At 44.2% G+C, this 72,089-nt stretch overlaps 1 protein-coding gene across 2 annotated transcripts; it reads left to right on the forward strand.

Moving 5' to 3' along the window:
* The first annotated feature begins 985 nt into the window (after positions 1–985).
* LOC135530516 (butyrophilin subfamily 2 member A1-like) lies at positions 986–48,503 on the forward strand. Of its 2 annotated transcripts, XM_064958824.1 has the most exons (14): positions 986–1,132; positions 1,277–1,345; positions 3,132–3,482; positions 3,627–3,908; positions 19,207–19,320; positions 20,299–20,319; positions 20,892–20,912; positions 31,551–31,571; positions 32,262–32,282; positions 35,296–35,316; positions 36,164–36,190; positions 44,526–44,552; positions 46,405–46,978; positions 47,149–48,503. In XM_064958824.1, the coding sequence occupies exons 2-13, from the start codon at positions 1,279–1,281 to the stop codon at positions 46,932–46,934; spliced, it is 1,503 nt and encodes a 500-aa protein (XP_064814896.1). In that variant the 5' UTR covers positions 986–1,132; positions 1,277–1,278; the 3' UTR covers positions 46,935–46,978; positions 47,149–48,503. The 2 variants fall into 2 exon arrangements, with proteins under 2 accessions (XP_064814896.1, XP_064814895.1); XM_064958823.1 differs by having other exon boundaries at positions 987–1,132; positions 46,405–48,503.
* Positions 48,504–72,089: the final 23,586 nt, after the last annotated feature.

Genomic DNA, 72,089 nt, shown 5'->3' on the forward strand with positions numbered 1-72,089 from the left:
TGAACCCAAAATACAAGCTAGTTTTACTCCATTGTTTGTAAACAATGTATTTGTTAAGAAACTCTGTATAGCCTCAACATGGCTACAACTCTAATTTCATGGATGGTCAGTCCTTGCATCCAAAGCTCACTTTATGAATTTGTGTGGTTTCATTTCTTCAGCTCAATCCCTCAGCTGTTTACCAAAGAAAGTGATGGGAGAACGTTTAGTTATTTGATTCCCAGATTGCCCCTTTAAGGATAATGGGATAGTGATGCTCATAGGGAAAGAGGGATCAGTGTTTGCGGAAATGTTTTTTTATTTGATTCCTTATTTCCGCTTTGTGTGTTTGATATTTGGGTTTGTGACAGTTTCTCACACCTGTTCCCGCTGCCTATCTACATCTTCAAGGAGGCCTTTGCTCATTCTAAAGATATGAAATGAATGTGACCTATAGTTCACTGGTGCTGAATAATAAGATCTGTGGAGGAAAACTATGGACTGTAAAATGTAAGGGACTTCCTGTGGGAAAACACAAGACATTAAAGAGCCTCTAGAAAGGTTTGAAAGCCTTGCTCTCCTTGGCTGTTCCTTTTAATGTACATTCAAATGGAGTGTGTTTGTCTGTGGTGAGATTCAAACACGTTACCACTAGATCATTACACTAGATGTTTATGTTATACTTCCACCTCGACCAACCACCCTCCTTTCAGTTTTGCCTTAAATAACCATCTGTCTTATGTGACCATATCAAACGTAACATATACTAATTTAAATGTTCTGTATTTACGTTTACTAAGTTACATCTAGTCTAGTCATGTAACCTAACATAAACATATCATACTATATAAAAGGAGTGGCACAGATTTAAGTAAACTATAATGTGTTTTGCTTGGGTTATAGACCTCTCTATGTCATGTGGTCTGCACATCAGCCAGGCTTGGAGTCCACAACCAAAACTTACCCCCACAGTTCACACCCATGTTATCTGATCTGAGCTCACTATGCAACAGTTGTGTGCAGCGATGCAGTTGAACAGGTTCTTGTTCCAAGGAATAGAAAGCAGGTAGTTTGATCACATCACAATAGTTTGATCACAGAACACTAGTACATTTATCAGACTGCAGTGCCTCAATAGGACTGATTCAACCAGGTAAATGGATCAGCTACTTGTCTTTTGAAATGTGTTCTACTATATTATCCATTGTTATTGTAGAAGTGATGCTTCAGTATTGCTTTGCTGGTTTCAAGTTATGTTAGTCTTTGTCTTTATGATGAATCTAATTGTCTTTTTCAGGGATGAAGGTGACTCAGCTAGACTGTCTGTGTGTGATTCTTCTATATCTCCTACACACAGCAGGCTCTGGTACAGTACAATACACATTTAATATCTCACTGCCTTCAATACCTCTGCGTGTGTGATTTAATATGATCTCATTGTGTCTTTAGTCACTATTGTGGTCTTAAGGGTTCTACACAGTCTAATCAAACAGAGCCGAATGAGGTCCTTTTGCTTCTCTGTCTACATAGTTCTACTACTATTGTCCGTCAGCTCCATTGTGTAAACTGTGGAGATCCCTTTAGGGTGCATGGCCAAAGGAGATTTCCTCTCCTGGTCTCCTTTCCTTCATCTTTCTGGTGTGTGTGTGATTAATATTATCTAATTGTGTCTTTAGTTGCTTGTGTAGTGTTAAGGTGCATAACCTAAGGTGGATTCCTCTCCTAGTCTCCTTTCCTTCCTCTGCACTGATGTAACAACTAAATGGTGAATCCAACTCTTCTGTAGGCCTCCACCCTATAGTACTACTATATATCCTACAGTGTATAGTACTACTATATATCCTACAGTGTCTAGTACTACTATATATACTACAGTGTATAGTACTACAGTGTATAGTACTACTATATATACTACAGTGTCTAGTACTACTATATATACACTACAGTGTATAGTACTACTATATATCCTACAGTGTATAGTACCACTATATATACTAGTGTCTAGTACTACTATATATACTACAGTGTCTAGTACTACTATATATACTACAGTGTCTAGTACTACTATATATACTACAGTGTCTAATACTACTATATATACTACAGTGTCCAGTACTACTATAAATACTACAGTGTCTAGTACTACTATAAATACTACAGTGTCTAGTACTACTATATACACTACAGTGTCTAGTACTACTATAAATACTACAGTGTCTAGTACTACTATATATACCACGGTGTCTAGTACTACTATATATACTACGGTGTCTAGTACTACTATATATACCACAGTGTCTAGTACTACTATATATACTACAGTGTCTAGTACTACTATATATACACTACAGTGTCTAGTACTACTATATATACTACAGTGTCTAGTACTACTATATATACTACAGTGTCTAGTGTCAGGACCCGGTTACGAACCTGGGTCTCCGGAGTGAGAAACAGTCACTTAACCAACTGAGCCACGAATAGTCAGCAGAACCCAGAAGATGAGGCAGACACAGCAGTACTTAAGACGGTGTATTTAATAAAGTAAAAAGGAGAAGTCCTTCAATACAAAAATGGCAAATCCAAAAGGTGGTAGGAATAGCACAAAAAAGCCTCAAGAGATACTCAAAAACAAAAACAGAATTCCACAAGAGCATCCACCGGAATCGACAAGAATACACAGAACACTAGGGCTGGGTGCTAACATACAAACACAGAGCACAGAACTGAGGGAAACTAAGGGTTTAGATACAATCAGGGGAAACGAGGCACAGGTGCAAATAATAATGGGGAACAAGGGAAAAAACATAAGGTCAAAAAGCACAATGGGGGCATCTAGTGACCAAAACCCGGAACAACCCTGGCCAAATCCTGACAGTCTAGTACTACTATATATACTACAGTGTCTAGTACTACTCTATATACTACAGTGTCTAGTACTACTATATATACCACAGTGTCTAGTACTACTATATATACTACAGTGTCTAGTACAACTATATATACTACTCTATATACTACAGTGTCTAGTACCACTATATATACCACAGTGTCTAGTACTACTATATATACTACAGTGTATTTCAGATCAGTGCAGATGAGAGAGGAAACCACTAAACTATTGAAACTGTTAATATGTCTTTTCTCTTCAGAGAAGTTTGAGGTTCTTGGTCCAACTGATCCCATTGTTGCTGTAGCTGGTGATGACATCATTCTGCCCTGTTACCTCAAACCCAACATCAGCGCTGAGGACATGACAGTGGACTGGCTGAACCTGGACTTCTTAGACGGTCGTGTTTTTCGTTACCAAAACCACAGAATCATACGAGAGGATCAGATTCTCTTCTATAGTGGAAGAACTTCACTGTTTCAAGAGGAACTGTGGAGGGGAAACACCTCTTTGAAACTGACCAGGGTACAAGGCACTGATGAGGGACATTACAAATGTTTTATTCAGTCAAAGAGCTGGTATGATGATTTCACTATTCAAGTCCTCGTTAAAGGTGAGGTTTATTTTCATGTTAATGTAATAATCTAACTACAGTACAATGACATCACCTCTTTCCTTCATATTACTGGATACAGTATGTGTCTATTTGTTCACAGCCTTTCACCAGGTAACATCCAGTCTCTCTGTGTGTCTGTAGCTGTAGGATCCAAGCCAGTGGTGTCCATTGTGGGACACAGAGAGGGAGGGATGGGTCTGCTGTGTGAAACAGAAGGCTGGCACCCTGAGCCTGAGCTGGTGTGGCTGGACAGTAAAGGAGTCCATCTCTCTGCTCGAACTCTTGAGATACGTAGAGACTTCAAGGGTTTCTACAGAGTCAAACAACATGTCATTGTCCAGGAGACTGACACCAACCACTTTACCTGCAGAGTCCAACAGAGCCAGATAAATGATAACATGGAGACAGAGATTCACCTCCCTAGTGAGTAACAACATAATATTATATATATTAATGTGTTAATGTCCAGTATGTGTTTTAACCAAAGGCTTTGAGACGACAATACAAAAGATTAGTGTTTATTATGACACAATCCACTGCTGTGTGGTAGTATTAGTACCCAACCCTGTTGTTGATGTGTGGTAGTATTAGTACCAAACCCTGTTGTTGATGTGTAATGATGTGTGTGGTAGTGTTAGTACCAAACCCTGTTGTTGATGTGTGGTAGTATTAGTACCAAACCCTGTTGTTGATGTGTGGTAGTATTTGTACCAAACCCTGTTGATGTGTAATGATGTGTGGTAGTATTAGTAGCAAACCATGTTGATGATGTGTAATGATGTGTGGTAGTATTAGTACCAAACCCTGTTGTTGATGTGTAATGATGTGTGGTAGTAGTAGTACCAAACCCTGTTGTTGATGTGTGTGGTAGTATTAGTACCAAACCCTGTTGTTGATGTGTGGTAGTATTGGTATCAGACCCTGTTGTTGATGTGTGGCAGTGTTAGTACAAAAACCTGTTGTTGATGTGTGATAGTACTAGTATCAAACCCTGTTGTTGATGTGTGGTAGTATTAGTAACAAACCCTGTTGTTGATGTGTAACGATGTGTGGTAGTATTAGTACCAAACCCTGTTGTTGATGTGTAATGATGTGTGGTAGTATTAGTACCCAACTCTGTTGTTGATGTGTAATAATGTGTGGTAGTATTAGTACTAAACCCTGTTGTTGATGTGTGATAGTACTAGTATCAAACCCTGTTGTTGATGTGTGGTAGTATTAGTAACAAACCCGGTTGTTGATGTGTAATGATGTGTGGTAGTATTAGTACCCAACTATGTTGTTGATGTGTAATAATGTGTGGTAGTATTAGTACTAAACCCTGTTGTTGATGTGTGATAGTACTAGTATCAAACCCTGTTGTTGATGTGTGGTAGTATTAGTAACAAACCCTGTTGTTGATGTGTAACGATGTGTGGTAGTATTAGTACCAAACCCTGTTGTTGAAGTGTAATGATGTGTGGTAGTATTTGTACTAAACACTGTTGTTGATGTGTAATGATGTGTGGTAGTATTAGTACCAAACCCTGTTGTTGATGTGTAATGATGTGTGTGGTAGTGTTAGTACCAAACCCTGTTGTTGATGTGTGGTAGTATTAGTACCAAACCCTGTTGTTAATGTGTGTGGTAGTATTAGTACCAAACCCTGTTGTTGATGTGTGGTAGTATTAGTATCAGACCCTGTTGTTGATGTGTGGCAGTGTTAGTACAAAACCCTGTTGTTGATGTGTAATTATGTGTGGTAGTAGTAGTACCAAACCCTGTTGTTGATGTGTGTGGTAGTATTAGTACCAAACCCTGTTAGTGATGTGTGGTAGTATTGGTATCAGACCCTGTTGTTGATGTGTGGCAGTGTTAGTACAAAAACCTGTTGTTGATGTGTGATAGTACTAGTATCAAACCCTGTTGTTGATGTGTGGTAGTATTAGTAACAAACCCTGTTGTTGATGTGTAACGATGTGTGGTAGTATTAGTACCAAACCCTGTTGTTGATGTGTAATGATGTGTGGTAGTATTAGTACCCAACTCTGTTGTTGATGTGTAATAATGTATGGTAGTATTAGTACCAAACCCTGTTGTTGATGTGTGATAGTACTAGTATCAAACCCTGTTGTTGATGTGTGGTAGTATTAGTAACAAACCCGGTTGTTGATGTGTAATGATGTGTGGTAGTATTAGTACCCAACTCTGTTGTTGATGTGTAATAATGTGTGGTAGTATTAGTACTAAACCCTGTTTTTGATGTGTGATAGTACTAGTATCAAACCCTGTTGTTGATGTGTGGTAGTATTAGTAACAAACCCTGTTGTTGATGTGTAACGATGTGTGGTAGTATTAGTACCAAACCCTGTTGTTGATGTGTAATGATGTGTGGTAGTATTTGTACTAAACACTGTTGTTGATGTGTAATGATGTGTGGTAGTATTAGTACCAAACCCTGTTGTTGATGTGTAATGATGTGTGTGGTAGTGTTAGTACCAAACCCTGTTGTTGATGTGTGGTAGTATTTGTACCAAACCCTGTTGATGTGTAATGATGTGTGTTAGTAGTAGTACCAAACCCTGTTGTTGATGTGTGTGGTAGTATTAGTACCAAACCCTGTTGTTGATGTGTGGCAGTGTTAGTACAAAACCCTGTTGTTGATGTGTGATAGTACTAGTATAAAACCCTGTTGTTGATGTGTGGAAGTATTAGTAACAAACCCTGTTGTTGATGTGTAACGATGGGTGGTAGTATTAGTACCAAACCCTGGTGTTGATGTGTAGTGATGTGTGGTAGTATTAGTACCCAGGTAGTATTAGTACCCAACTCTGTTGTTGATGTGTAATAATGTGTGGTAGTATTAGTACTAAACCCTGTTGTTGATGTGTGGTAGTACTAGTACCAAACCCTGTTGTTGATGTGTTTGGTAGAAGTAGTACCAAACCCTGTTGTTGATGTGTAATGATGTGTGGTAGTATTTGTACCAAACCCTGTTGTTGTGTAATGATGTGTGGTAGTATTAGTAGCAAACCATGTTGATGATGTGTAATGATGTGTGGTAGTATTTGTACCAAACACTGTTGTTGATGTGTAATGATGTGTGGTAGTATTAGTACCAAACCCTGTTGTTGATGTGTGGTAGTATTAGTACCAAACCCTGTTGTTGATGTGTGGCAGTATTAGTACCAAACCCTGTTGTTGATGTGTGGTAGTATTAGTACCAAACCCTGTTGTTGATGTGTGGCAGTATTAGTACCAAACCCTGTTGTTGATGTGTAATGATGCGTGGTAGTATTAGTACCAAACCCTGCTGTTGATGTGTGATAGTACTAGTACCAAACCCTGTTGTTGATGTGTGGTAGTATTAGTATCAGACCCTGTTGTTGATGTGTGGCAGTATTAGTACCAAACCCTGTTGTTGATGTGTGGTAGTATTAGTACCCAGGTAGTATTAGTACCCAACTCTGTTGTTGATGTGTAATAATGTGTGGTAGTATTAGTACTAAACCCTGTTGTTGATGTGTGGTAGTACTAGTACCAAACCCTGTTGTTGATGTGTTTGGTAGAAGTAGTACCAAACCCTGTTGTTGATGTGTAATGATGTGTGGTAGTATTTGTACCAAACCCTGTTGTTGTGTAATGATGTGTGGTAGTATTAGTAGCAAACCATGTTGATGATGTGTAATGATGTGTGGTAGTATTTGTACCAAACACTGTTGTTGATGTGTAATGATGTGTGGTAGTATTAGTACCAAACCCTGTTGTTGATGTGTGGTAGTATTAGTACCAAACCCTGTTGTTGATGTGTGGCAGTATTAGTACCAAACCCTGTTGTTGATGTGTGGTAGTATTAGTACCAAACCCTGTTGTTGATGTGTGGCAGTATTAGTACCAAACCCTGTTGTTGATGTGTAATGATGTTGTGGTAGTATTAGTACCAAACCCTGCTGTTGATGTGTGATAGTACTAGTACCAAACCCTGTTGTTGATGTGTGGTAGTATTAGTATCAGACCCTGTTGTTGATGTGTGGCAGTATTAGTACCAAACCCTGTTGTTGATGTGTGGTAGTATTAGTACCAAACCCTGTTGTTGATGTGTGGCAGTATTAGTACCAAACCCTGTTGTTGATGTGTAATGATGCGTGGTAGTATTAGTACCAAACCCTGCTGTTGATGTGTGATAGTACTAGTACCAAACCCTGTTGTTGATGTGTGGTAGTATTAGTATCAGACCCTGTTGTTGATGTGTGGCAGTATTAGTACAAAACCCTGTTGTTGGTGTGTGATAGTACTAGTATCAAACCCTGTTGTTGATGTGTGGTAGTATTAGTAACAAACCCTGTTGTTGATGTGTAATGATGTGTGGTAGTATTAGTACCAAACCCTGTTGTTGATGTGTAATGATGTGTGGTAGTATTAGTACCAAACCCTGGTGTTGATGTGTAATGATGTGTGGTAATATTAGTACCCAACTCTGTTGTTGATGTGTGGTAGTACTAGTACCAAACCCTGTTGTTGATGTGTTTGGTAGAAGTAGTACCAAACCCTGTTGTTGATGTGTAATTGTTACAGACACAGTTATCCTGTGTGTGTGTGTATCCTGTGTGTGTGTTTCTTTTCTCTCCTTCTCCCCTCACAGGTGAAAATCATCACTCCCCAATCAGTCAACAATCAGTCAACAATCAGACGACACACCTCCTCATATTTCCTGACCTATCACAGTTCCTTTCCCATGTTTTAAAAACCCCATCATTTGTTTGTTCTGTAGCTCAGCTCAGCTCAGCTCAGCTCAGCTCAGCTCAGCTCAGCTCAGCTCAGCTCAGCTCAATCCAATCTCTCTGTAAATGCCATGTCTGTAGGTCTCTGTGTTTCACTCTCGCTTTGTGTCTTAACCTCTCTTTTGTTTAAGCACCTCATAGCACTTTGTCATCACCTGTGAGTATTGTTTTTGGTTATGGTGTTTGTTTGATTGCTGGTGGAAAAGGGGGAAACCAAGACAATGGGCATACACTACCCGTAGGTGAACTTTGTTAAATACACTAGTTAGAACTGGGCGGACCACCCACTGTATTTTTGGTTAGTTAGTTAGCTGTTGTTAAAGTAGGCTAGTCTAGCTTAGGGGTGTTTTCGAATACTTATTGTTTCTTTCCTTGGGTCCAGCCCAGCCCCTTTTCCTGCTCCCCCCATTACCGTGTGTTTATAAATAAACCTAGAGTTTGACGGTAGATTTCAGTTGTCGTGCTTATTTCGTTCACACTTTTCCTTTGTCACAATAATAATTTGCATGAGTTATGTTACGAGTCTCATTACCATCCCCCCTAGACTGTCGGGCCAAAAGGGATTCGTAACAGTAATGATGTGTGGTAGTATTTGTACCAAACCCTGTTGTTGTGTAATGATGTGTGGTAGTATTAGTACCAAACCCTGTTGATGATGTGTAATGATGTGTGTAGTATGTGTACCAAACACTGTTGTTGATGTGTGGTAGTACTAGTACCAAACCCTGTTGTTGATGTGTTTGGTAGAAGTAGTACCAAACCCTGTTGTTGATGTGTAATGATGTGTGGTAGTATTTGTACCAAACCCTGTTGTTGTGTAATGATGTGTGGTAGTATTAGTACCAAACCCTGTTGTTGACGTGTGGCAGTATTAGTACCAAACCCTGTTGTTGATGTGTGGTAGTATTAGTACCAAACCCTGTTGTTGATGTGTGGCAGTATTAGTTCCAAACCCTGTTGTTGATGTGTAATGATGTGTGGTAGTATTAGTACCAAACCCTGTTGTTGATGTGTAATGATGTGTGTGGTAGTATTAGTACCAAACCCTGTTGTTGATGTGTGATAGTACTAGTACCAAACCCTGTTGTTGATGTGTGGTAGTATTAGTACCAAACCCTGTTGTTGATGTGTAATGATGTGTGGTAGTATTAGTATCAAACCCTGTTGTTGATGTGTGGTAGTGTTAGTACAAAACCCTGTTGTTGATGTGTGTTAGTACTTGTATCAAACCCTGTTGTTGAGGTGTAATGATGTGTGGTAGTATTAGTACCAATCCTGTTGTTAATGTGTGGTAGTATTAGTACCAAACCCTGTTGTTGATGTGTCATGAGGTGTGGTAGTATTAGTACCAAACCCTGTTGTTGATGTGTGGTAGTATTAGCACCAAACCCTGTCGTTGATGTGTAATGATGTGTGGTAGTATTTGTATCAAACCCTGTTGTTGATGTGTAATGATGTGTGGTAGTATTAGTACCAACCCCTGTTGTTGATGTGTAATGATGTGTGGTAGTATTAGTACCAAACCCTGTTGTTGATGTGTAATAATGTCTCATAGTATTTGTATCAAACCCTGTTGTTGATGTGTAATGATGTGTGTGGTAGTGTTAGTACCAAACCCTGTGTTGATGTGTGGTAGTATTAGTACCAAACCCTGTTTTTGATGTGTGATAGGACTAGTATCAAACCCTGTTGTTTATGTGTAATGATGTGTGGTAGTATTAGTACCAAACCCTGTTGTTGATGTGTAATGATGTGTGTTAGTATTAGTACCCAACTCTGTTGTTGATGTGTAATAATGTGTGGTAGTACTTGTACCAAACCCTGTTGTTGATGTGTTTGGTAGAAGTAGTACCAAACCCTGTTGTTGATGTGTAATGATGTGTGGTAGTATTTGTACCAAACCCTGTTGTTGTGTAATGATGTGTGGTAGTATTAGTACCAAACCCTGTTGTTGACGTGTGGCAGTATTAGTACCAAACCCTGTTGTTGATGTGTGGTAGTATTAGTACCAAACCCTGTTGTTGATGTGTGGCAGTATTAGTTCCAAACCCTGTTGTTGATGTGTAATGATGTGTGGTAGTATTAGTACCAAACCCTGTTGTTGATGTGTAATGATGTGTGTGGTAGTATTAGTACCAAACCCTGTTGTTGATGTGTGATAGTACTAGTACCAAACCCTGTTGTTGATGTGTGGTAGTATTAGTACCAAACCCTGTTGTTGATGTGTAATGATGTGTGGTAGTATTAGTATCAAACCCTGTTGTTGATGTGTGGTAGTGTTAGTACAAAACCCTGTTGTTGATGTGTGTTAGTACTTGTATCAAACCCTGTTGTTGAGGTGTAATGATGTGTGGTAGTATTAGTACCAATCCTGTTGTTAATGTGTGGTAGTATTAGTACCAAACCCTGTTGTTGATGTGTCATGAGGTGTGGTAGTATTAGTACCAAACCCTGTTGTTGATGTGTGGTAGTATTAGCACCAAACCCTGTCGTTGATGTGTAATGATGTGTGGTAGTATTTGTATCAAACCATGTTGTTGATGTGTAATGATGTGTGGTAGTATTAGTACCAACCCCTGTTGTTGATGTGTAATGATGTGTGGTAGTATTAGTACCAAACCCTGTTGTTGATGTGTAATAATGTCTCATAGTATTTGTATCAAACCCTGTTGTTGATGTGTAATGATGTGTGTGGTAGTGTTAGTACCAAACCCTGTGTTGATGTGTGGTAGTATTAGTACCAAACCCTGTTTTTGATGTGTGATAGGACTAGTATCAAACCCTGTTGTTTATGTGTAATGATGTGTGGTAGTATTAGTACCAAACCCTGTTGTTGATGTGTAATGATGTGTGTTAGTATTAGTACCCAACTCTGTTGTTGATGTGTAATAATGTGTGGTAGTACTTGTACCAAACCCTGTTGTTGATGTGTTTGGTAGAAGTAGTACCAAACCCTGTTGTTGATGTGTAATGATGTGTGTAGTATTTGTACCAAACACTGTTGTTGAGGTGTAATGATGTGTGGTAGTATTTGTACCAAACCCTGTTGTTGTGTAATGATGTGTGGTAGTATTAGTACCAAACCCTGTTGATGATGTGTAATGATGTGTGTAGTATTTGTACCAAACACTGTTGTTGATGTGTAATGATGTGTGGTAGTATTAGTACCAAACCCTGTTGTTTATGTGTGGTAGTATTAGTACCAAACCCTGTTGTTGATGTGTGGCAGTATTAGTACCAACCCCTGTTGTTGATGTGTAATGATGTGTGGTAGTATTAGTACCAAACTCTGTTGTTGATGTGTGGTAGTATTAGTACCAAACCCTGTTGTTGATGTGTGGCAGTATTAGTACCAAACCCTGTTGTTGATGTGTGGTAGTATTAGTACCAAACCCTGTTGTTGATGTGTGGCAGTATTAGTACCAAACCCTGTTGTTGATGTGTAATGATGCGTGGTAGTATTAGTACCAAACCCTGCTGTTGATGTGTGGTAGTATTAGTACCAAACCCTGTTGTTGATGTGTGGTAGTATTAGTATCAGACCCTGTTGTTGATGTGTGGCAGTATTAGTACAAAACCCTGTTGTTGGTGTGTGATAGTACTAGTATCAAACCCTGTTGTTGATGTGTGGTAGTATTAGTAACAAACCCTGTTGTTGATGTGTAATGATGTGTGGTAGTATTAGTACCAAACCCTGTTGTTGATGTGTAATGATGTGTGGTAGTATTAGTACCAAACCCTGGTGTTGATGTGTAATGATGTGTGGTAATATTAGTACCCAACTCTGTTGTTGATGTGTGGTAGTACTAGTACCAAACCCTGTTGTTGATGTGTTTGGTAGAAGTAGTACCAAACCCTGTTGTTGATGTGTAATTGTTACAGACACAGTTATCCTGTGTGTGTGTGTATCCTGTGTGTGTGTTTCTTTTCTCTCCTTCTCCCCTCACAGGTGAAAATCATCACTCCCCAATCAGTCAACAATCAGTCAACAATCAGAAGACACACCTCCTCATATTTCCTGACCTATCACAGTTCCTTTCCCATGTTTTAAAAACCCCATCATTTGTTTGTTCTGTAGCTCAGCTCAGCTCAGCTCAGCTCAGCTCAATCTCTCTGTAAATGCCATGTCTGTAGGTCTCTGTGTTTCACTCTCGCTTTGTGTCGTAACCTCTCTTTTGTTTAAGCACCTCATAGCACTTTGTCATCACCTGTGAGTATTGTTTTTGGTTATGGTGTTTGTTTGATTGCTGGTGGAAAAGGGGGAAACCAAGACAATGGGCATACACTACCCGTAGGTGAACTTTGTTAAATACACTAGTTAGAACTGGGCGGACCACCCACTGTATTTTTGGTTAGTTAGTTAGCTGTTGTTAAAGTAGGCTAGTCTAGCTTAGGGGTGTTTTCGAATACTTATTGTTTCTTTCCTTGGGTCCAGCCCAGCCCCTTTTCCTGCTCCCCCCATTATCGTGTGTTTATAAATAAACCTAGAGTTTGACGGTAGATTTCAGTTGTCGTGCTTATTTCGTTCACACTTTTCCTTTGTCACAATAATAATTTGCATGAGTTATGTTACGAGTCTCATTACCATCCCCCCTAGACTGTCGGGCCAAAAGGGATTCGTAACAGTAATGATGTGTGGTAGTATTTGTACCAAACCCTGTTGTTGATGTGTGGCAGTACTAGTACCAAACCCTGTTGTTGATGTGTTTGGTAGAAGTAGTACCAAACCCTGTTGTTGTGTAATGATGTGTGGTAGTATTAGTACCAAACCCTGTTGTTGATGTGTGGCAGTATTAGTACCAAACCCTGTTGTTGATGTGTGGTAGTATTAGTACCAAACCCTGTTGTTGATGTGTGGCAGTATTAGTTCCAAACCCTGTTGTTGATGTGTAATGATGTGTGGTAGTATTAGTACCAAACCCTGTTGTTGATGTGTAATGATGTGTGTGGTAGTATTAGTACCAAACCCTGTTGTTGATGTGTGATAGTACTAGTACCAAACCCTGTTGTTGATGTGTGGTAGTATTAGTACCAAACCCTGTTGTTGATGTGTAATGATGTGTGGTAGTATTAGTATCAAACCCTGTTGTTGATGTGTGGTAGTGTTATTACAAAACCCTGTTGTTGATGTGTGTTAGTACTTGTATCAAACCCTGTTGTTGAGGTGTAATGATGTGTGGTAGTATTAGTACCAATCCTGTTGTTAATGTGTAGTAGTATTAGTACCAAACCCTGTTGTTGATGTGTCATGAGGTGTGGTAGTATTAGTACCAAACCCTGTTGTTGATGTGTGGTAGTATTAGCACAAAACCCTGTCGTTGATGTGTAATGATGTGTGGTAGTATTTGTATCAAACCCTGTTGTTGATGTGTAATGATGTGTGGTAGTATTAGTACCAACCCCTGTTGTTGATGTGTAATGATGTGTGGTAGTATTAGTACCAAACCCTGTTGTTGATGTGTAATAATGTATCATAGTATTTGTATCAAACCCTGTTGTTGATGTGTAATGATGTGTGTGGTAGTGTTAGTACCAAACCCTGTGTTGATGTGTGGTAGTATTAGTACCAAACCCTGTTTTTGATGTGTGATAGGACTAGTATCAAACCCTGTTGTTGATGTGTAATGATGTGTGTTAGTATTAGTACCCAACTCTGTTGTTGATGTGTAATAATGTGTGGTAGTACTTGTACCAAACCCTGTTGTTGATGTGTTTGGTAGAAGTAGTACCAAACCCTGTTGTTGATGTGTAATGATGTGTGTAGTATTTGTACCAAACACTGTTGTTGAGGTGTAATGATGTGTGGTAGTATTTGTACCAAACCCTGTTGTTGTGTAATGATGTGTGGTAGTATTAGTACCAAACCCTGTTGATGATGTGTAGTATTTGTACCAAACACTGTTGTTGATGTGTAATGATGTGTGGTAGTATTAGTACCAAACTCTGTTGTTGATGTGTAATGATGTGTGTGGTAGTATTAGTACCAAACCCTGTTGTTGATGTGTGATAGTACTAGTGCCAAACCCTGTTGTTGATGTGTGGTAGTATTAGTATCAAACCCTGTTGTTGATGTGTGGTAGTGTTAGTACAAAACATTTACATTTAAGTCATTTAGCAGACGCTCTTATCCAGAGCGACTTACAAATTGGTGAATTCACCTTCTGACATCCAGTGGAACAGCCACTTTACAATAGTGCATCTAAATCATTTAAGGGGGGGGGGGTGAGAGGGATTACTTTATCCTATCCTAGGTATTCCTTGAAGAGGTGGGGTTTCAGGTGTCTCCGGAAGGTGGTGATTGACTCCGCTGTCCTGGCGTCGTGATGGAGTTTGTTCCACCATTGGGGGGCCAGAGCAGCGAACAGTTTTGACTGTGCTGAGCGGGAACTGTACTTCCTCAGTGGTAGGGAGGCGAGCAGGCCAGAGGTGGATGAACGCAGTGCCCTTGTTTGGGTGTAGGGCCTGATCAGAGCCTGGAGGTACTGGGGTGCCGTTCCCCTCACAGCTCCGTAGGCAAGCACCATGGTCTTGTAGCGGATGCGAGCTTCAACTGGAAGCCAGTGGAGAGAGCGGAGGAGCGGGGTGACGTGAGAGAACTTGGGAAGGTTGAACACCAGACGGGCTGCGGCGTTCTGGATGAGTTGTAGGGCTTTAATGGCACAGGCAGGGAGCCCAGCCAACAGCGAGTTGCAGTAATCCAGACGGGAGATGACAAGTGCCTGGATTAGGACCTGCGCCGCTTCCTGTGTGAGGCAGGGTCGTACTCTGCGGATGTTGTAGAGCATGAACCTACAGGAACGGGCCACCGCCTTGATGAGAACGACAGGGTGTTGTCCAGGATCACGCCAAGGTTCTTAGCGCTCTGGGAGGAGGACACAATGGAGTTGTCAACCGTGATGGCGAGATCATGGAACGGGCAGTCCTTCCCCGGGAGGAGGAGCAGCTCCGTCTTGTCGAGGTTCAGCTTGAGGTGGTGATCCGTCATCCACACTGATATGTCTGCCAGACATGCAGAGATGCGATTCACCACCTGGTCATCAGAAGGGGGAAAGGAGAAGATTAATTGTGTGTCGTCTGCATAGCAATGATAGGAGAGACCATGTGAGGTGATGACAGAGCCAAGTGACTTGGTGTATAGCGAGAATAGGAGAGGGCCTAGAACAGAGCCCTGGGGGACCCCAGTGGTGAGAGCGCGTGGCGAGGAGACAGATTCTCGCCACGCCACCTGGTAGGAGCGACCTGTCAGGTAGGACGCAATCCAAGCGTGGGCCGCGCCGGAGATGCCCAACTCGGAGAGGGTGGAGAGGAGGATCTGATGGTTCACAGTATCGAAGGCAGCCGATAGGTCTAGAAGGATGAGAGCAGAGGAGAGAGAGTTAGCTTTAGCAGTGCGGAGCGCCTCTGTGATACAGAGAAGAGCAGTCTCAGTTGAATGACTAGTCTTGAAACCTGACTGATTTGGATCAAGAAGGTCATTCTGAGAGAGATAGCGGGAGAGCTGGCCAAGGACGGCACGTTCAAGAGTTTTGGAGAGAAAAGAAAGAAGGGATACTGGTCTGTAGTTGTTGACATCGGAGGGATCGAGTGTAGGTTTTTTCAGAAGGGGTGCAACTCTCGCTCTCTTGAAGACGGAAGGGACGTAGCCAGCGGTCAGGGATGAGTTGATGAGCGAGGTGAGGTAAGGGAGAAGGTCTCCGGAAATGGTCTGGAGAAGAGAGGAGGGGATAGGGTCAAGCGGGCAGGTTGTTGGGCGGCCGGCCGTCACAAGAAGCGAGATTTCATCTGGAGAGAGAGGGGAGAAAGAGGTCAGAGCACAGGGTAGGGCAGTGTGAGCAGAACCAGCGTTGTCGTTTGACTTAGCAAACGAGGATCGGATGTCGTCGACCTTCTTTTCAAAATGGTTGACGAAGTCATCTGCAGAGAGGGAGGAGGGGGGGGGGGAGGAGGATTCAGGAGGGAGGAGAAGGTGGCAAAGAGCTTCCTAGGGTTAGAGGCAGATGCTTGGAATTTAGAGTGGTAGAAAGTGGCTTTAGCAGCAGAGACAGAGGAGGGAAATGTAGAGAGGAGGGAGTGAAAGGATGCCAGGTCCGCAGGGAGGCGAGTTTTCCTCCATTTCCGCTCGGCTGCCCGGAGCACTGTTCTGTGAGCTCGCAGTGAGTCGTCGAGCCACGGAGCGGGAGGGAGGACCGAGCCGGCCTGGAGGATAGGGGACATAGAGAGTCAAAGGATGCAGAAAGGGAAGAGAGGAGGGTTGAGGAGGCAGAATCAGGAGATAGGTTGGAGAAGGTATGAGCAGAGGGAAGAGATGATAGGATGGAAGAGGAGAGAGTAGCGGGGGAGAGAGAGCGAAGGTTGGGACGGCGCGATACCATCCGAGTAGGGGCAGTGTGGGAAGTGTTGGATGAGAGCGAGAGGGAAAAGGATACAAGGTAGTGGTCGGAGACTTGGAGGGGAGTTGCAATGAGGTTAGTGGAAGAACAGCATCTAGTAAAGATGAGGTTGAGCGTATTGCCTGCCTTGTGAGTAGGGGGGGAAGGTGAGAGGGTGAGGTCAAAAGAGGAGAGGAGTGGAAAGAAGGAGGCAGAGAGGAATGAGTCAAAGGTAGACGAGGGGAGGTTAAAGTCGCCCAGGACAGTGAGAGGTGAGCCGTCCTCAGGAAAGGAGCTTATCAAGGCATCAAGCTCATTGATGAACTCTCCGAGGGAACCTGGAGGGCGATAAATGATAAGGATGTTAAGCTTGAAAGGGCTGGTAACTGTGACAGCATGGAATTCAAAGGAGGCGATAGACAGATGGGTAAGGGGAGAAAGAGAGAATGATCACTTGGGAGAGATGAGGATCCCGGGGCCACCACCCCGCTGACCAGAAGCTCTCGGGGTGTGCGAGAACACGTGGGCGGACGAAGAGAGAGCAGTAGGAGTAGCAGTGTTATCTGTGGTGATCCATGTTTCCGTCAGTGCCAAGAAGTCGAGGGACTGGAGGGAGGCATAGGCTGAGATGAAGTCTGCCTTGTTGGCCGCAGATCGGCAGTTCCAGAGGCTACCGGAGACCTGGAACTCCACGTGGGTCGTGCGCGCTGGGACCACCAGATTAGGGTGGCCGCGGCCACGCGGTGTGGAGCGTTTGTATGGTCTGTGCAGAGAGGAGAGAACAGGGATAGATAGACACATAGTTGACAGGCTACAGAAGAGGCTACGCTAATGCAAAGGAGATTGGAATGACAAGTGGACTACACATCTCAAATGTTCAGAAAGTTAAGCTTACGTAGCAAGAATCTTATAGACTAAAATGATTGAAATGATACAGTACTGCTGGAGTAGGCTAGCTGGCAGTGGCTGCGTTGTTGACTTTGTAGGCTAGCTGGCAGTGGCTGCTTTGTTGACACTACACCAATCAAGTCGTTCCGTCGAGTGTAATAGTTTCTAAAGTGCTGCTATTCGGGGGCTAGCTGGCTAGCTGGCTAGCTAGCAGTGTTGATTACGTTACGTTACGTTAAAAGAACGACAATAGCTGGCTAGCTAACCTAGAAAATCGCTCTAGACTACACAATTGTCTTAGATACAAAGACGGCTATGTAGCTAGCTAGCTACGATCAAACAAATCAAACCGTTGTACTGTAATGAAGTGAAATGAAAATGTGATACTACCTGTGGAGCGAAGCGGAATGTTGACCGGGTTGTTGAAGTTCTATTCAGTAGACGTTGGCTAGCTGTTGGCTAGCTAGCTAGCAGTATCTCCTACGTTAAGGACGACAAATAGCTGGCTAGCTAACCTCGGTAAATTAAGATAATCACTCTAAGTCTACACACTCTAAACTACACAATTATCTTGGATACGAAGACAGCAAAGACAGCTATGTAGCTAGCTAACACTACACTAATCGAGTCGTTCAGTTGAGTGTAATAGTTTCTACAGTGCTAGTAGACGGTGGGCGTTCGCTAGCTGCTGGGCAGATAGCAGTGTAGACTACGTTAGGACGACGAAATACGATAATTACGCAATTATCTTTGATACAAAGACGGCTATGTAGCTAGCAAGAAGAAATTGCTAAGATTAGACAAATCAAACCGTTGTACTATAATGAAATGTAATGAAAATGTAATGAAAAGTTATACTACCTGCGGACCGAAGTGTAGATGCGACCGCTCGCTCCAACCCGGAACCGGAAACCCTGTTGTTGATGTGTGTTAGTACTTGTATCAAACCCTGTTGTTGATGTGTGGTAGTATTAGTGCCAAACCCTGTTGTTGTGTAATGATGTGTGGTAGTATTAGTACCAAACCCTGTTGTTGAGGTGTAATGATGTGTGGTAGTGTTAGTACCAAACCCTGTTGTTGATGTGTGGTAGTATTAGTACCAACCCTGTTGTTGATGTGTGGTAGTATTAGTACCAAACCCTGTTGTTGATGTGTAATGAGGTGTGGTAGTATTAGTACCAAACCCTGTTGTTGATGTGTGGTAGTATTTGCACCAAACCCTGTTGTTGATGTGTAATGATGTGTGGGAGTATTTGTATCAAACCCTGTTGTTGATGTGTAATGATGTGTGGTAGTATTAGTACCAACCCCTGTTGTTGATGTGTAATGATGTGTGGTAGTATTAGTACCAAACCCTGTTGTTGATTTGTAATAATGTGTGGTAGTATTAGTACCAAACCCTGTTGTTAATGTGTCATGATGTGTGGTAGTATTAGTACCAAACCCTGTTGTTGATGTGTAATAATGTCTCATAGTATTTGTATCAAACCCTGTTGTTAATGTGTCATGATGTGTGGTAGTATTAGTACCAAACCCTGTTGTTGATGTGTAATAGTGTCTCATAGTATTTGTATCAAACCCTGTTGTTGATGTGTAATGATGTGTGGTAGTATTAGTACTAAACCCTATTGTTGATATGTAATGATGTGTTGTAGTATTAGTACCAAACCCTGTTATTGATGTGTAATGATATGTGTGTTTTAGGTGAGTTATTTGATCCAACCCCATGGAAATTATCCTTGATTGTCTTATGCTGTCTGGGAGCCGTCACTGTGATTGGATTATCTCTGGCTGTCTACTGCATATGCAATAAGAATGGTAATGGAGAAATTATATGAACATTTAATTGTTGGAATGAAATGTCTGCAATGTTTTCTTCAACCTCACCACATCACTGTGGTTGTATTATACGGATACAGGATAATATACTAAACCTGCAGGTGATTAACATGTTGACACTGAAGACTGATTTAATCTGCAGGTGTGATAATTGTTCAATTTAAACTGCAGTGGGGAAAGTAGTAGTTTTATTGTCCTTATTGTCCTATTGTCAGTCCTTATTGTCTGATTCACCGTGATCACTGATGGACCAGTCACATTAATGTTGATGTTGTGTTGAGGCTGTAGAGAACCACTAGACTAGAGAGAGGTCATCTCTGATACACCTGGATCACTGGTGGACCAGTCACATTAATGTTGATGTTGTGTTGAGGCTGTAGAGAACCACTAGACTAGAGAGAGGTCATCTCTGATACACCTGGATCACTGGTGGACCAGTCACATTAATGTTGATGTTGTGTTGAGGCTGTAGAGAACCACTAGACTAGAGAGAGGTCATCTCTGATACACCTGGATCACTGGTGGACCAGTCACATTAATGTTGATGTTCTAGAACAGGATGTGTTGAGGCTGTAGAGAACCACTAGACTAGAGAGAGGTCATCTCTGATTCACCGTGATCACTGATGGACCAGTCACATTAATGTTGATGTTCTAGAACAGGATGTGTTGAGGCTGTAGAGAACCACTAGACTAGAGAGAGGTCATCTCTGATACACCTGGATCACTGGTGGACCAGTCACATTTAATGAATGAAATTACAAAGTGGTGGTAGGGTAGAATATCTTCATTGGAGAAGTTGTCACACAGAGGTACTCTGGAACTCAATTAGATGGTGGAACTCAATTAGAATTTGCGACGTTTAAGAAGTGATATGAGTTCCAGAAAGAGACTACATCTTCTAATGTTCATGTTAATGATGTTCTCACTGTCTTCCATCTACTCTACATATTTACAGATGACCTCACTGAGGAGCGAGGTAAGTGGTGTCTTCATATATTGGTATGGCAGGGTAGCCTAGTGGTTAGAGCGTTGGAGTAGTAATTGGAAGGTTGCAAGGTCAAATCCACGAGCTGACAAGGTACAAATCTGTCGTTCTTCCCCTGAACAGGCAGTTAACTCACTGTTCCTAGGCAGTCATTGAAAATAAGAATTTGTTCTTAACTGACTTGCCTAGTTAAAATAAAGGTTAAAAAAATACTTGGCAAGAATTATTTGAAGCATTTAAGTCTTTTTTTGGTTGCTGAGCACATTTATGTTCCTTCTGATGTTGGAACAGTGGTATGAGATAAGGGCTGGGATTCAATTCAAGGCGCATTATAACACAGCACACTATAACAGACTTTTAAAGGTATTTTAAGCTTGAGTCAACATGTTTACTAGGAATATGATCTCTGTGAATGCCGGTGTAAAATGCCTTTAAAAAGTGCCCTGCGATATACTGCACATTGGATTGAATCCTAACCAAGAAGTCCCAGAGGGAGACTACATCTTCTAGTGTTCATGTTAATGATGTTCTCTCTGTCTTCCATCTACTCTACATATTTACAGATTACCTCAAGAAGGATAATTGTAAGTAGTGTCTTCAGATCATCATTTTGAAAATATTATTAGAACCACAAAAGTTTTTTTTATTTTTTTATTTCCCGACTTCAAGTACGACAACATTTTAAGAAGGTTATTTTGAGCTCATTGAAGATGTTCCTTCTGATGTTGGAATAGTGATATGAGACAAAGAGTCCCAGAGAGAGACTACATCTTCTGGTGTTCATGTTAATCTTTCTAGGTATTTGGACAGCGGAACCCCTCGCCAACAGCCAATGAAATTGCAGGGCGCCAAATACAAATCAACAGAAATCTCATAAATCAAATTTCTCAAACATACAAGTATTAGGCACCATTTTAAAGATACAATTCTCGTTAATCCAGCCACAGTGTCTGATTTAAAAAATGCTTTACAGCGAAAGCTCCACAAACGATTATGTTAGGTCACCAACAAGTCACAGAAATACACAGCCATTTTTCCAGCCAAAGAGAGGAGTCACAAAAAGCACAAAAAGAGAGAAAATTAATCACTAACCTTTGATGATCTTCATCAGGTGACACTCATTTATTCTATTTTATTTTTTTTTATTTCACCTTTATTTAACCAGGTAGGCTAGTTGAGAACAAGTTCTCATTTACAACTGCGACCTGGCCAAGATAAAGCATGGCAGTGTGAACAGACAACAACACAGAGTTACACATGGAGTAAACAATAAACAAGTCAATAACAGTAGAAAAAAAATAAAAAAATATTCTATATAGGTGAATAATTACAATTTTGCAGATTAACTCTGGAGTGATAAATGATCAGATGGTCATGTACAGGTAGAGATACTGGTGTGCAAAAGATCAGAAAAGTAAATAAATATTAACAGTATGGGGATGAGGTAGGTAAATCGGGTGGGCTATTTACCGATAGACTATGTACAGCTGCAGCGATCGGTTAGCTGCTCAGATAGCAGATGTTTGAAGTTGGTGAGGGAGATAAAAGTCTCCAACTTCAGCGATTTTTGCAATTAGTTCCAGTCACAGGCATCAGAGAACTGGAAAGAAAGGCGGCCAAGTGAGGTGTTGGCTTTAGGGATGATCAGTGAGATACACCTGCTGGAGAGCGTGCTATGGGTGGATGTTGCCATCGTGACCAGTGAACTGAGATAAGGCGGAGCTTTACCTAGCATGGACTTGTAGATGACCTGGAGCCAGTGGGTCTGGCGACGAATATGTAGTGAGGGCCAGCCGACTAGAGCATACAGGTCGCAGTAGTGGGTGGTATAAGTTGCTTTAGTAACAAAACGGATGGCACTGTGATAGACTGCATCCAGTTTGCTGAGTAGGGTATTGGAAGCTATTTTCTAGATGACATCGCCGAAGTCGAGGATCTGTAGGATAGTCAGTTTTACTAGGGTAAGTTTGGCGGCGTGAGTGAAGGAGGCTTTGTTGCGGAATAGAAAGCCGACTCTAGATTTGATTTTCGATTGGAGATGTTTGATATGAGTCTGGAAGGAGGGTTTACAGTCTAGCCAGACACATTGGTACTTATAGATGTCCACATATTCTAGGTCGGAACCATCCAGGGTGGTGATGCTAGTTGGGCGTGCGGGTGCAGGCGGCGAACGGTTGAAAAGCATGCATTTGGTTTTACTAGCGTTTAAGAGCAGTTGGAGGCCACGGAAGGAGTGTTTATGGCATTGAAGCTTGTTTGGAGGTTAGTTTACACAGTTTCCAAGGAAGGGCCAGAAGTATACAGAATGGTGTCGTCTGCGTAGAGGTGGATCAGGGAATCGCCCGCAGCAAGAGCAATATCATTGATATATACAGAGAAAAGAGTCGGCCCGAGAATTGAACCCCGTGGCACCCCCATAGAGACTGCCAGAGGACCGGACAACATGCCCTCCGATTTGAAACACGAAACTCTGTCTGCAAAGTAGTTGGTGAACCAGGCAAGGCAGTAATTAGAAAAACAGAGGCTGCTGAGTCTGCCGATAAGAATATGGTGATTGACAGAGTCGAAAGCCTTGGCCAGGTCGATGAAGATGGCTGCACAGTACTGTCTTTTATCGATGGCGGTTATGATATCGTTTAGTACCTTGAGCGTGGCTGAGGTGCACCCGTGACCGGCTCTGAAACCAGATTGCACAGCGGAGAAAGTACGGTGGGATTCGATATGGTCAGTGACCTGTTTGTTGACTTGGCTTTCGAAGACCTTAGATAGGCAGGGCAGGATAGGTATAGGTCTGTAACAGTTTGGGTCCAGGGTGTCTTCAAAGGGGGATGACTGCGGCAGCTTTCCAATCATTGGGGATTTCAGACGATATGAAAGAGAGGTTGAACAGGCTGGTAATAGGGGTTGCGACAATGGCAGTGGATAGTTTCAGAAATAGAGGGTTCAGATTGTCAAGCCCAGCTGATTTGTACAGGTCCAGGTTTTGCAGTTCTTTCAGAACATCTGCTATCTGGATTTGGGTAAAGGAGAAGCTGGAGAGGCTTGGGCGAGTAGCTGCGGGGGGGGAGAGGGGGGGCGGAGCTGTTGGCCGAGGTTGGAGTAGCCAGGAGGAGGACATGGCCTGCCGTTGAGAAATGCCTGTTGAAGTTTTCGATAATCATGGATTTATCGGTGGTGACCGTGTTACCTAGCCTCAGTGCAGTGGGCAGCTAGGAGGAGGTACTCTTGTTCTCCATGGACTTTACAGTGTCCCAGAATGTTTTGGAGTTAGCTACAGGATGCAAATTTCTGCCTGAAGAAGCTGGCCTTTGCTTTCCTGACTGACTGCGTGTATTGGTTCCTGGCTTCCCTGAACAGTTGCATATCGCGGGGACTATTCTATGCTATTGCAGTCCGCCACAGGATGTTTTTGTGCTGGTCGAGGGCAGTCAGGTCTGGAGGGAATCAAGGGCTGTATCTGTTCTTAGTTCTGCATTTTTTTGAACAGAGCATGCTTATCTAAAATAGTGAGTAAAGAATGACCAGGCAACCTCAACTGACGGGATGAGGTCAATATCCTTCCAGGATACCCGGGCCTGGTCGATTAGAAAGGCCTGCTCGCAGAAGTGTTTTAGGGAGCGTTTGACAGTGATGAGGGGTGGTCGTTTGACTGCAGACCCGTAGCGGATACAGGCAATGAGGCAGTGATCGCTGAGATCCTGGTTGAAGACAGCGGAGGTGTATTTGGAGGGCTAGTTGGTCAGGATGACGTCTATGAGGGTGCCCTTGTTTACAGATTTAGGGTTGTACCTGGTGGGTTCCAGCATGTCCAGAGATACAACCTCTCTTATCATCACACAGTGCCTGGGCTTACCTCCGCTGTATCCACACCCCACCATACCCCTGTCTGCGCATTATGCCCTGAATATATTCTACCATGCCCAGAAATCTGCTCCTTTTATGCTTTGTCCCCAACACTCTACGCGACCAGTTTTGATAGCCTTTAGCCGCACCCTCATACTACTCCTCCTCTGTTCCGCGGGTGATGTGGAGGTAAACCCAGGCCCTGCATGTCCCCAGGCACCCTCATTTGTTGACTTCTGTGATCGAAAAAGCCTTGGTTTCATGCATGTCAACATCAGAAGCCTCCTCCCTAAGTTTGTTTTACTCACTGCTTTAGCACAATCTGCTAACCCTGATGTCCTTGCCGTGTCTGAATCCTGGCTTAGGAAGGCCACCAAAAATTCTGAGATTTCCATACCCAACTATAACATTTTCCATCAAGATAGAACTGCGAAAGGTGGAGGAGTTGCAGTCTATTGCAGAGACAGCCTTCAAAGTAATGTCATACTTTCCAGGTCCGTACCCAAACAGTTCGAACTACTAATTTTAAAAATGACTCTCTCCAGAAATAAGTCTCTCACTGTTGCCGCCTGCTACCGACCACCCCTCAGCTCCCAGCTGTGCCCTGGACACCATTTGTGAATTGATCGCCCCCATCTAGCTTCAGAGTTTGTTCTGTTAGGTGACCTAAACTGGGATATGCTTAAAACCCCGGCAGTCCTACAATCTACTAGGGTAAGTTTGGCGGCGTGAGTGAAGGAGGCTTTGTTGCGGAATAGAAAGCCGACTCTTGATTTGATTTTCAATTGGAGATGTTTGATATGAGTCTGGAAGGAGAGTTTACAGTCTAGCCAGACACCTTGGTACTTATAGATGTCCACATATTCAAGGTCGGAACCATCCAGGGTGGTAATGCTAGTCGGGCATGCGGGTGCAGGCAGCGATTGTTTGAAAAGCATGCATTTGGTTTTACTAGCGTTTAAGAGCAGTTGGAGGCCACGGAAGGAGTGTTGTATGGCATTGAAGCTTGTTTGGAGGTTAGATAGCACAGTGTCCAAGGACGGGCCGGAAGTATATAGAATGGTGTCGTCTGTGTAGAGCTGGATCAGGGAATCGCCCGCAGCAAGAGCAACATCATTGATATATACAGAGAAAAGAGTCGACCCGAGAATTGAACCCTGTGGCACCCCCATAGAGACTGCCAGAGGACCGGACAGCATGCCCTCCGATCCAAATCTATCTTAATCCTTACAATAATCCTAAATCATCACAGGTGTCCTATATTCCTGTTAGATTTAATACTATTTAAAAAAACTCCTAATAGTTAAACAGACCCAAAACATATGCTAACCATATCAAAATCCTTCGTACACTTACAAGCTATTTCCTTCAGGGATCCTCAGTATTCTATCTGACAATAACATTAATTTAATATGTGTTGCATAGTGTGGAATACCTTATCTACAGTAATTTATCACCCCTATTTATTCTCAATGATAAATATTATTATTTTCTGTTGTAATATCAAATCAATAATAGCCAATCCAAAAACTTCACAGCTAATATTGTAAATCAGAATCCTGAAACACTTTCTCTTCGGTGATTCAAACAATAATTCTAAACCCCAAACTAAAACTCCATTATAATAAATTTACTTTAAAATTAGTAACCCAACTGACCACAAATTCATTATACAAATGGCTCTCCCCCGGGGCTGATCAGACCCCAAAAGATAGCCTTGATAAGGTCATTAGGTCACCCTCTCTCCCCAAGATTATAATCCCAGGAAACATCTAAAAGTGAGACACCTAAACCTCAATTTTCCCAGAAGAACACAACCCGCCAAACGAGCATTCACTATGCTACTCCGATTCAGAAACTCAAAAGTGAACTATAAACTAAACCTAATTATAATTCCCCTTTGACTCAAATCATTAATCATAAGTTTTAAACAACGTCTATGTATATATTTACTTAAATAAACATGCTACCCTTAGATACAATTAACCTGATTGCATTATTATCCAATGTATTACTTTTTCCCTCTGCCGCAAATGTCGTACATTTCTCAGTGTAAGAGATCCATAATTTAATCCCAGATATTTAATAAAAATGTAAACGCATTCTCCCATGGCTCCTTCAATTTACATATTTTAGATAACTTCCATACGTCCCGGAATAAAGAATCCTACTTAAACACACCAGAATACAATGTTTAACGAAGTTAAATCAAACCCTAAAATTGACCATAACCAGTAACCAAATAAACAAACCACTTTTATCAGCAAAAAACAAACTATACAAAAGCTCACTACTATAATGCTTCAGATGACAAAATTACTCAGAGACTCACGTTTACATCTGCTAGTTCCTCAAGAAAAAAACAACAACTTGCCCCTGTTACAGATGTCTACGTATCAGGGGAAAAGCTCAAATAACCAAATCCAACCTAGCTAATTTCCCGAAACATATGCAATTATGTTTTTCTATAGAGGTTGCTTTTCAACATTAATACCCTAACATTGTTCCACATAATGGATACAGTGCTCAAATTCACTGGTGCTACATAAACAGTCAAACCAGGAATCAATAACCATCAGAATCCATTATCACAATGTTTTACGATTCAGACATCCAGTCTCCCTTTCTCATAGCCTAATACAGTCCAAATAAACGCCACAAAACTATGATGTCCACCCAGCGAATCAGCTGCTAGTTTTTAGCATCTTTCCTGACTATCCTGACGACTCACAAACTACTTTTAAAATTGTATTTTGAAATTTTGACCAACTTCTGAAAAGTGACTCAAAACAATAATGCATGCATTTTCCTTCTAAAAGACAAACAATTTTCTCCGTTACCCCTAGTCACAACATAATTTCCGTGGCGACAAAAGTGCCTTGCGAGTGATGTCATCAACAAGCGCTCAACCTCGACCCAATCCGTAAGACTTTCAATGAATTGTAAATAATTGTTGGTTGTCTGCAGCAACAGTAGTACGTACGGGTTCGATAAACCAAACCTAATTTATCACATCTGTTCAAATCTTGAATTATAATTTACAACACCAACCAATATCTCTAAATTCGCTAATTTTATAAAAACATTTCAATGGGCATAAATCGTAATTGTCTCTTCGTTATTATTTAGAATTCATTTTGATTTAAGTAACTGTCTCGTCTTTGACTTAGCATTTTAATTACGACTCTATTCCCAATACTTTATTCACTTGTCTAATTAAAACTCCTAATAATCCATATGTGAGTGTACCCCTTTAAGATATCTTGTCTCTGGGAACAGGGAAATCCCCTTCACCCAAACTTTTACTACAACAACGAAACCTAATAATTATAATAATCCCTTCACATCATTCATTTAAATCCCTCGATGTTTCATGTAACTCATTCTTCAAATTGTCGTCCCAAAATATTTTATACACTGCCATACACTCAAACCACTGTGATAAACTGTCCCTTTAAGATAAGACATTTACTTGTTCCCCGTAATAACCGATAATGTTTTTAGAATACGTTAACTTCTTGTTCGAATTCCCTGGCGTTATCTAACCAAAAATCAATACTCGGGAAAACAATCACAACTTTTTACGATTTCAACTATTCTTACCTATTTTATAGTCCAAAGTGTTGCACTATATAGCCCCAATGGATGTTTTTTGAATTAATGGCTATCCTGCTGTATCAGGAATACCCACCCACGATAAGACAGCTCAGACGAACAGCTTCCATGTGAAGCCCCACCCTCTCCCCGAGAACACATCACTAGCAAGAGCCAGACACACCTTCACTTCTATGAACAAAGTGTTGCACTATATAGCCCAAATGAATGTTTTTTGAATTAATGGCTATCCTATTTGTACGGAACAAGCGTCCTAATTCCCCAATGCATACTATATCTCTCCGTAAAGTGGCTGTTCCACTGGATGTCAGAAGGTGAATTCACCAATTTGTAAGTCGCTCTGGATAAGAGCGTCTGCTAAATGACTTAAATGTAAATGTTAATAACCTTCCGGCTTGCAAAACCAGGATTTATTAAGCTCTAGTTTATTTATGGTAGTGCACCTTACCACAGGTCCATTTCAGACCTGTTTCCTTCCTATCGATTTTGGTTAAAACACAAGGAAGAAACCTGTTGTATTTGTTCAGAATATTCAAGCACCTATCATTGATTAAATCCAAACTCCTTTATAACATTTAATCAAAAAATATCATAAATAATCCCTCCCAAATTCAAGAATAACGGCTACTGACCTGCTGCCGACTGGGAAAAGCACTGTTCGTTTGATCTAGTCACCGTCCCTGTCTTCTGGGGTGTATACCGGCCTGTTTTTAAAACTCAATTCAGAGGCCAGGTCTTAACTAACGGGACCAGACCTGCTCGTGCACGATTTTTCCGGCGTACGACCTCCAGATGGCAGAGACGGATATTTAGATCCCGGTTCGAAGGACCAATTATTAAAGGAATTAAATTGCTCTATGTTTTAATATCCAATTAAAATTAAACACTCTTGTCAATTCATAAGGATTTGTAAGACCCTTATTCTATAATAATGGACAGAGCCCAGTCTTAAAGTCAATCAGCAGAGTTTATTCACCAGTACTGAACACGATACAGGTTAAGACAGGTTATAAACTGAAAATGATGTCATTAGTTCCAGTACCAACCCGTCTCTTCTCCCACCCTGGTACAAAGGCAGTATCTCAAGCCTTCCCACATCAGTCTCCCTACCAATTTAATATAATTTATGAGCCAAGGTCTTCTCGTGTAGATAAGCATTCTAGTCAGTCTGAAGATATTGTTCATTCATTTCTACCAAGGAACAGACAGTCATTGTTCTAACTCTTGACCACATATACACACATTATATTCAGCACTGGGATCAAGAAAGAAAACTCATACATATACAGCAACATAATAGTATTCTGATTAGTACATATACAGTAACATAATAGTATTCTGATTAGTCAGTCCTGATTGAAATGTATGCATAATTAATCATCATTGATAAAATTCCCTTAACAGAAATGCTTGTGCTTCTAGTTCCGACAATGTAGTAATAACCAGCGAGTAATCTAACTAACAATTCCAAAACTACTACCTTATACACACAAGTGTAAAGGGATAAAGAATATGTACATAAATATATAATAATGACTGATGGTACAGAGCAGCATAGTCAAGATGCAGTAGATGGTATCGAGTACAGTATATACATATGAGATGAGTAATGTAGGGTATGTAAACAAAGTGGCATAGTTTAAAGTGGCTAGTGATACATGTATTATATAAAGATGCAGTAGATGATATAGAGTACAGTATATACGTATACATATGATATGAATAATGTAGGGTATGTAAACATTATATTAAGTAGCATTGTTTAAAGTGGCTAGTGATATATTTTACATCAATTCCCATCAATTCCCATTATTAAAGTGGCTGGAGTTGAGTCAGTGTGTTGGCAGCAGCCACTCAATGTTAGTGGTGGCTGTTTAACAGTCTGATGGCCTTGAGATATAAGCAGTTTTTCAGTCTCTTCGTCCCAGCTTTGATGCACCTGTACTGACCTCGCCTTCTGGATGATAGCGGGGTGAACAGGCAGTGGCTCGGGTGGTTGTTGTCCTTGATGATCTTTATGGCCTTCCTGTGACATCGGGTGGTGTAGGTGTCCTGGAGGGCAGGTAGTTTACCCCCGGTGATGCGTTGTGCAGACATCACTACCCTCTGGAGAGCCTTACGGTTGTGGGCCGAGCAGTTGCCGTACCAGGCGGTGATACAGCCCGACAGGATGCTCTCGATTGTGCATCTGTTTGTGAGTGCTTTTGGTGACAAGCAGAATTTCTTCAGCCTCCTGAGATTGAAGAGGCGCTGTTGCGCCTTCTTCACGATGCTGTCCGTGTGGGTGGACCAATTCAGTTTGTCTGTGATGTGTATGCCGAGGAACTTAAAACTTACTACCTTCTCCACTACTGTCCCATCGATATGGATAAGGGGGTGTTCCCTCTGCTGTTTCCTGAAGTCCACAATCATCTCCTTAGTTTTGTTGACGTTGAGTGTGAGGTTATTCTCCTGACACCACACTCCAAGGGCCCTCACCTCCTCCCTGTAGGCCGTCTCGTCTTTGTTGGTAATCAAGTCTACCACTGTAATGTCGTCCGCAAACTTGATGATTGTGTTGGAGGCGTGCGTGGCCACGCAGTCGTGGGCGAACAGGGAGTACAGGAGAGGGCTCAGAACGCACCAGTGTTGAGGATCAGCGGGGTGGAGATGTTGTTACCTACCCTCACCACCTGGGGGTGGCCCGTCAGGAAGTCCAGGTCCCAGTTGCACAGGGCGGGGTCGAGACCCAGGGTCTCGAGCTTGATGACGAGTTTGGAGGGTACTATGGTGTTAAATGCTGAGCTGTAGTCGATGAACAGCATTCTCATAGGTGTTCCAAACATTGTATAGAATCAATCTTTAGGATGTTTTTATCATAATTGTTCAATAATGTTCCAACCAGAGAATTCCATTGTCTGTAGAAAAGCCATGGAATAAGAGCTAACTCTCTCGTGACCGAGCGTCATGAGCCTGTGGCACTCTGCCAGACCCATGAATCAAAGAGCTCCCATTCCCCCCACCTTTATAGTAGAAGCCTAAAACAAGTTTCCAAAGACGGTTGGCATCTAGTGGAAGCCTTAGGAAGTGCAAATCGACCCATAGACACTGTTTTCAATAGGCCAAGCGTTGGAAAACTACAAACCTCAGATTTCCCACTTCCTGGTTGGATTTTTCTCAGGTTTTCGCCTGCCATATGAGTTCTGTTATACTCACTGTAGAAAAGGCCCATGGAGTTGGTGGAATGCTCCTTTAATTCATTGCCACTTACTCAGCTGGACCAGGGGCACTTTAATTAGGTCAGGTGGAAATGTCCGACATATCCATAAAACTCCATAAAAGGAGGAAATTGACATCGCCTGATCTCGCTGCTTTCTCTTCCTTAACTCTGTCTGATCCAGAAGTTCTGTGCGTCCATGAATCCACACAACTCAGTAAATATACCACTTTATGGTTAAAGGAATTCCTGCCTCAGTCTCATCCATTCCTCTGTCACCTGACACGTGACCACCTGTTCACCTTCACTGTCAGTCATCCTACCTGTCCAGCTACCCACACAGATTCCACTAATCTTTCACTCACAGACATCATTCAAAAAGTTTTAGAAACTTTAAAGTGTTTTCTATCCAAATCTACTAATAATATGCATATATTAGATTCTGGGACTGTGTAGGAGGCTGTTTACTCTGGGCATGCTATTCATCCAAAGTGAAAATGCTGCACCTTATCCCAAAGAAGTTTTAATGATTTTCTCACTGTCTTCCATCTACTCTACATGTTTACAGATAACATCACTCGGAGGCTAGGTAAGTAGTATCTTCAGATCATCACTTTACCTAATTATGTCAACCATTTGACATTTTACATTTTTAAACTGCAATCCAGGTCATTTGGTTCTGCTATTAGATGAAGCACATTGATATTCACATGAATCTGTTTTATAAATAAACAAAATATCTGACATTGTATTCCCATTTGAACTTTTCTGTGTTTTAAATTAGTTGAAAGTGCAGTGATGGACATGATGGTGACAACAAAACCAAATATCAAACACTGTTTTCCACTGTAATTTGGTTGTGCTGGATGGTTGAAAACTTTGTTATAACACAATGGAAATTCAATTAACTTTTGGCAGTCTTTATGAGTGGGTGAATATACTGTAGGTTGTTATCTCGTTGATCAACATCTCAACCAAATATTACCCAAATATCCACGTTGAGATTACGTAGTTTGCCCAGTGGGTAGTTTCTGATGGACCAGGATCTCTGATTGACCAGTCACATTTATTTAATGACATTAAGAAGTGGTGGCAGGGTAGAATATCTTCATTGGAGAAGTTGTCTCACATTGGAGTTATTTAGGTGCGTGGAACTCAATTGGGATTTGTGACGTTAGAGAAGTGATTTGAGACAAGGAGTCCCGGAGAGAGACTATGTCTTCTAGTGTCCATGTTAATGATGTTCTCACTGTCTTCCACCTACTCTGCATGTTTACAGATGACCACAATGGGAAGCTAGGTAAGTAGTGTCTTCAGATCATGACTTTGAAAGAATTATGTGAACCATTTTATAAAGGCTATTCGTAATCCAATTCAAAACTTACGTTGAATCAAATCAAATGTATTTATTTAGCCCTTCGTACATCAGCTGATATCTCAAAGTGCTGTACAGAAACCCAGCCTAAAACCCCAAACAGTAAGCAATGCAGGTGTAGAAACACGGTGGCTAGGAAAACTCCCTACAAAGGCCAAAACCCAGGAAGAAACCTAGAGAGGAACCAGGCTTTGTGGGGTGGCCAGTCCTCTTCTGGCTGTGCCGGGTGGAGATTATAACAGAACATGGCCAAGATGTTCAAATGTTCATAAGTGACTAGCATGGTCAAATAATAATAAGGCAGAATAGTTGAAACTGGAGCAGCAGCACGGCCAGGTAGACTGGGGACAGCAAGGAGTCATCATGTCAGGTAGTCCTGAGGCATGGTCCTAGGGCTCAGGTCCTCTGAGAGAGAGAAAGAAAGAGAGAATTAGAGAGAGGACACTTAAATTCGCACAGGACTCCAATACGGTGTTAGGCCTGATCACCAAAGACAATGAGACAGCCTTGGGGAGGAGGTCAGAGACCCGGCAGTGTGGTGACAGGACAACAACCTCTACCTCGACTTCAGTAAGACAAAGGAGTTGAGCTAAAATTTGAGTTGCCCCATGGTAAATTTCTCCAAAAGGTACAACCTATCTTTGCTGTTCTCGGTCCGGTCTTCGATAGCATGTTCAAAGCCATGTACAAAGAACCTGTCGTCTAGTGGGTCACCCTTAAACACTGTTACAAAGAACCTGTAGTGTAGTGGGTCACCCAGTCGTACACTAAGAGGTGGTAATGAAGACAACCTTTGCTGCCTTACCAGACTTTCAGTGATAGCATTTTGGTGTAGCAGAATGTTGACAATACTGTCCATTTTGTCAGCTCCACCCTGATCTGGGTTGAAAGGCCTTCCTCCCCTAGTTGGAAGTTGCAGCTGCCTACCTTTTGGTCTTACAACAGTGTGTTGTGTGTGTTTGATGAGACATTGAAGATCCTTGGCTGGACCTCTTCATCCGTTTTGATGAGACATTGGAGATACTGTCCCTTGTCTGGACATCCTCATCAGTTTTTTTTTGCTGCTGTGCTTTACTGTGCTTCTAATGTCCATGTGTCCATATTGGATGGCCAAACAATTCCGTGTTGCTGCGTTTGGGCCATACCGTTCAACCTGATACTTTGTTGCCTTCTCAGCAGAATACAAAGCCTTTATGGACTCATTGAGATCATGCAACAACTTTGAGTAATCTTTGTGTCATCAAAGATGTCAACATTTCCATCATCTCCCATAAATTGTGTGATCTCATTTCTCTTTTAGTAAGTGAACCCAACTTAGCACTTCTCAATCATTTGAACTTTTGCAATGTTTCAATTGGATCCATTGTAAGGGCAGGTAAGAGCACTGAACATCAAATCCCATTCAATTCCATCGATTTGCAACCGTCAGCACGGTGTGAACACATTTTAGCACTGCATAGGTTAAAATGAGCCAAAAATGAAGTCATCACAACTCAGACACAGCAGCCAATCTGCAAAGCGTCCTCTTTTTGCCGCTCCACAATGAGTTCTTGTCTCAGCGCGCAAATCCAACAACAAAAGACACACACGATTCCAAGCTTCACGAGTGATCGATTCCAAGCTTACAAGTTCCACAAATTCATCCAACACATAGAGCAGAACCAAAACGGAAGAACAACCACAATTCTCTCCCCTTTATTCACAGTGAAAAGCGCAAATCAAACAGTCACAGAGCTTCAATAGCATCAGTCACTTCCAACACAGTCACAGGGAACATCCATTTACAGTTGAGGAGCGACACTAGTTTTACCTCCGGTCAGATGAAATGTTCACCTCTTTACCTCCGGTCTGATGAGTGATCACGTTCATAAACCTTTCGTCAGCGTTCCATTCAGTGACGTCTTTTGTCAAATTTAAAGGCAATTCGTAATCCAGTCATGTGATGTCGCCATTCCAAAGTAGCCACAAAACAAGGAATCCAACGCTCCTATAGCGTAACAACAGAAATGTATTTGCCAGACAAAGGCTCCACGTTTCCAAAACACAGGTAATTTCATAGTCTAGAAAACAGAGTATATAGTAGAAGGTTTCTTAGTTCATGTAATAGTGATAAAAAAACTGTATTGTAAACACATTACCCGAGTCCTAGCTGACCCATAATGCCAACATTCTCAATTTGAATTATACTCATGAGTTGGAATTGAGTCACTTACTGGTTCCAAAAAGAAACCCCTCTTTTGAAAAGGTTCTTCAAAGCTCCCCTTAAGTCTACAAAGGTAAAAAAAAAATGAACTGATGGGCCTCCCGAGTGGCACAAGGCAGTGCTAGCTGTGCCACTAAAGATTCTGGGTTTGAGTCCAGGCTCTGTCGCAGAAGGCCGCGACCGGGAGACCAATGGGGAGGCGCACAATTGGCCCAGCATAGTCCGGGTTAGGGGAGGGTTTGGCCAGCAGGGATGTCCTTGTCCCATCGTGTACCAGCGACTCCTGTGGCGGGCCGGGCGCATTGCACGCTGACACCGTCAATCGCTGTACGGTGGTTCCTCCGACACATTGGTTCGGCTGGCTTCCGGGTTAAGTGGTCATTGTGTCAAGAAGCAGTGCGGCTTGGTTGGGTTGTGGTTCAGAAGAAACGGAATAAACAACCTCAACCTTTGCCTCTCCCGAGTCCGTACGGGAGTTGCAGCGATGAGACAAGACTGTAACTACAAATTGGGGAGAAAAAGGGGTAAAAAACACAATAAAATATGACCTGATGGCAGAGTATAGGTCTTAAATTAACCTTAAGGTAATTTTCTTTAACCTTATATTATCCTAAAAGATCATACAGGAACCTTTTACTTTTAGAGTGTAGACTGGAGAGGTAGCCAACACATGTTGATTCCCCCTTGGAAACCATTGATGTGTCTAATTGACTATGTGTGTCTGTTTATCTGTAGAAATACTGACTTCTCAGCTGGGTAAGTATTAAGGCTTTGTTACCTACTGTATATGATGGCTTATACTGTATATGTTAGCTTAGTCAATGGAGTTGAGTTGTGATGAGTGTGTGTGGACTGTACCTCCGACTATCAGTCCCTATCAGTTGATACTTGTAAAAATGTAAATTCTTAAACTCTTACCATGAACCTCTTTGTCCTGTGGACATGCGTGACTTTCTTTGTTTGCTGAAATCCTTAGTTTTTTATTAAAATAGCATTTTAGGTGACCTCTGCCAAAGGAGTCGTTGTGTGAAGGAGCAGCCCATCATTGCACGGCTGATTTTTGCAGTGAACGCCTAGAACAAAATGTTTAATGAAAAACTATGGATTTCCAGTCCAACTGACAACGCTATAACAATCAGGACAAGGATAAGCACAGCTACACAGTATGTAATACATACAGTTAAATAATGGATATTTATAAAAGCATTGAGTTGTCGTGCCTGATTGAAGTCAATGTTTTACTCCATTGTGATTGTAACCGATTATATCCAAAACTACGTATTTCAGCAAACAAAAAAGGCACACAGTTACAGAGGACACACATAGGTACAAGAAAATAATTAAAGAATGAGCATTTACAAGTACGGACAAGTATGAACTCGTGAGTGACTGGATGTAGTGATGGTACACTCTTCTGGGTGCATCGCTCTAGAACTCATAATGGAAGAGGTCCTTATTACAGGGTTCTAAACTATAGCTTCAGTATATGCTGGCTTCCAGTACATCAATAATACATTGACAATGTCTAAATGTTGATGTACAGTGAAGAAAAACCTCTATATATCTCAATGATTAATATGGGTTAAATATAATTCATCCACAGATTTTGTGAACACAAACTGGAGTCCAGGTAAAGGAAGAACTGATTTCTAATATTTTGAATGTACTTTTTCTTGGAATCTTGTTTGCAGTTATATTATGTTAGATAATTAATGTAGTAAATGTTTTATTACATTGTGTCTGTGTTTGGCACTAAATTTGACTGAAGTTACCATCAATCTCACCACTGGCATAACACAGTTTCTCTGGACCCCCGCAAGGTCGGAGTTCAATGTAACTGTTCAATGTAACTGTTCAATGTAACTGCTGCTTCTGCAGAGAGATTATTTTCTAAACTAAAACTCAAAAAGAACTATCTTAGAAGCATTAGTCTCTCGGTCTGATACGAGTTTTTGAACACCTCAGTAAGCTCCACTCATTGCACTGGAGCTGTCATAGCCTTGACAACAGCACTGACTATCCCCTCATACTATCAATCAGTTTCTTTTTCACTTTTTCAGTCACATTCCTGAAGCCCAAGGAAACAAACATTTAGGTTCCTATCACATATGGAAAAGAAAAAGGTTTATGAATGAATTTATGGAGGGTTACTGTCAAAATTATTTATTATATATACGTACATAAAAAATGGGCTCTTGGTCTCCCCACCTTCCTGGGATTGCTGGGGTGTCAGCTATTTCTCCCCATATGTTCACTCAGTTTAAAGTTATTATTGTATCATTGCTATTCTAACTTCCGCAATGCATATAAGACCCTGCCCTGCCCTCCTTTCGGAAAAGCTGGCCACGACTCCATTTTGTTAATCCCTGCCTACAGACAAAAGTTAAAACAAGAAGCTCCCACGCTGAGGTCTGTTCAACGCTGGTCCGACCAATCTGATTCCATGCTCCAAGACTGCTTCCATCACGTGGACTGGGATATGTTTCGTATTGCGTCAAACAACAACATTGAATGAATACGCTGATTCGGTGAGCGAGTGTCAGGACCCGGTTACGAACCCGGGTCTCCGGAGTGAGAAACAGTCACTTAACCAACTGAGCCACGAATAGTCAGCAGAACCCAGAAGATGAGGCAGACACAGCAGTACTTGAGACGGTGTATTTAATAAAGTAAAAAGTGAAGTCCTTCAGGAAAACATGTAACTCCACAACCTCAAAAGGAATTCCACAAGAACAAGGTAATCCACAAGGTAATCCTCCAAGACAAAAAGGTAAATCCACAAGGTGGTAGGTATAGCATAAAAAGCCTCAAAAGATACTCAAAAATAGATAAACAAGAACAAAAAAACAGAATTCCACAAGAGCGTCCACCGGGATCAACAAGAGTACACAGAATACTAGGGCTGGGTGCTAACATACAAACACAGAGCAAAGAACTGAGGGAAACTAAGGGTTTAAATACAATCAGGGTAAACGAGGCACAGGTGCAAATAATAATGGGGATCAAGGGAAAGCAAAAGGTCAAAAAGCACAATGGGGGCATCTAGTGACCAAAAACCGGAACAACCCTGGCCAAATCCTGACAGAATCCCCCCCCTAGGAACGGCTCCTGACGTTCCTACCAGCTCTCTCGGGGTGGAGGGCCCTGAACTGACGAATGAGGTCAGGGTCCAGTATATCTTTGGCAGGAACCCAGGAGCGCTCCTCGGGACCGTAGCCTTCCCAGTCCACCAGATACTGCTAGGACCGCTGCACCCGGCGGGAATCCAGTATCCGATGGACGGTATAAGCCGGCTGGCCTCCAATGACACGAGGCGGAGGGGGAGGTCTGTCTGCCGGGACAAGAGGAGAGAAAACAACAGGTTTTAATAAGTAAATGTGAAACGTGGGATTAATCTTAAGGGATCTGGGTAAGTGTAGGCGATAAGAAACTGGGTTAACTCTCCTGGCAACCTTAAAGGGACCGATGTATCTTTGGGACAGCTTGCGAGACTCCACCAGTAGTGGTAAGTCTCTTGTGGAGAGCCAGACTCTCTGGCCGGGGTGCAGGGTAGGCCCGGGACGGCGCCGTCTGTTGGCTTGTTGTTGGTACCTCTGTGAAGAACGCATAAGATTAAGACGGGTCTTCCTCCACATAAGCCGACAGCGTCTGACGAACTTCAAGGCTGAAGGCACTCTGACTTCTGCCTCCTGGTCCGGGAACAATGGAGGGGCATAGCCAAACTGACACTCGTGCGGGGACATACCAGTGGAGGAGGAGCGCAACGTGTTGTGCGCGTATTCGGCCCAAACAATAAAGGACGACCATGTGGACGGGTTGTTACGAGTCATACATCGGAGGGTGGTTTCCAGCTCTTGATTCATCCTCTCTGTTTGGCCGTTGGACTCCGGATGGTACTCTGAAGAGACTGGCAGAAGCCCCCATGAGTTGGCAGAAGGCCTTCCAAAACCTTGAGGCGAACTGGGGACCTCTGTCAGAAACCATATCTTGAGGAATGCCGAAGACTCGAAACACATGATTAATTACCAACTCAGCCGTTTCCTTGGCAGAAGGTAACTTAGTCAGAGGGACGAACCTGGCCGCCTTTGAAAACCTGTCGATTATGACTAGGATAGTAGTATTGCCATGGGATGGAGGAAGGCCAGTAATAAAGTCCAATGAGATATGGGACCAGGGTCTGTGGGGAACAGGTAAAGGGTGAAGGAGTCCTTGAGGGCGGAGGTGAGAAGATTTGCCCTGGCAGCACACGGGGCAGGCATTGACGAAAGTGGCAACGTCTTCTCTTATGGTAGGCCACCAGAACTTACGCTGGATGAACTCCAAGGTGCGACCTACGCCCGGGTGACAGGTGAGGCGAGAGGAGTGCCCCCACAGAAGGACCTGAGTCCTCACTGCCTTGGGGACAAACAACCGATTGGCAGGACCTCCTTTCGGGTCCGGTTTGATAGCTAGAGCTCGTCTCACGGTATCCTCAACTTGCCACGAGATCGGAGCCATGATCTTAGCAGCAGGAAGGACAGGCATGTCCGTGTCATCTCGAATGGCAGGAGCGTAGACTCGGGACAGGGCATCCGGTTTGAGATTCTTCGACCCGGGCCGATAGGTGAGGATAAACTGGAATTGATTGAAGAAAAGAGACCATCTAGCTTGTCTAGAGTTCAACCGCTTCGCCTGCTGGATATACTCTTGATTTTTGTGGTCCGTAAGCACTTGAAAAGGGTGAGAAGCCCCCTCGAGCTAGTGTCTCCATTCCTTCAATGCCGTCTTAACCGCTAGGAGTTCACGATCCCCCACATCGTAGTTCCTCTCAGCCGGGGTTAGCCGGTGTGAGAAGAAAGCACACGGATGAAGCTTCTTGTCTTCACCCCTCTGAGACAGGACAGCTCCAACACCAACCTCTGATGCGTCTACCTCCACCACAAACGGTTCATCCGTAGTCGGTAGTATCAGGATGGGAGCAGAGAGGACGCGCTGCTTGAGTCCTTGGAAGGCCGTCTCAGCTTCTCTTCCCCACAAAAACCTTTCATTGCCACCCTTGGTTAAAGCTGAGAGAGGGGCTGCCACCAAGCTGAAGTTCTTGATGAACTTGCGGTAAAAGTTTGTGAAGCCCAGGAAACGCTGAATTTCCTTAACGGATTTGGGAGTGGGCCAATCCGCTACCGCCCCTACCTTCCTGGGGTCCATTTGGACTCGACCGGGTTCCACTACAAATCCCAGGAATTGTACTCGGGATGAATGGAATTCACATTTTTCCGGCTTAACGTACAGATGGCTGTCTAGGAGGCGTTTGAGTACTTGTCTGACATGCTTTGTGTGTTCTTGAAGGGAGCTCGAAAAGATGAGGATGTCATCCAAGTAAACGAAAACAAATATGTTAAGCATATCCCTAAGCACATCGTTTATGAGCGCTTGGAACACCGCTGGGGCGTTGGTCAGGCCGAAGGGCATCACCAAGTATTCATAGTGACCAGTAGGCGTGTTGAAAGCGGTCTTCCACTCGTCACCAGGTCTGATCCGCACAAGATGGTATGCGTTCCGCAGGTCAAGCTTAGTGAAAACAACTGCTTCCTGGAGCAGCTCGAAGGCTGTGGCCATAAGGGGTAGCGGGTAACGGTTATGGACGGTTATGGCATTGAGTCCCCGGTAGTCGATGCAAGGACGTAATCCACCGTCTTTCTTGGCCACAAAGAAAAACCCTGCTCCCGCCGGGGGAGGTGGATGGACGCATGAGGCCTGCTTCCAGAGCGTCCTTGATGTAGGTATCCATAGCAGCTCGTTCGTGTGGAGATAGGGAAAAGATCCGACCCCTGGGGGGCAAGTGCCCGGAAACAGGTCGATGGGGCAATCATAAGGTCTATGGGGTGGTAGCATGGTGGCCCTCTGTTTGCTAAACACCAGTTTGAGGTCATGGTAACACTCGGGTCAGGTCGATGGATTCTAAAGACTCGGGAGTAGAACTCGGGGAATTCGGGAAAATACAAGTAGCTTGGCACGTAGGACCCCACTGCTTGATAGTGCCCACAGACCAGTCGATGTGAGGGTTATGGCTGTGAAGCCAGGAGTATCCAAGGACGAGAGGGAACTCGGAACAGGAGATCAAATGAAAGTTCATCAATTCCTGGTGTTGTGAAACTGAGTCGCAAGGAGGTAGTGACATGAGTGACAAGTCCAGATCCCAAAGGGCTTCCATCCAATGAAGTAACCCTCATGGGCTCACTTAGAGGTTCAGAGGGAACGCCATTCTCCTTCGCCCAGACACCATCCATGAAGTTACCTGCGGCTCCAGAGTCTACCAAGGCTTGAAGGTGAAGCTTGTGGTTGTCCCAGCAAAAGGTGACAGGAATGAGCAGACGGGAGTTGGACGGATGGGAGGAGGTTATGTTTCCCGTTACAGTTCCCCCCGGTCTGTACGGGACAGAGCGTTTCCCTGGAGCCCGGGACACGTGGAACGGAAATGGCCCGGTTTGCCGCAATATAGACAGCGTCGCTCCCTCATCCGGCGGTCTCTCTCAGCCTGGGAGATGCGTCCAATCTGCATGGGTTCCGGTGGAGCCAGCGAGGATAAAGGTGGGGACTCGGAGCTGGGACTGATAGGGGCTAGAGGTCTACAGTTGAGTTCTCTCTCTCTCAGACACTGGTCAATGCGTGAGGCCAACTTGATCAGGGACTCGAGTGGTTCCCGAGTGGCCAGTTCATCTTGGATAGTGTCGGAAAGGCCTTTCAGAAAGCACACCGTGAGCGCCTCGTTGTTCCAGTCACTCGCTGCTGCCACCGTGCGGAACTGGATGGCATAGTCCGTCACGCTGCGCCAACCTTGGTGGAGAGTCAGGAGCTGTTTGGCTGAGTCAGGACCACTGCTTGGGCCTTGAAACACTCGTTTGAATTCCTCAGCAAAGGCAGAGTAGCTGGCACAGCAGGAACTATGGGCATCCCACACAGCAGTAGCCCAGGCCAGGGCTTTTTCCGACAGCAGGGTGATGATATATGCGATCTTAGACCGGTCGGTGGGAAACAACGAGGGTTGCAACTCGAAGGAGAGAGAACATTGGGTGAGAAACCCTTTACAAGCACTTGGATCACCTGAGAACCGTTGGAGGTGGAAGACGAGGTTCAGCCAGGGGGTTAACTGCCATGGGTACGTGATTCTGAGGTACTGGGACGGGAACTGTTGCCGGGGTAAGTTGATCAGATATCTGCTTTATGGAAGTCAGCATCTCCGACAGAAGATGAGAATGTCTAGCCATTAAGGCCTCTTGCTGAACCAGGGCGGCTTCGTGGCGTTGGACAGTCTCCTGGTGGTGGGACAGCATGGCAACAAGGTCCTGGGAAATGGCTGCCTCTGGGTTCATTTTTGGCTCTGTGTTTCTGTCAGGACCCGGTTACGAACCTGGGTCTCCGGAGTGAGAAACAGTCACTTAACCAACTGAGCCACGAATAGTCAGCAGAACCCAGAAGATGAGGCAGACACAGCAGTACTTGAGATGGTGTATTTAATAAAGTAAAAAGTGAAGTCCTTCAGGAAAACATGTAACTCCACAACCTCAAAAGGAATTCCACAAGAACAAGGTAATCCACAAGGTAATCCTCCAAGACAAAAAGGTAAATCCACAAGGTGGTAGGTATAGCATAAAAAGCCTCAAAAGATACTCAAAAATAAATAAACAAGAACAAAAAAACAGAATTCCACAAGAGCGTCCACCGGGATCAACAAGAGTACACAGAATACTAGGGCTGGGTGCTAACATACAAACACAGAGCAAAGAACTGAGGGAAACTAAGGGTTTAAATACAGTCAGGGAAAAACGAGGCACAGGTGCAAATAATAATGGGGATCAAGGGAAAGCAAAAGGTCAAAAAGCACAATGGGGGCATCTAGTGAACAAAAACCGGAACATCCCTGGCCAAACTCCTGACAGCGAGTTCATTAGAACGTGCGTTGAAGATGTCGTTCCCATAGCAACGATTAAAACATTCCCAAACCAGAAACCCTGGATTGATGGCAGCATTCGCTTGAAACTGAAAGCCCGAACCACTGCTTTTAATCAGGGCAAGGTGACCGGAAACATGACCGAATACAAACAGTGTAGCTATTCCCTCAGCAAGGCAATCAAACAAGCTAAGCGTCAGTATAGAGACAAAGTAGAATTGCAATTCAACGGCTCAGACACAAGAGGTATGTGGCAGGGTCAACAGTCAATCGCGGATTACAAAAAGAAAACCAGCCCAGTCACGGACCAGGATGCCTTGCTCCCAGGCAGACTAAATAACTTTCTTGCCCGCTTTGAGGACAATACAGTGCCACTGACACGGCCCCCAACCAAAACATGCGGACTCTCCTTCACTGCAGCCGACGTGAGGAAAACATTTAAACGTGTTAACCCTCGCAAGGCTGCAGGCCCAGACGGCATCCCCAGCCGCGCCCTCAGAGCATGCGCAGACCAGCTGGCTGGTGTGTTTACGGACATATTCAATCAATCCCTATCCCAGTCTGTTGTTCCCACATGCTTCAAGAGGGCCACCATTGTTCCTGTTCCCAAGAAAGCTAAGGTAACTGAGCTAAACGACTACCGCCCCGTAGCACTCACTTCCGTCATCATGAAGTGCTTTGAGAGACAAGTCAAGGTCCATATCACCTCCACCCTACCTGACACCCAAGACCCACTCCAATTTGCTTACCACCCAAATAGGTCCACAGACGATGCAATCTCAACCACGCTGCACACTGCCCTAACCCATCTGGACAAGAGGAATATCTATGTGAGAATGCTGTTCATCGACTACAGCTCAGCATTTAACACCATAGTACCCTCCAAACTCGTCATCAAGCTCGAGACCCTGGATCTAGACCCCGCCCTGTGCAACTGGGTCCTGGACTTCTTTGACGGGCCGCCCCCAGGTGGTGAGGGTAGGTAACAACATCTCAACCCCGCTGATCCTCAACACTGGGGCCCCACAAGGAGGCTGAAGAAATTCGGCTTGGCACCAAAAGCACTCACAAACTTCTACAGATGCACAATCGAGAGCATCCTGTCGGGCTGTATCACCGCCTGGTACGGCAACTGCTCCGCCCACAACCGTAAGGCTCTCCAGAGGGTAGTGAGGTCTGCACAACGCATCACCGGGGGCAAACTACCTGCCCTCCAGGACACCTACACCACTCGATGTCACAGGAAGGCCATAAAGATCCTCAAGGACAACAACCACCCGAGCCACTGCCTGTTCACCCCACTATCGTCCAGAAGGCAAGGTCAGTACAGGTGCATCAAAGCTGGGACCGAGAGACTGAAAAACAGCTTCTATCTCAAGGCCATCAGACTGTTAAACAGCCACCACTAACATTGAGTGGCTGCTGCCAACACACTGACTCAACTCCAGCCACTTTAATAATGGGAATTGATGGGAATTGATGTAAAATATATCACTAGCCACTTTAAACAATGCTACTTAATATACTGTTTACATACCCTACATTATTTATCTCATATGTATACGTATATACTGTACTCTTTATCATCTACTGCATCTTTATGTAATACATGTATCACTAGCCACTTTAAACTATGCCACTTTGTTTACATACTCATCTCATATGTATATACAGTACTCGATACCATCTACTGCATCTTGCCTATGCCGCTCTGTACCATCACTCATTCATATATCTTTATGTACATATTCTTTATCCCTTTACACTTATGTGTATAAGGTAGTAGTTTTGGAATTGTTAGCTAGATTACTCGTTGGTTATTACTGCATTGTCGGAACTAGAAGCACAAGCTTTTCGCTACACTCGCATTAACATCTGCTAACCATGTGTATGTGACAAATAAAATTTGATTTGATTTGAGGTCTGCATTGTTTGAGGTCTGGGTTGAACAACACAAATGTACTTTAACAGTAGTTTGTGATATCCATCAGTATGTTGCTCATTTTCATAACCAATAGTCTCTTACTTTATATTTCAGATTTTGAAATCATCAGAAGACATGCAGGTGTGTTTTGTACTCTGTGACATCCACAAATGAATACATACCATACGAAATGTAACTGTCACGCCCTGGTCTAAGTATTTTGTTTTTTCTTCATTTCTTTGGTCAGGCCAGGGTGTGGCATGGGTTTTTTTATGTGGTGTGTTTTTGTATTGGGGTTTTTTCACATGTATTGGGATGATGCTTAGTGGGGTGTTCTAGGTGTATCTATGGCTGTCTGAAGTGGTTCTCAATCAGAGGCAGGTGTTTATCGTTGTCTCTGATTGGGAACCATATTTAGGCAGCCATATTCGTTGAGTGTTTCGTGGGTGATTGTCCTTATGTCCTTTTGTCCCTGTTCTGTGTTAATTTACACCAGTATAGGCTGTTTCGGTTTTCGTTACATTTGTTGTTTTTGAAATCGATTTGTGTTTACTTTGTTTACTAAACATGGATCGCAATCTACACGCCGCATTTTGGTCCGACTCTCCTTTGCACATATAAAACCGTAACATATACCACTGATGTTGATGTCATTATGTTTACCATAGTGTATTATACCACTGATGTTGAAGTCGTTGTGTTTACCATAGTGTATTATACCACTGATGTTGGTATAATACATATTATACCAAATAGAGTGTCTCGGATTGTGTTTACCATAGTGTATTATACCACTGATGATGTCATTGTGTTTACCATAGTGTATTCTACCACTGATGTTGATGTCATTGTGTTTATCATAGTGTATTATAACACTGATGTTGATGTCATTGTGTTTACCATAGTGTATTATACCACTGATGATGATGTCATTGTGTTTACCATAGTGTATTAAACTCACTGATGTTGATGTCATTGTGTTTACCATAGTGTATTATACCACTGATGATGATGTCATTGTGTTTACCATAGTGTATTATACCACTGATGTCATAATGTCATTGTGTTTACCATAGTGTATTATACCACTGATGATGATGTCATTGTGTTTACCATAGTGTATTCTACCACTGATGTTGATGTCATTGTGTTTACCATAGTGTATTATACCACTGATGTTGATGTCATTGTGTTTACCATAGTGTTTTAAACCAGTGATGTCATGATGTCATTGTGTTTCCCATAGTGTATTATACCACTGATGATGATGTCATTGTGTTTACCATAGTGTATTATACCACTGATGTCATAATGTCATTGTGTTTACCATAGTGTATTATACCACTGATGATGATGTCATTGTGTTTACCATAGTGTATTATACCACTGATGTTGATGTCATTGTGTTAACCATAGTGTATTATACCACTGATGTTGATGTCATTGTGTTTACCATAGTGTTTTAAACCAGTGATGTCATGATGTCATTGTGTTTACCATAGTGTATTATACCACTGATGATGATGTCATTGTGTTTACCATAGTGTATTATACCACTGATGTTGATGTCATTGTGTTTACCATAGTGTATTATACCACTGATGTTGATGTCATTGTGTTTACCATAGTGTATTACACCACTGATGTTGAAGTCGTTGTGTTTACCATAGTGTATTATACCACTGATGTTGAAGTCATTGTGTTTACCATAGTGTTTTAAACCAGTGATGTCATGATGTCATTGTGTTTCCCATAGTGTATTACACCACTGATGATGATGTCATTGTGTTTACCATAGTGTATTACACCACTGATGATGATGTCATTGTGTTTACCATAGTGTATTATACCACTGATGATGATATCATGATGTCATTGTGTTTACCATAGTGTATTATACCACTGATGTTGATGTCATTGTGTTTACTATAGTGTATTATACCACTGATGGTGATGTCATTGTGTTTACCATAGTATATGTTTCTCTCCACAGTGAATGTGACTCTAGACCCTGATTCTGCCAATCGTACCCTCATCCTGTCTGATGACGGGAAACAAGTGAGACATGGAGAACTAAATCCTGTTCTCTCTGACAACAGGAAGAGGTTTACAAATTGGTCCGTTGTCCTCGGAAATGTGGGCTTCTCAAGGAAGTTCTACTATGAGGTGAAAGTGGAGGGGAAGACTGAGTGGACTTTGGGAGTGGTCAGAAGGTCCATCAATAGGAATGAGAGGTCTAGACCGATCCCTTATAAAGGATACTGGACTGTGGAGCTAAAGAATGGAAAGTACACAGCTCACGCTGATTCCCCTGTCACCCTCTTACTGAGAGAGAAGCCCCTGAAAGTGGGGGTGTTTGTGGATTATGAGAAGGGACAGGTATCCTTCTACAATGTGGAGGCCATGTCTCATATCTACTCTTTCACACGCTCCAAATTTTCTAGGAAACTCTATCCATTCTTCAACCCTGGTGGATCAGATAGTATTTCACTGGTCGTCTGTCCTGTAGATGCCACTGACTGACTGTTTTAAATCAAACAGGGCAGATACAGTATAAACAGCAGTAACTCCTATTGAGAGACTTAATGTACATGAGATCTTAGTTAAAGATTTCCTGTCAATCTTTGTTGTTGTTGTAGAGTGGGCCAGTTTATTGTTTATTGGATTGGACAGAGAGGTAAAGGTAGGAATGTTGACAGAGCAATGGGTTGGATTTGAACCCATTCTGGTACTGGACCATCCCAGACCACTGATTTCTTGTTAATGTTTGACTAATCTTTGACGTTTCGTTCACCAATCCCTTGGACTGTTCTGTCTTCATGAGAGTGTGTTATATATTTATATTTTTATTCTCTGTGTTTTCTAAAAGTATAGTGCTTTCTGTGGTGGTGGGGCAAGCCAGCAACAAATACGGAGCGTTGTGCCGTGATTGGCTCAGTGTTCTGTCTCTCATGGGGACACTACGTCACCTCAAAGTCGATGGGTAGACCTCCAAAATTCTTGCCCTTTGGGTGCTGCCATAGAGTTACATTAGAAGTGCCCATCCAAGAAGGCTCAAGGTCATTGATAAAATGACGTCAAATCAAGTTACATGTACAGCAGCTTTGATTGGACAGATCATGTCAACATCATTCTTTCAAAATCTTAGCTGGCAGTCAATATCATGAATCAAGTCGACAATCTACTGGCAAATCCTTTTTAATCCTTGTCATATGAAGAGAAATAATGGAGTGAAATTATAGATAAACCGTATCGGTGCTTATCGGCCATTGGACATAAACATTACACAACAAGTTAGAACTTGCAAATTCAACAATGAGTGGTTTGGAAGGAAGTGCTCACAGCACAACAAGGTGACTCCAAAAATTTCTTGTATGCTGCTGCATAAATGATGTAATATACCAGGGAGATATGTAGATTGTCGATAAGAAAGTAATACTAAGTGTATGTTGTGTAGTAAGCTGTTAGTAGTCCATGTTCCTCACGCTAATCATCTGGTCCCTTTTCTCGTTTTTGTAGATTTCAAAAGTGCCTGACAAATAGTTATATTGACAACATCTGTCCTAGCTCGCTCATTAATGGCTTAATCAAAATTACGGATTGTCTCTTATCCGCTCGTCGTCCTCATGAGAGCCAGTTTCATCATAGCGTTTGATGGTTTTTGCGACTGCACTTGAAGAAACTTTCACAAAGTCCTTGAAATTTTCCAAATTGTATATTTGAGCTGTTCTTGCCATAATATGGACTTTTACCAACTAAGGCTATCTTCTGTATACCACCCCTACCTTGTCACAGCACAACTGATTGGCTCAAACGCATTAAAAAGGAAAGAAATTCCACAAATGAACTTTTATCAAGGCACACCTGGTAATTGAAATGCATTCTAGGTGACTACTTCATGAAGCTGGTTGAGAGAAGGCCAAGAGTGTGCAAAGCTGTCATCAAGGCAAAGGGTGGCTTCTTTGAAGAATCTCAAATATAAAATATATTTTGATATATTTTTTGGTAACTACATGATTCCATATGTGTTATTTCATAGTTCTGATGTCTTCACTAGGAAAGAGTAAAAATAAAGATAAACCCTTGAATGAGTAGATGTGTCCAAACTTTTGACTGGTACTGAATATAATTAAAATGTCCAGAAAAACAAAACAAACCTAAACAGTTTAACAAGAATAATACAATATACATTACAGGAATTTACTCAGTTAATAGATAATGCATGTCTTTAGTAAAGAGTGCCGCTGTTTCGCTCACTCAGATGTTTTGTCCAGTGAAGGCCTCAGACTGGACTCTGCCTGGGGCCTCCAAATCACTAAGTCCACCCCTGGTTAAGGTACAGTATTGTTCCCTGGGGTGAAAAAAATATCAAAATACACATCATGTACCTTCAGATGTACACATGATCTAACATGGTACTGTTTGGTACCTTTAATGGTACATGTGTGGATGATGAGTACATGTGTGGATAATGAGTACATGTGTGGATAATGAGTACATGTGTGGATAATGAGTACATGTGTGGATAATGAGTACATGTGTGGATAATGAGTACATGTGTGGATAATGAGTACATGGGTGGATAATGAGTACATGGGTGGATAATGACTACATGTGTGGATAATGACTACATGTGTGGATAATGAGTACATGTGTGGATAATGACTACATGTGTGGATAATGTATTATAATGGTTTAAAAAACAGATAAAGCAGCACCTCAAAGCACAACGCCTCTCCCCTATTTGACCTAGATAGTTTGTGTGTATGTATTGATATGTAGGCTACGTGTGCCTTTTTTAAATGAGTTCTGTCCTTGAACTGTTCTTGTCTATTAATATTCGCTATTATACCATGTTTTGTGTGTACCTCCAGGAAGAGTTGCTGTTTTTGGCAACCTGTGAGTGGAAGGCTTGTACCAGTTTAAGTTGTCTCTGGTTATGTTAATTCAAGCTTGTGCATTTCCACTGCCATTTATGAAGTCTTTATAAAGGCTTACTTAAAAGAGTAATTAATATTGTAGTAATTAACAGGTTTTTATTTTACCTTTATTTAACTAGGCAAGTCAGTTAAGAACAAATTCTTATTTTCAATGACGACCTAGGAACAGTGGGTTAACTGTCTGTTCAGTGGCAGAACGACAGATTTGTACCTTGTCAGCTCAGGGGTAGTCCAACGCTCTAACCACTAGGCTACTTTGCCGCCCCAGGTTAAAGGAAGCATGGACCCAACAATGAGAGACCTAGTCAAGAGGTACGAAGGAAACTTTAAAAAATCCATAAATGTCCATAAATGTATTATGCTTGTGTAACGTGGTTAGTTATGTTCCCCATGCCAAAGCAGAAATGTGTATTTAATGTTTATTTATTCTAATTGGTTGGTTTACTTCAGATATCAATAAGGGGTAATGTCATTGGCTATGGTTGCAGATAGGATGAGATCGCAGACATATATTTTTCCCAGTCTGATATTGACATGCAAGCGGAAGGTCATGTTCTGAAGTGCTGTGTTCTATTTTAATATTTACGATGTGTATGAGTTCACCATGTATATTAGCTATATTTACAGTATCCTGTTAGAGTGTGATGTAATTCTAGACAAACATTTTGATATTATTGGTGTATGAACAACTAGCTAGCATGCTCTATTGAAGTGATGGTGGTGGCATTTAGCATGTGACTCATACATGGCTGTTTCTCCTTGCTGCAGATCCATGCAACAGCAGCCATCTTGGTACATGTCAGATCCATGCAACAGCAGACATCTTGGTGCATGTCAGATCCATGCAACAGCAGACATCTTGGTGCATGTCAGATCCATGCAACAGCAGCCATCTAGGTGCATGTCAGATCCATGCTACAGCAGCCATCTTGGTGCATGTCAGTGTTACTGTAATTTAATTATGCCAATGTGTTTTCATTCATTGTAAACCTTAATCTATTTTATGAGAATTTGTAAGATTCTTGTTTGCATAAAATAGACGGAGACCAGTCATTTCAATAATAGGTAACAGAATTTATTCTCGGAGCGCGCTGCCACGTTCCCACGAGCAACAGTTTATATACAAATAACATGACGTCATTTCATTGCTTAACAGAATCCCCTCCTCTCGACCGGGACAAAGTGAGGTGAAAAGTTCATTCTAACTTACTAACACACTCCCAGGTAACTTTTGACCCCTCAACATTATCGATCACCACTTAGCTGACAGTTCTAATTAACAGAAAACCTAGGAATGCATGTCTTATCTAAAACACCCCAGAGCTCAGTTTCGTCGGTTAAACCATAGGTCAACGACCTTATCTGTTTACACAGTCCACTTCTTTCTTCCTAGTTGGAATGGTGTTTATTAACTGTAATTACTCCTTGTCTGTGTCACACAATCCCATCTTATGAACTCATATTGTTTATCAGATATAATAAAACACAGTATAAGTTTACTTAGTTACAGTTCCATTTGAAATGATTTGTTCAGTCATTTAATCATAATTTTACTAACAGTCAGTTCCATGCTACAGCAGCCATCTTGGTTCAATTCGCTAGCTAGCCAATATCAGCATGGTTTCATACCATAGACATCAGAAATCTAACACAAGGACAAGTAACATTAAACATCAGTTAGCTAGTTATGACCAGTAGCGGTGTGTGGGTAAAATCACTGAGGAAGTCAAGCCAGTAAATTAAGCCATATTACAACCTATGTTGTGATAATTGCATTGTTTGCTCTATAACCCATTCGTTCATACACCACCATGATATACAATAAGGCCATGACAATAAAAAGACAACAGTCACAGAAGTCTGCAGCAAGGTCAAGCCAGTTAATGTTTGACAGTTTACTAACAACCACTGACTTAGAAACACAGACTTACCTCAAATCAACAAAAAACAACATGAGCACTGAGTCCGCTATTCCAGCACCATTTACACTTAAAAATGTAAACACTCAAATCAAGAAGGCTATGTATGCTTAGTTTAATACACTGAAAACAAACGTAAATATACCAAAAGCAATTTAGTCCAATCAATGTTGCTAAATATCATGTGGCTGTCCATGGAACTGATTTGTGTGTGTGTGTGTTTGTAAAACAGTTTTTTGACTAACCCTACTATCCTAGACTGCTACCATAGACTACGGACTCTCCTTCTCTGTGGCCACCGTGAGTAAAACATTTAAACATGTTAACACCTGCAAGGCTGCCGGCCCAGGCGGCATCCCCAGCCGCGTCATCAGAGCATGCGCAGACCAGCTGGCTGGTGTGTTTACAGACATATTCAATCAATCCCTATCCCAGTCTGCTTTTCCCACATGCTTCAAGATGGCCAACTTTGTTCCTGTTCCCAAGACAGCTAAGGTAACTGAAATAAATGACTATCACCCAGTAGCCCTCACTTCTGTCATCATGAAGTGCTTTGAGAGACTAGTCAAGGATCAGATCACCTCCACCCTACCTGACACCCTAGACCCACTCCAATTTGCTTACCGCCCCAATAGGTCCACAGACGGTGCAATCGCCATCACACTGCACACTACCCTATCCCATCTGGACAAGAGGAATACCTATGTAAGAATGCTGTTCATTGACTACAGCTCAGCATTCAACAACACAGCACCCTCCAAACTCATCACTAAGCTTGAGACTGCCTTTTGTTGTCATCACTAAGCTTGAGGTGGAAAGTTCCTCGTGTACATATCACCGACAAACTGAAATGGTCAACGCACACAGACAGTGTGGTGAAGAAGGCGCAAGAAATTGTACAGGTGCACAATTGAGAGCATCCTATCGGGCTGTATCGCCCCCTGGTACGGCAACTGCACCGCCCACAACCACAGGGCTCTTCAGAGGTTGGTGCGGTTTGCACAAAAAATCACCAGGGGCAAACTACCTGCCTCCCAGAACACCAACAACACCTAATGTCACAGGAAGGCAAAACAGATTGTGAGCCTGCTAGGCAAGGACAATAACCACCCGAGCCACTACCTGATTCCATTTAGAAGGTGAGGTCAGTACAGATGCATCACACCTGGGAGAGAGATTGCAAAACAACTTCTATCTCAAGGCTGTCAGATTGTTAAACAGCCACCACTAGCACAGAGAGGCGGCTGTCTACCTACAGACATGATATCATTGGCCACATTAATAAATGGAACCCTAGTCACTTTAATAATGCCACTTTAAGAATGTTTACTTATCTCACATTACTCATCTCATAGGTATATACTGTCTCCTTCACTATCTATTCTTTACTATCTATTGCATCTTGGCCACTCTGTCACTGCTCTTCCATATATTTTATACTTATATACAGTATTCTCATCCCATTCCTTTACTAGATTGTGTGTTTTAGGTTTTGTTGTGGAATTGTTAGATATTACCTGTTAGATACTGCTGCACTGTCGGATCTAGAAGGATAAGCATTTTGCTACACTCGCAATAACACCTGCTGACCATGTGTATGTGATCAATAATATTTGATTTGATTTATAGTCTAGTTGAACACCAATGCCATCCTCCTCTCTTTCATGTTGGCAAAGCGGTCTATTGTGTGTGAACATGTTACCAGCTGTTAAACTCTCCTCCGTCTTTGTTTCCTCAATTCCGCACCCCTTTCTCAAAGCTCATTGGAGGAGGAGGTTTGAGAGGAGGGACCTTAGATACTCTCTTCAAAATTAACTTTGAGAGAGAGGTAAGAATAGTTATGTTCTTTGAATTGAAGACAGAAGAGGCAAGGTTGTGACAGTTGGTAACGTTTCCAGACAGCCTGTGGCTAGGATGTGACAGTTGGTAACGTTTCCAGACAGCCTGTGGCTAGGATGTGACAGTTGGTAATGTTTCCAGACAGTCTGTGGCTAGGATGTGACAGTTGGTAACGTTTCCAGACAGCCTGTGGCTAGGATGTGACAGTCGGTAATGTTTCCAGACAGTCTGTGGCTAGGATGTGACAGTTGGTAATGTCTCCAGACAGTCTGTGGCTAGGATGTGACAATTGGTAACGTTTCCAGACAGCCTGTGGCTAGGATGTGACAGTTGGTAATGTTTCCAGACAGCCTGTGGCTAGGATGTGACAGTTGGTAATGTTTCCAGACAGTCTGTGGCTAGGATGTGACAGTTGGTAATGTTTCCAGACAGTCTGTGGCTAGGATGTGACAGTTGGTAATGTCTCCAGACAGTCTGTGGCTAGGATGTGACAGTTGGTAACGTTTCCAGACAGCCTGTGGCTAGGATGTGACAGTTGGTAATGTTTCCAGACAGCCTGTGGCTAGGATGTGACAGTTGTTAATGTTTCCAGACAGTCTGTGGCTAGGATGTGACAGTTGGTAATGTCTCCAGACAGTCTGTGGCTAGGATGTGACAGTTGGTAACGTTTCCAGACAGCCTGTGGCTAGGATGTGACAGTTGGTAATGTCTCCAGACAGTCTGTGGCTAGGATGTGACAGTTGGTAATGTTTCCAGAAAGTCTGTGGCTAGGATGTGACAGTTGGTAACGTGTCCAGACAGCCTGTGGCTAGGATGTGACAGTTAGTAACGTTTCCAGACAGTCTGTGGCTAGGATGTGACAGTTGGTAATGTTTCCAGACAGTCTGTGGCTAGGATGTGACAGTTGGTAATGTTTCCAGACAGCCTGTGGCTAGGATGTGACAGTTGGTAATGTTTCCAGACAGCCTGTGGCTAGGATGTGACAGTTGGTAATGTCTCCAGACAGCCTGTGGCTAGGATGTGACAGTTGGTAATGTCTCCAGACAGCCTGTGGCTAGGATGTGACAGTTGGTAATGTCTCCAGACAGCCTGTGGCTAGGATGTGACAGTTAGTAACGTTTCCAGACAGTCTGTGGCTAGGATGTGACAGTTGGTAATGTTTCTAGACAGCCTGTGGCTAGGATGTGACAGTTGGTAATGTTTCTAGACAGTCTGTGGCTAGGATGTGACAGTTGGTAATGTCTCCAGACAGTCTGTGGCTAGGATGTGACAGTTGGTAATGTCTCCTGACAGCCTGTGGCTAGGATGTGACAGTTGGTAATGTCTCCAGACAGCCTGTGGCTAGGATGTGACAGTTGGTAATGTCTCCAGACAGCCTGACTAGGATGTGACAGTTGGTAATGTTTCCAGACAGCCTGTGGCTAGGATGTGACAGTTGGTAATGTCTCCAGACAATCTGTGGCTAGGATGTGACAGTTGGTAATGTTTCCAGACAGTCTGTGGCTAGGATGTGACAGTTGTTGGTAGTGTCTCCAGACAGCCTGTGGCTTGGATGTGACAGTTGTTGGTAGTGTTTCCAGACAGCCTGTGGCTAGGATGTGACAGTTGGTAATGTCTCCAGACAGCCTGTGGCTTGGATGTGACAGTTGTTGGTAGTGTTTCCAGACAGTCTGTGGCTAGGATGTGACAGTTGGTAATGTCTCCAGACAGTCTGTGGCTAGGATGTGACAGTTGGTAACGTTTCCAGACAGCCTGTGGCTAGGATGTGACAGTTGGTAATGTTTCCAGACAGCCTGTGGCTAGGATGTGACAGTTGGTAATGTTTCCAGACAGTCTGTGGCTAGGATGTGACAGTTGGTAATGTCTCCAGACAGTCTGTGGCTAGGATGTGACAGTTGGTAACGTTTCCAGACAGCCTGTGGCTAGGATGTGACAGTTGGTAATGTTTCCAGACAGCCTGTGGCTAGGATGTGACAGTTGGTAATGTCTCCAGACAGCCTGTGGCTAGGATGTGACAGTTGGTAATGTCTCCAGACAGCCTGTGGCTAGGATGTGACAGTTGGTAATGTTTCCAGACAGCCTGTGGCTAGGATGTGACAGTTGGTAATGTTTCCAGACAGCCTGTGGCTAGGATGTGACAGTTGGTAATGTCTCCAGACAGCCTGTGGCTAGGATGTGACAGTTGGTAATGTTTCCAGACAGCCTGTGGCTAGGATGTGACAGTTGGTAACGTTTCCAGACAGCCTGTGGCTAGGATGTGACAGTTGGTAATGTTTCCAGACAGTCTGTGGCTAGGATGTGACAGTTGGTAACGTTTCCAGACAGCCTGTGGCTAGGATGTGACAGTCGGTAATGTTTCCAGACAGTCTGTGGCTAGGATGTGACAGTTGGTAATGTCTCCAGACAGTCTGTGGCTAGGATGTGACAATTGGTAACGTTTCCAGACAGCCTGTGGCTAGGATGTGACAGTTGGTAATGTTTCCAGACAGCCTGTGGCTAGGATGTGACAGTTGGTAATGTTTCCAGACAGTCTGTGGCTAGGATGTGACAGTTGGTAATGTTTCCAGACAGTCTGTGGCTAGGATGTGACAGTTGGTAATGTCTCCAGACAGTCTGTGGCTAGGATGTGACAGTTGGTAACGTTTCCAGACAGCCTGTGGCTAGGATGTGACAGTTGGTAATGTTTCCAGACAGCCTGTGGCTAGGATGTGACAGTTGTTAATGTTTCCAGACAGTCTGTGGCTAGGATGTGACAGTTGGTAATGTCTCCAGACAGTCTGTGGCTAGGATGTGACAGTTGGTAACGTTTCCAGACAGCCTGTGGCTAGGATGTGACAGTTGGTAATGTCTCCAGACAGTCTGTGGCTAGGATGTGACAGTTGGTAATGTTTCCAGAAAGTCTGTGGCTAGGATGTGACAGTTGGTAACGTGTCCAGACAGCCTGTGGCTAGGATGTGACAGTTAGTAACGTTTCCAGACAGTCTGTGGCTAGGATGTGACAGTTGGTAATGTTTCCAGACAGTCTGTGGCTAGGATGTGACAGTTGGTAATGTTTCCAGACAGCCTGTGGCTAGGATGTGACAGTTGGTAATGTTTCCAGACAGCCTGTGGCTAGGATGTGACAGTTGGTAATGTCTCCAGACAGCCTGTGGCTAGGATGTGACAGTTGGTAATGTCTCCAGACAGCCTGTGGCTAGGATGTGACAGTTGGTAATGTCTCCAGACAGCCTGTGGCTAGGATGTGACAGTTAGTAACGTTTCCAGACAGTCTGTGGCTAGGATGTGACAGTTGGTAATGTTTCTAGACAGCCTGTGGCTAGGATGTGACAGTTGGTAATGTTTCTAGACAGTCTGTGGCTAGGATGTGACAGTTGGTAATGTCTCCAGACAGTCTGTGGCTAGGATGTGACAGTTGGTAATGTCTCCTGACAGCCTGTGGCTAGGATGTGACAGTTGGTAATGTCTCCAGACAGCCTGTGGCTAGGATGTGACAGTTGGTAATGTCTCCAGACAGCCTGACTAGGATGTGACAGTTGGTAATGTTTCCAGACAGCCTGTGGCTAGGATGTGACAGTTGGTAATGTCTCCAGACAATCTGTGGCTAGGATGTGACAGTTGGTAATGTTTCCAGACAGTCTGTGGCTAGGATGTGACAGTTGTTGGTAGTGTCTCCAGACAGCCTGTGGCTTGGATGTGACAGTTGTTGGTAGTGTTTCCAGACAGCCTGTGGCTAGGATGTGACAGTTGGTAATGTCTCCAGACAGCCTGTGGCTTGGATGTGACAGTTGTTGGTAGTGTTTCCAGACAGTCTGTGGCTAGGATGTGACAGTTGGTAATGTCTCCAGACAGTCTGTGGCTAGGATGTGACAGTTGGTAACGTTTCCAGACAGCCTGTGGCTAGGATGTGACAGTTGGTAATGTTTCCAGACAGCCTGTGGCTAGGATGTGACAGTTGGTAATGTTTCCAGACAGTCTGTGGCTAGGATGTGACAGTTGGTAATGTCTCCAGACAGTCTGTGGCTAGGATGTGACAGTTGGTAACGTTTCCAGACAGCCTGTGGCTAGGATGTGACAGTTGGTAATGTTTCCAGACAGCCTGTGGCTAGGATGTGACAGTTGGTAATGTCTCCAGACAGCCTGTGGCTAGGATGTGACAGTTGGTAATGTCTCCAGACAGCCTGTGGCTAGGATGTGACAGTTGGTAATGTTTCCAGACAGCCTGTGGCTAGGATGTGACAGTTGGTAATGTTTCCAGACAGCCTGTGGCTAGGATGTGACAGTTGGTAATGTCTCCAGACAGCCTGTGGCTAGGATGTGACAGTTGGTAATGTTTCCAGACAGCCTGTGGCTAGGATGTGACAGTTGGTAATGTTTCCAGACAGCCTGTGGCTAGGATGTGACAGTTGGTAATGTCTCCAGACAGCCTGTGGCTAGGATGTGACAGTTGGTAATGTCTCCAGACAGCCTGTGGCTAGGATGTGACAGTTGGTAATGTTTCCAGACAGCCTGTGGCTAGGATGTGACAGTTGGTAATGTTTCCAGACAGCCTGTGGCTAGGATGTGACAGTTGGTAATGTCTCCAGACAGCCTGTGGCTAGGATGTGACAGTTGGTAATGTTTCTAGACAGTCTGTGGCTAGGATGTGACAGTTGGTAATGTCTCCAGATAGTCTGTGGCTAGGATGTGACAGTTGGTAATGTCTCCAGACAGCCTGTGGCTAGGATGTGACAGTTGGTAATGTCTCCAGACAGCCTGACTAGGATGTGACAGTTGGTAATGTTTCCAGACAGCCTGTGGCTAGGATGTGACAGTTGGTAATGTCTCCAGACAGTCTGTGGCTAGGATGTGACAGTTGGTAATGTTTCCAGACAGTCTGTGGCTAGGATGTGACAGTTGTTGGTAGTGTCTCCAGACAGCCTGTGGCTTGGATGTGACAGTTGTTGGTAGTGTTTCCAGACAGCCTGTGGCTAGGATGTGACAGTTGGTAATGTCTCCAGACAGCCTGTGGCTTGGATGTGACAGTTGTTGGTAGTGTTTCCAGACAGTCTGTGGCTAGGATGTTACAGTTGGTAATGTCTCCAGACAGTCTGTGGCTAGGATGTGACAGTTGGTAACGTTTCCAGACAGCCTGTGGCTAGGATGTGACAGTTGGTAATGTTTCCAGACAGCCTGTGGCTAGGATGTGACAGTTGGTAATGTTTCCAGACAGCCTGTGGCTAGGATGTGACTGTTGGTAATGTCTCCAGACAGTCTGTGGCTAGGATGTGACAGTTGGTAATGTTTCCAGAAAGTCTGTGGCTAGGATGTGACAGTTGGTAACGTGTCCAGACAGCCTGTGGCTAGGATGTGACAGTTGGTAACGTTTCCAGACAGTCTGTGGCTAGGATGTGAGAGTTGGTAATGTTTCCAGACAGTCTGTGGCTAGGATGTGACAGTTGGTAATGTTTCCAGACAGCCTGTGGCTAGGATGTGACAGTTGGTAATGTTTCCAGACAGCCTGTGGCTAGGATGTGACAGTTGGTAATGTCTCCAGACAGCCTGTGGCTAGGATGTGACAGTTGGTAATGTCTCCAGACAGCCTGTGGCTAGGATGTGACAGTTGGTAATGTCTCCAGACAGCCTGTGGCTAGGATGTGACAGTTGGTAATGTCTCCAGACAGCCTGACTAGGATGTGACAGTTGGTAATGTTTCCAGACAGCCTGTGGCTAGGATGTGACAGTTGGTAATGTCTCCAGACAGTCTCTGGCTAGGATGTGACAGTTGGTAATGTTTCCAGACAGTCTGTGGCTAGGATGTGACAGTTGCTGGTAGTGTCTCCAGACAGCCTGTGGCTTGGATGTGACAGTTGTTGGTAGTGTTTCCAGACAGCCTGTGGCTAGGATGTGACAGTTGGTAATGTCTCCAGACAGCCTGTGGCTTGGATGTGACAGTTGTTGGTAGTGTTTCCAGACAGTCTGTGGCTAGGATGTGACAGTTGGTAATGTCTCCAGACAGTCTGTGGCTAGGATGTGACAGTTGGTAACGTTTCCAGACAGCCTGTGGCTAGGATGTGACAGTTGGTAATGTTTCCAGACAGCCTGTGGCTAGGATGTGACAGTTGGTAATGTTTCCAGACAATCTGTGGCTAGGATGTGACAGTTGGTAATGTCTCCAGACAGTCTGTGGCTAGGATGTGACAGTTGGTAATGTTTCCAGAAAGTCTGTGGCTAGGATGTGACAGTTGGTAACGTGTCCAGACAGCCTGTGGCTAGGATGTGACAGTTAGTAACGTTTCCAGACAGTCTGTGGCTAGGATGTGACAGTTGGTAATGTTTCCAGACAATCTGTGGCTAGGATGTGACAGTTGGTAATGTTTCCAGACAGCCTGTGGCTAGGATGTGACAGTTGGTAATGTTTCCAGACAGCCTGTGGCTAGGATGTGACAGTTGGTAATGTCTCCAGACAGCCTGTGGCTAGGATGTGACAGTTGGTAATGTCTCCAGACAGCCTGTGGCTAGGATTTGACAGTTGGTAATGTCTCCAGACAGCCTGTGGCTAGGATGTGACAGTTAGTAACGTTTCCAGACAGTCTGTGGCTAGGATGTGACAGTTGGTAATGTTTCTAGACAGCCTGTGGCTAGGATGTGATAGTTGGTAATGTTTCTAGACAGTCTGTGGCTAGGATGTGACAGTTGGTAATGTCTCCAGACAGTCTGTGGCTAGGATGTGACAGTTGGTAATGTCTCCAGACAGCCTGTGGCTAGGATGTGACAGTTGGTAATGTCTCCAGACAGCCTGACTAGGATGTGACAGTTGGTAATGTTTCCAGACAGCCTGTGGCTAGGATGTGACAGTTGGTAATGTCTCCAGACAGTCTGTGGCTAGGATGTGACAGTTGGTAATGTTTCCAGACAGTCTGTGGCTAGGATGTGACAGTTGGTAATGTTTCCAGACAATCTGTGGCTAGGATGTGACAGTTGGTAATGTTTCCAGACAGCCTGTGGCTAGGATGTGACAGTTGGTAATGTTTCCAGACAGCCTGTGGCTAGGATGTGACAGTTGGTAATGTCTCCAGACAGCCTGTGGCTAGGATGTGACAGTTGGTAATGTCTCCAGACAGCCTGTGGCTAGGATTTGACAGTTGGTAATGTCTCCAGACAGCCTGTGGCTAGGATGTGACAGTTAGTAACGTTTCCAGACAGTCTGTGGCTAGGATGTGACAGTTGGTAATGTTTCTAGACAGCCTGTGGCTAGGATGTGATAGTTGGTAATGTTTCTAGACAGTCTGTGGCTAGGATGTGACAGTTGGTAATGTCTCCAGACAGTCTGTGGCTAGGATGTGACAGTTGGTAATGTCTCCAGACAGCCTGTGGCTAGGATGTGACAGTTGGTAATGTCTCCAGACAGCCTGACTAGGATGTGACAGTTGGTAATGTTTCCAGACAGCCTGTGGCTAGGATGTGACAGTTGGTAATGTCTCCAGACAGTCTGTGGCTAGGATGTGACAGTTGGTAATGTTTCCAGACAGTCTGTGGCTAGGATGTGACAGTTGTTGGTAGTGTCTCCAGACAGCCTGTGGCTTGGATGTGACAGTTGTTGGTAGTGTTTCCAGACAGCCTGTGGCTAGGATGTGACAGTTGGTAATGTCTCCAGACAGCCTGTGGCTTGGATGTGACAGTTGTTGGTAGTGTTTCCATACAGTCTGTGGCTAGGATGTGACAGTTGGTAATGTCTCCAGACAGTCTGTGGCTAGGATGTGACAGTTGGTAACGTTTCCAGACAGCCTGTGGCTAGGATGTGACAGTTGGTAATGTTTCCAGACAGCCTGTGGCTAGGATGTGACAGTTGGTAATGTTTCCAGACAGTCTGTGGCTAGGATGTGACAGTTGGTAATGTCTCCAGACAGTCTGTGGCTAGGATGTGACAGTTGGTAACGTTTCCAGACAGGCTGTGGCTAGGATGTGACAGTTGGTAATGTCTCCAGACAGTCTGTTGGATTGGATGTGACAGTTGGTAATGTTTCCAGAAAGTCTGTGGCTAGGATGTGACAGTTGGTAACGTGTCCAGACAGCCTGTGGCTAGGATGTGACAGTTAGTAACGTTTCCAGACAGTCTGTGGCTAGGATGTGACAGTTGGTAATGTTTCCAGACAGTCTGTGGCTAGGATGTGACAGTTGGTAATGTTTCCAGACAGCCTGTGGCTAGGATGTGACAGTTGGTAATGTTTCCAGACAGCCTGTGGCTAGGATGTGACAGTTGGTAATGTCTCCAGACAGCCTGTGGCTAGGATGTGACAGTTGGTAATGTCTCCAGACAGCCTGTGGCTAGGATGTGACAGTTGGTAATGTCTCCAGACAGCCTGTGGCTAGGATGTGACAGTTAGTAACGTTTCCAGACAGTCTGTGGCTAGGATGTGACAGTTGGTAATGTTTCTAGACAGCCTGTGGCTAGGATGTGACAGTTGGTAATGTTTCTAGACAGTCTGTGGCTAGGATGTGACAGTTGGTAATGTCTCCAGACAGTCTGTGGCTAGGATGTGACAGTTGGTAATGTCTCCAGACAGCCTGTGGCTAGGATGTGACAGTTGGTAATGTCTCCAGACAGCCTGACTAGGATGTGACAGTTGGTAATGTTTCCAGACAGCCTGTGGCTAGGATGTGACAGTTGGTAATGTCTCCAGACAGTCTGTGGCTAGGATGTGACAGTTGGTAATGTTTCCAGACAGTCTGTGGCTAGGATGTGACAGTTGTTGGTAGTGTCTCCAGACAGCCTGTGGCTTGGATGTGACAGTTGTTGGTAGTGTTTCCAGACAGCCTGTGGCTAGGATGTGACAGTTGGTAATGTCTCCAGACAGCCTGTGGCTTGGATGTGACAGTTGTTGGTAGTGTTTCCAGACAGTCTGTGGCTAGGATGTGACAGTTGGTAATGTCTCCAGACAGTCTGTGGCTAGGATGTGACAGTTGGTAACGTTTCCAGACAGCCTGTGGCTAGGATGTGACAGTTGGTAATGTTTCCAGACAGCCTGTGGCTAGGATGTGACAGTTGGTAATGTTTCCAGACAGCCTGTGGCTAGGATGTGACTGTTGGTAATGTCTCCAGACAGTCTGTGGCTAGGATGTGACAGTTGGTAATGTTTCCAGAAAGTCTGTGGCTAGGATGTGACAGTTGGTAACGTGTCCAGACAGCCTGTGGCTAGGATGTGACAGTTGGTAACGTTTCCAGACAGTCTGTGGCTAGGATGTGACAGTTGGTAATGTTTCCAGACAGTCTGTGGCTAGGATGTGACAGTTGGTAATGTTTCCAGACAGCCTGTGGCTAGGATGTGACAGTTGGTAATGTTTCCAGACAGCCTGTGGCTAGGATGTGACAGTTGGTAATGTCTCCAGACAGCCTGTGGCTAGGATGTGACAGTTGGTAATGTCTCCAGACAGCCTGTGGCTAGGATGTGACAGTTGGTAATGTCTCCAGACAGCCTGTGGCTAGGATGTGACAGTTAGTAACGTTTCCAGACAGTCTGTGGCTAGGATGTGACAGTTGGTAATGTTTCTACACAGCCTGTGGCTAGGATGTGACAGTTGGTAATGTTTCTAGACAGCCTGTGGCTAGGATGTGACAGTTGGTAATGTCTCCAGACAGTCTGTGGCTAGGATGTGACAGTTGGTAATGTCTCCAGACAGTCTGTGGCTAGGATGTGACAGTTGGTAATGTCTCCAGACAGCCTGTGGCTAGGATGTGACAGTTGGTAATGTCTCCAGACAGCCTGACTAGGATGTGACAGTTGGTAATGTTTCCAGACAGCCTGTGGCTAGGATGTGACAGTTGGTAATGTCTCCAGACAGTCTCTGGCTAGGATGTGACAGTTGGTAATGTTTCCAGACAGTCTGTGGCTAGGATGTGACAGTTGCTGGTAGTGTCTCCAGACAGCCTGTGGCTTGGATGTGACAGTTGTTGGTAGTGTTTCCAGACAGCCTGTGGCTAGGATGTGACAGTTGGTAATGTCTCCAGACAGCCTGTGGCTTGGATGTGACAGTTGGTAATGTCTCCAGACAGTCTGTGGCTAGGATGTGACAGTTGGTAACGTTTCCAGACAGCCTGTGGCTAGGATGTGACAGTTGGTAATGTTTCCAGACAGCCTGTGGCTAGGATGTGACAGTTGGTAACGTTTCCAGACAGCCTGTGGCTAGGATGTGACAGTTGGTAATGTTTCCAGACAGCCTGTGGCTAGGATGTGACAGTTGGTAATGTTTCTAGACAGTCTGTGGCTAGGATGTGACAGTTGGTAATGTCTCCAGACAGTCTGTGGCTAGGATGTGACAGTTGGTAATGTCTCCAGACAGCCTGTGGCTAGGATGTGACAGTTGGTAATGTCTCCAGACAGCCTGACTAGGATGTGACAGTTGGTAATGTTTCCAGACAGCCTGTGGCTAGGATGTGACAGTTGGTAATGTCTCCAGACAGTCTGTGGCTAGGATGTGACAGTTGGTAATGTTTCCAGACAGTCTGTGGCTAGGATGTGACAGTTGTTGGTAGTGTCTCCAGTCAGCCTGTGGCTTGGATGTGACAGTTGTTGGTACTGTTTCCAGACAGCCTGTGGCTAGGATGTGACAGTTGGTAATGTCTCCAGACAGCCTGTGGCTTGGATGTGACAGTTGTTGGTAGTGTTTCCAGACAGTCTGTGGCTAGGATGTGACAGTTGGTAATGTCTCCAGACAGCCTGACTAGGATGTGACAGTTGGTAATGTTTCCAGACAGCCTGTGGCTAGGATGTGACAGTTGGTAATGTCTCCAGACAGTCTGTGGCTAGGATGTGACAGTTGGTAATGTTTCCAGACAGTCTGTGGCTAGGATGTGACAGTTGTTGGTAGTGTCTCCAGACAGCCTGTGGCTTGGATGTGACAGTTGTTGGTAGTGTTTCCAGACAGCCTGTGGCTAGGATGTGACAGTTGGTAATGTCTCCAGACAGCCTGTGGCTTGGATGTGACAGTTGTTGGTAGTGTTTCCAGACAGTCTGTGGCTAGGATGTGACAGTTGGTAATGTCTCCAGACAGTCTGTGGCTAGGATGTGACAGTTGGTAACGTTTCCAGACAGCCTGTGGCTAGGATGTGACAGTTGGTAATGTTTCCAGACAGCCTGTGGCTAGGATGTGACAGTTGGTAATGTTTCCAGACAGCCTGTGGCTAGGATGTGACTGTTGGTAATGTCTCCAGACAGTCTGTGGCTAGGATGTGACAGTTGGTAATGTTTCCAGAAAGTCTGTGGCTAGGATGTGACAGTTGGTAACGTGTCCAGACAGCCTGTGGCTAGGATGTGACAGTTGGTAACGTTTCCAGACAGTCTGTGGCTAGGATGTGACAGTTGGTAATGTTTCCAGACAGTCTGTGGCTAGGATGTGACAGTTGGTAATGTTTCCAGACAGCCTGTGGCTAGGATGTGACAGTTGGTAATGTTTCCAGACAGCCTGTGGCTAGGATGTGACAGTTGGTAATGTCTCCAGACAGCCTGTGGCTTGGATGTGACAGTTGTTGGTAGTGTTTCCAGACAGTCTGTGGCTAGGATGTGACAGTTGGTAATGTCTCCAGACAGTCTGTGGCTAGGATGTGACAGTTGGTAACGTTTCCAGACAGCCTGTGGCTAGGATGTGACAGTTGGTAATGTTTCCAGACAGCCTGTGGCTAGGATGTGACAGTTGGTAATGTTTCCAGACAGCCTGTGGCTAGGATGTGACTGTTGGTAATGTCTCCAGACAGTCTGTGGCTAGGATGTGACAGTTGGTAATGTTTCCAGAAAGTCTGTGGCTAGGATGTGACAGTTGGTAACGTGTCCAGACAGCCTGTGGCTAGGATGTGACAGTTGGTAACGTTTCCAGACAGTCTGTGGCTAGGATGTGACAGTTGGTAATGTTTCCAGACAGTCTGTGGCTAGGATGTGACAGTTGGTAATGTTTCCAGACAGCCTGTGGCTAGGATGTGACAGTTGGTAATGTTTCCAGACAGCCTGTGGCTAGGATGTGACAGTTGGTAATGTCTCCAGACAGCCTGTGGCTAGGATGTGACAGTTGGTAATGTCTCCAGACAGCCTGTGGCTAGGATGTGACAGTTGGTAATGTCTCCAGACAGCCTGTGGCTAGGATGTGACAGTTAGTAACGTTTCCAGACAGTCTGTGGCTAGGATGTGACAGTTGGTAATGTTTCTAGACAGCCTGTGGCTAGGATGTGACAGTTGGTAATGTTTCTAGACAGCCTGTGGCTAGGATGTGACAGTTGGTAATGTCTCCAGACAGTCTGTGGCTAGGATGTGACAGTTGGTAATGTCTCCAGACAGTCTGTGGCTAGGATGTGACAGTTGGTAATGTCTCCAGACAGCCTGTGGCTAGGATGTGACAGTTGGTAATGTCTCCAGACAGCCTGACTAGGATGTGACAGTTGGTAATGTTTCCAGACAGCCTGTGGCTAGGATGTGACAGTTGGTAATGTCTCCAGACAGTCTCTGGCTAGGATGTGACAGTTGGTAATGTTTCCAGACAGTCTGTGGCTAGGATGTGACAGTTGCTGGTAGTGTCTCCAGACAGCCTGTGGCTTGGATGTGACAGTTGTTGGTAGTGTTTCCAGACAGCCTGTGGCTAGGATGTGACAGTTGGTAATGTCTCCAGACAGCCTGTGGCTTGGATGTGACAGTTGTTGGTAGTGTTTCCAGACAGTCTGTGGCTAGGATGTGACAGTTGGTAATGTCTCCAGACAGTCTGTGGCTAGGATGTGACAGTTGGTAACGTTTCCAGACAGCCTGTGGCTAGGATGTGACAGTTGGTAATGTTTCCAGACAGCCTGTGGCTAGGATGTGACAGTTGGTAATGTTTCTAGACAGTCTGTGGCTAGGATGTGACAGTTGGTAATGTCTCCAGACAGTCTGTGGCTAGGATGTGACAGTTGGTAATGTCTCCAGACAGCCTGTGGCTAGGATGTGACAGTTGGTAATGTCTCCAGACAGCCTGACTAGGATGTGACAGTTGGTAATGTTTCCAGACAGCCTGTGGCTAGGATGTGACAGTTGGTAATGTCTCCAGACAGTCTGTGGCTAGGATGTGACAGTTGGTAATGTTTCCAGACAGTCTGTGGCTAGGATGTGACAGTTGTTGGTAGTGTCTCCAGTCAGCCTGTGGCTTGGATGTGACAGTTGTTGGTAGTGTTTCCAGACAGCCTGTGGCTAGGATGTGACAGTTGGTAATGTCTCCAGACAGCCTGTGGCTTGGATGTGACAGTTGTTGGTAGTGTTTCCAGACAGTCTGTGGCTAGGATGTGACAGTTGGTAATGTCTCCAGACAGTCTGTGGCTAGGATGTGACAGTTGGTAACGTTTCCAGACAGCCTGTGGCTAGGATGTGACAGTTGGTAATGTTTCCAGACAGCCTGTGGCTAGGATGTGACAGTTGGTAATGTCTCCAGACAGTCTGTGGCTAGGATGTGACAGTTGGTAATGTTTCCAGACAGTCTGTGGCTAGGATGTGACAGTTGTTGGTAGTGTCTCCAGACAGCCTGTGGCTTGGATGTGACAGTTGTTGGTAGTGTTTCCAGACAGCCTGTGGCTAGGATGTGACAGTTGGTAATGTCTCCAGACAGCCTGTGGCTTGGATGTGACAGTTGTTGGTAGTGTTTCCAGACAGTCTGTGGCTAGGATGTGACAGTTGGTAATGTCTCCAGACAGTCTGTGGCTAGGATGTGACAGTTGGTAACGTTTCCAGACAGCCTGTGGCTAGGATGTGACAGTTGGTAATGTTTCCAGACAGCCTGTGGCTAGGATGTGACAGTTGGTAATGTTTCCAGACAGCCTGTGGCTAGGATGTGACTGTTGGTAATGTCTCCAGACAGTCTGTGGCTAGGATGTGACAGTTGGTAATGTTTCCAGAAAGTCTGTGGCTAGGATGTGACAGTTGGTAACGTGTCCAGACAGCCTGTGGCTAGGATGTGACAGTTGGTAACGTTTCCAGACAGTCTGTGGCTAGGATGTGACAGTTGGTAATGTTTCCAGACAGTCTGTGGCTAGGATGTGACAGTTGGTAATGTTTCCAGACAGCCTGTGGCTAGGATGTGACAGTTGGTAATGTTTCCAGACAGCCTGTGGCTAGGATGTGACAGTTGGTAATGTCTCCAGACAGCCTGTGGCTAGGATGTGACAGTTGGTAATGTCTCCAGACAGCCTGTGGCTAGGATGTGACAGTTGGTAATGTCTCCAGACAGCCTGTGGCTAGGATGTGACAGTTAGTAACGTTTCCAGACAGTCTGTGGCTAGGATGTGACAGTTGGTAATGTTTCTAGACAGCCTGTGGCTAGGATGTGACAGTTGGTAATGTTTCTAGACAGCCTGTGGCTAGGATGTGACAGTTGGTAATGTCTCCAGACAGTCTGTGGCTAGGATGTGACAGTTGGTAATGTCTCCAGACAGTCTGTGGCTAGGATGTGACAGTTGGTAATGTCTCCAGACAGCCTGTGGCTAGGATGTGACAGTTGGTAATGTCTCCAGACAGCCTGACTAGGATGTGACAGTTGGTAATGTTTCCAGACAGCCTGTGGCTAGGATGTGACAGTTGGTAATGTCTCCAGACAGTCTCTGGCTAGGATGTGACAGTTGGTAATGTTTCCAGACAGTCTGTGGCTAGGATGTGACAGTTGCTGGTAGTGTCTCCAGACAGCCTGTGGCTTGGATGTGACAGTTGTTGGTAGTGTTTCCAGACAGCCTGTGGCTAGGATGTGACAGTTGGTAATGTCTCCAGACAGCCTGTGGCTTGGATGTGACAGTTGTTGGTAGTGTTTCCAGACAGTCTGTGGCTAGGATGTGACAGTTGGTAATGTCTCCAGACAGTCTGTGGCTAGGATGTGACAGTTGGTAACGTTTCCAGACAGCCTGTGGCTAGGATGTGACAGTTGGTAATGTTTCCAGACAGCCTGTGGCTAGGATGTGACAGTTGGTAATGTTTCCAGACAGTCTGTGGCTAGGATGTGACAGTTGGTAATGTCTCCAGACAGTCTGTGGCTAGGATGTGACAGTTGGTAATGTCTCCAGACAGCCTGTGGCTAGGATGTGACAGTTGGTAATGTTTCCAGACAGCCTGTGGCTAGGATGTGACAGTTGGTAATGTCTCCAGACAGTCTGTGGCTAGGATGTGACAGTTGGTAATGTTTCCAGAAAGTCTGTGGCTAGGATGTGACAGTTGGTAACGTGTCCAGACAGCCTGTGGCTAGGATGTGACAGTTGGTAACGTTTCCAGACAGTCTGTGGCTAGGATGTGACAGTTGGTAATGTTTCCAGACAGTCTGTGGCTAGGATGTGACAGTTGGTAATGTTTCCAGACAGCCTGTGGCTAGGATGTGACAGTTGGTAATGTTTCCAGACAGCCTGTGGCTAGGATGTGACAGTTGGTAATGTCTCCAGACAGCCTGTGGCTAGGATGTGACAGTTGGTAATGTCTCCAGACAGCCTGTGGCTTGGATGTGACAGTTGTTGGTAGTGTTTCCAGACAGCCTGTGGCTAGGATGTGACAGTTGGTAATGTCTCCAGACAGCCTGTGGCTTGGATGTGACAGTTGTTGGTAGTGTTTCCAGACAGCCTGTGGCTAGGATGTGACAGTTGGTAATGTTTCCAGACAGCCTGTGGCTAGGATGTGACAGTTGGTAATGTTTCTAGACAGTCTGTGGCTAGGATGTGACAGTTGGTAATGTCTCCAGACAGTCTGTGGCTAGGATGTGACAGTTGGTAATGTCTCCAGACAGCCTGTGGCTAGGATGTGACAGTTGGTAATGTCTCCAGACAGCCTGACTAGGATGTGACAGTTGGTAATGTTTCCAGACAGCCTGTGGCTAGGATGTGACAGTTGGTAATGTCTCCAGACAGTCTGTGGCTAGGATGTGACAGTTGGTAATGTTTCCAGACAGTCTGTGGCTAGGATGTGACAGTTGTTGGTAGTGTCTCCAGTCAGCCTGTGGCTTGGATGTGACAGTTGTTGGTAGTGTTTCCAGACAGCCTGTGGCTAGGATGTGACAGTTGGTAATGTCTCCAGACAGCCTGTGGCTTGGATGTGACAGTTGTTGGTAGTGTTTCCAGACAGTCTGTGGCTAGGATGTGACAGTTGGTAATGTCTCCAGACAGTCTGTGGCTAGGATGTGACAGTTGGTAACGTTTCCAGACAGCCTGTGGCTAGGATGTGACAGTTGGTAATGTTTCCAGACAGCCTGTGGCTAGGATGTGACAGTTGGTAATGTCTCCAGACAGTCTGTGGCTAGGATGTGACAGTTGGTAATGTTTCCAGACAGTCTGTGGCTAGGATGTGACAGTTGTTGGTAGTGTCTCCAGACAGCCTGTGGCTTGGATGTGACAGTTGTTGGTAGTGTTTCCAGACAGCCTGTGGCTAGGATGTGACAGTTGGTAATGTCTCCAGACAGCCTGTGGCTTGGATGTGACAGTTGTTGGTAGTGTCTCCAGACAGCCTGTGGCTAGGATGTGACAGTTGGTAATGTCTCCAGACAGTCTGTGGCTAGGATGTGACAGTTGGTAACGTTTCCAGACAGCCTGTGGCTAGGATGTGACAGTTGGTAATGTTTCCAGACAGCCTGTGGCTAGGATGTGACAGTTGGTAACGTTTCCAGACAGCCTGTGGCTAGGATGTGACAGTTGGTAATGTTTCCAGACAGTCTGTGGCTAGGATGCGAGAGTTGGTAACGTTTCAAGAAAGTCTGTGGCTAGGATGTGACAGTTGGTAACGTGTCCAGACAGGCTGTGGCTAGGATGTGACAGTTGGTAACGTTTCCAGACAGTCTGTGGCTAGGATGTGACAGTTGGTAATGTTTCCAGACAGTCTGTGGCTAGGATGTGACAGTTGGTAATGTTTCCAGACAGCCTGTGGCTAGGATGTGACAGTTGGTAATGTTTCCAGACAGCCTGTGGCTAGGATGTGACAGTTGGTAATGTCTCCAGACAGCCTGTGGCTAGGATGTGACAGTTGGTAATGTCTCCAGACAGCCTGTGGCTAGGATGTGACAGTTGGTAATGTCTCCAGACAGCCTGTGGCTAGGATGTGACAGTTAGTAACGTTTCCAGACAGTCTGTGGCTAGGATGTGACAGTTGGTAATGTTTCTAGACAGCCTGTGGCTAGGATGTGACAGTTGGTAATGTTTCTAGACAGCCTGTGGCTAGGATGTGACAGTTGGTAATGTCTCCAGACAGTCTGTGGCTAGGATGTGACAGTTGGTAATGTCTCCAGACAGTCTGTGGCTAGGATGTGACAGTTGGTAATGTCTCCAGACAGCCTGTGGCTAGGATGTGACAGTTGGTAATGTCTCCAGACAGCCTGACTAGGATGTGACAGTTGGTAATGTTTCCAGACAGCCTGTGGCTAGGATGTGACAGTTGGTAATGTCTCCAGACAGTCTCTGGCTAGGATGTGACAGTTGGTAATGTTTCCAGACAGTCTGTGGCTAGGATGTGACAGTTGCTGGTAGTGTCTCCAGACAGCCTGTGGCTTGGATGTGACAGTTGTTGGTAGTGTTTCCAGACAGCCTGTGGCTAGGATGTGACAGTTGGTAATGTCTCCAGACAGCCTGTGGCTTGGATGTGACAGTTGTTGGTAGTGTTTCCAGACAGTCTGTGGCTAGGATGTGACAGTTGGTAATGTCTCCAGACAGTCTGTGGCTAGGATGTGACAGTTGGTAACGTTTCCAGACAGCCTGTGGCTAGGATGTGACAGTTGGTAATGTTTCCAGACAGCCTGTGGCTAGGATGTGACAGTTGGTAATGTTTCTAGACAGTCTGTGGCTAGGATGTGACAGTTGGTAATGTCTCCAGACAGTCTGTGGCTAGGATGTGACAGTTGGTAATGTCTCCAGACAGCCTGTGGCTAGGATGTGACAGTTGGTAATGTTTCCAGACAGCCTGTGGCTAGGATGTGACAGTTGGTAATGTCTCCAGACAGTCTGTGGCTAGGATGTGACAGTTGGTAATGTTTCCAGAAAGTCTGTGGCTAGGATGTGACAGTTGGTAACGTGTCCAGACAGCCTGTGGCTAGGATGTGACAGTTGGTAACGTTTCCAGACAGTCTGTGGCTAGGATGTGACAGTTGGTAATGTTTCCAGACAGTCTGTGGCTAGGATGTGACAGTTGGTAATGTTTCCAGACAGCCTGTGGCTAGGATGTGACAGTTGGTAATGTTTCCAGACAGCCTGTGGCTAGGATGTGACAGTTGGTAATGTCTCCAGACAGCCTGTGGCTAGGATGTGACAGTTGGTAATGTCTCCAGACAGCCTGTGGCTAGGATGTGACAGTTGGTAATGTCTCCAGACAGCCTGTGGCTAGGATGTGACAGTTGGTAATGTTTCCAGACAGTCTGTGGCTAGGATGTGACAGTTGGTAATGTTTCTAGACAGCCTGTGGCTAGGATGTGACAGTTGGTAATGTTTCTAGACAGCCTGTGGCTTGGATGTGACAGTTGTTGGTAGTGTTTCCAGACAGCCTGTGGCTAGGATGTGACAGTTGGTAATGTCTCCAGACAGCCTGTGGCTTGGATGTGACAGCCTGGTAGTGTTTCCAGACAGCCTGTGGCTAGGATGTGACAGTTGTTAATGTTTCCAGACAGCCTGTGGCTAGGATGTGACAGTTGGTAATGTTTCTAGACAGTCTGTGGCTAGGATGTGACAGTTGGTAATGTCTCCAGACAGTCTGTGGCTAGGATGTGACAGTTGGTAATGTCTCCAGACAGCCTGTGGCTAGGATGTGACAGTTGGTAATGTCTCCAGACAGCCTGACTAGGATGTGACAGTTGGTAATGTTTCCAGACAGCCTGTGGCTAGGATGTGACAGTAATGTCTCCAGACAGCCTGTGGCTAGGATGTGACAGTTGGTAATGTTTCCAGACAGTCTGTGGCTAGGATGTGACAGTTGTTGGTAGTGTCTCCAGACAGCCTGTGGCTTGGATGTGACAGTTGTTGGTAGTGTTTCCAGACAGCCTGTGGCTAGGAT

This window comes from Oncorhynchus masou, unplaced genomic scaffold (assembly GCF_036934945.1).
Source record: "Oncorhynchus masou masou isolate Uvic2021 unplaced genomic scaffold, UVic_Omas_1.1 unplaced_scaffold_1360, whole genome shotgun sequence".
Taxonomy (NCBI): domain Eukaryota; kingdom Metazoa; phylum Chordata; class Actinopteri; order Salmoniformes; family Salmonidae; genus Oncorhynchus; species Oncorhynchus masou.

Coding starts and splice junctions, on each gene's coding strand:
- LOC135530516 (XM_064958824.1), top strand. CDS start 1,279: ATGAAGGTGACTCAGCTAGACTGTCTGTGTGTGATTCTTCTATATCTC. Junction 19,321..20,298: donor CTGCATATGCAATAAGAATG/GTAATGGAGAAA, acceptor ACATATTTACAG/ATGACCTCACTGAGGAGCGA. Junction 20,320..20,891: donor TGACCTCACTGAGGAGCGAG/GTAAGTGGTGTC, acceptor ACATATTTACAG/ATTACCTCAAGAAGGATAAT.